Source organism: Netta rufina (genome assembly GCF_964035555.1).
Source record: "Netta rufina genome assembly, chromosome: 1".
NCBI lineage: Eukaryota > Metazoa > Chordata > Aves > Anseriformes > Anatidae > Netta > Netta rufina.
This window is the reverse complement of record NC_140123.1, coordinates 64,358,103-64,430,191: the sequence shown is the minus strand read 5'-3', so window position 1 is coordinate 64,430,191 and position 72,089 is coordinate 64,358,103. Positions and strand designations below refer to the sequence as shown.

The window sequence follows — 72,089 nt, the reverse complement described above, 5'->3', positions numbered from 1 at the left end:
CACTGAGAGCATCATCCCATTCATACAGCCACCCAGTGTTTGGCAATATGTTAATAACTTCAACCCACATTTAGTCTGAATTGTGAATTGGAAGCAAAACAGTTTTCCTCAATTATCTCTTGCTCTGGCTTATTTTGTTGTAAATAGTTGTTTTCTGTCATTAGGCTTGGAGGCAGAGGACAATGTAAATAATGTTATTCTGTCCTTTTTGCATTTCCATTTGTGGATATGAAATATATTTGGTGAGATGCAAAATTATTATTAATGGAAATAGTGAAAGGCTGGGCTAACAACAAGTAAAGCTAGAGATTTCACTTGAGGCACTTGTGCACAGCAAACAAAACATCTGGGCACTGTTGTAACAACCATGGAAACATTATTAGGGAAGAAGCTTTCCCTGCCGAGTTCACACATACATGTATATTAATGATGTCACCATGAAAGATTTCAAAGAATCATAGACTAATGCAATGGTTGTGGCTGGAAGGGCCCTCTGGAGGCCATCTGGTCCAACACCCGCTCAAGAGGAACCACCCAGGGCAAGCTTCTCAGGACCACGTCCAAGCAACTTTTGAAGGTCTCCAAGAAGGAGACACCATAACTTCTCTGGGCAGCCTGTGCTCCAACAACCACACAGTATGGAAGTGCTGCCTGGTGTACTTTTCACCATTTATAAGAGCCTGGCTCCACCCTCTCTGCAGCCTCCCCTTGGGTATTTACAGACATTGATGAGATCCCTCTGAGCCTCCTCTTCCCCAGGCTGGGCAGTCCCAGCTCTCAGCCTCTCCTCACAGGAAAGGTGCTCCAGGCCCTCCATCATCTTGGTGGCCTCCCTTGGACTCTCTACAGTACGTCCAGGGTTCTCTTGTACTGGGGAGCCCACTACAGAAGAGATTTTGCTCAGTATGCTAGAAAGAAACTTCTTTGGACAAAGTGTTCATTCCTGGCACAGACAATATATCTTATGTCTGCTCCCAGAAGTGGAAGCCTAAGCATGTTCACACCCTTCAGGTGCTGAGACCAGTCTCAGTGACATACAGGGACAGCTGGGTGCAGCTCCAAAAGATGTCTTTTTTGCTGTGGGAAGTATATTTAGCTCAAAAAAGACTAATAAAGGAAATATACGTCAAGGGAGTTCGCAGCTTCCCTGGAGTGTAAACTTTCAGGTGTGGACGGTGACAGTCTTCTTGTCCTTTTACAATATTGCTGCTGTAGTAGCACTTGCCAATTGACTAATACAGAATAAATAAAATGTTTGTACTGATAACTTCATGGGGTATCCTGCCGAAGTCACAAGAGTGGTTATATCTTCTGTTATTTCTGTCCAGCCAAGTATACATTTCTAATACAGATTAATAAAAGGACACTTGTAATTAGGCGTAGAATAATTTCCCTTAACTAATTACATTGTGTGCACTAGCCATTAAGTTAATTATGTTCTCAGTTTCATAATATTTTCATAAAGCAACCAACAATTTGTTACGTACTTCCCATTTATAAGGACCAGGGTTTAAAGGGCAAAAAGAGCTGCCTATGAGAGAATCCCCACAATCTTGAGATATATCAGTATACCATCGTCTTGATTATCCCACAAGAAAGATATAATACAGCATGCCTGTATGATCTTGTTATCCCAGTACTAGATAGGATAAGGGGCTTAAAAATCAGGACAACAGGACTTATTTCTTATAGCACATCTTCTAAATAAAAGGCCTGAGGAGGGAGTGAAAACCTCCTCCCTCTGTTCTCCTTTGAATGAGCCAAGCAATAGAAGTCATGCCAAGCTATCTTGTGATCTCTGGCAAGAGAATTAAAGCATGAACTTCCCACCTGTGGCCCCTTACCCTCACTCAGGGGAAAGGAGCCCTGTTTCCACCAAATGCTGAGGAGATGAGTGCTTTGTCTCCACACAGGCTCTCCCGGAGGTGTGACACTGAGGGAGCAGCTCCCCTTCCCTGAGCTGTGGGTGCTGCTGGTGAGTAATTGCCTTAGCTAAGCCCAGGCTTTTCACACTCTGGCAGATATCACAAGTTCAGCTGTAATCTTTACTAGTCTCAAGTGTCTCTTCTCACACATAAGTTCTGGAGTCACAGTACCTTTCAAGTGCTGCTTTCTTTTTCTACTCCCGGAGATTGTGATGTGGCCAGATGCAGTGGTGTATTCCTTGGTAACAGACCTGCCTTGACCACAGGTCCAACACCATAAATGCATAGCTGACCTCTACAGACATCATCCTGCAACATTACTTCCCAGAAACATAGTGTACAAAACCCCAACTGGCCTGTTGTACTGACAGAAATCTTTGGAGTTCAGGATACAAGTCAGCAGCAGGGCAAAACAATCTGTGACAGCATTTCCAGTTGCATCTGCCTTATCTGCCAGGATTTGAAGCAATTCTGAAAGAATTATCTCAGAGATTTTACGGAAATATACTATTTCACAATCCACATATATAATTCACAGAGAGTATGCTTGAAACACACAAATGTTTTTAAAGACAGACAGACATAAAAGTAATCACTTCAGTACAATCCATTTATCCCTTCTTTGTTGCAATCAAATTTCAGTATCTCAGAGCTAACATCAAACGCTTCATATTACTCAGTACTTTTACTGCAGTAGATCAGCATTTCTAAAAACATCTAACACCCAGTGTCCTACCTTAACGACACTAAAACATCAGGATTCTTGGACCAAAATTGAGTTATCTATCATGAACATAAGACAAAATAGGCTGGATCTGTGTATTTGTTCATAATGCTACTTTTCTAGAAAACATCAAGAGAAACACTATGCAAGACTAGATGTTATTGACTGGACTTCAGTATTGGAGGGGAGGGCAGGGGAGGAAGGAAGGAAGGAAGGAAGGAAGGAAGGAAGGAAGGAAGGAAGGAAGGAAGGAAGGAAGGAAGGAAGGAAGGAAGGAAGGAAGGAAGGAAGGAAGGAAGGAAGGAAGGAAGGAAGGAAGGAAGGAAGGAAGGAGGGAAGGAAGGAGGGAAGGAAGGAGGGAAGGAAGGAGGGAAGGAAGGAGGGAAGGAAGGAAGGAAGGAAGGAAGGAAGGAAGGAAGGAAGGAAGGAAGGAAGGAAGGAAGGAAGGAAGGAAGGAAGGAAGGAAGGAAGGAAGGAAGGAAGGAAGGAAGGAAGGAAGGAAGGAAGGAAGATTCATGAACATCTTTGCTTTTCTATGCCAAACAAATGCTGAAAAAGTCACCACATAGCTACAAAAAAAAAATCAACTTCCAGAAAATTTGGAAATTTGAGGCAGCTGAATTATCCCAGTGGAGTTTGGAAGGCACCTACATTTACCCTGCTAGGAGCTAATCACACCTCTTTTAGCAGCTTCACACCTCTGTTAATATAAAGCCAATGTACAATCGGATCCAGTGTCAAATCCTATTCACCACCTCCAAGGTCTGCAGCTCTATTAGGAAATCATTTTATGATACCCAGGAACTAATTCACACCTATGTTGAGCATTACAGGTCTGTGAGAGGAAAGCAGTGATGATTTCAGGGGTGTTCCACTGATGAGATCACACCTATTAGCAGTCAGGCAGCTCTCTAATGTGGTGTCAGTAAATAAAGTACTCCACAGCCTTCTCAGGGAAGCAGAAGGTAGGAAAGGGATGGGGAGCACTTCTGCTTGAGGCAAAGGTGACTGAAGTGAAGCAAAGTCATCTCTGTTTGGAGATGTGGGAGCTGTGCTGAGGGATTCAGAGTTTAGGGCAGGGTGAGCAGGCCTGAATGGGGTAGGATGATAAAATAGTGAGTGTATGGCAGCAGGGGCACAGACAAGGAGTGACAGGCAGGCAGGGAAGCTGCTCTCCTACCACGCTCCTCCTGCAGCTGAACAGAGCTTTCCCAGACAATGCCTATTACCACCTGGTGATTTATAGTCCTCTCTCTCAGATGAACCAAAACACATGTCTCTGCTGATGGACTGCGTTCTGCAAAGCATGAGGTTTTGCAGTACAGATGCTCTGTGTTATCGCCTACAAAGCATATGTGGGAATATTTATTTGTTTTTTTATAATACAACAATATATTTTCCCAGATTCTCTTGACTGAACACATTGCTAACAGGAGTGTGTTCAGCTTTCCTGAACAAAATGCCTTTGGAAGAAAGAGAGAAAATATTAAAAAGCTGAAGACTCAAAGGTAATTTTTAAAAAGACAAACAAGCTTTCAACTTCATCTGTGATTCTTTGTTCTCACAACTGTTCTAAAATCTACATTACAATATTGCTCATTAGCTGCATCTTATTAAGCATGGCATTACCCAGAGGAGATTGGTCATATTAACTGGTCGGTTCATCACTGTAATAGAAAACAAACAATGTCATACCATGTGAGCAAGCATAGTGCATGCTAGTAGCTGAATGTAAGCCCTCTTTATGGGATAGAAGTTGAGTCAGATATTAAGCAGCTCTGAAGTTCTAACACTCAGGTGATTGATGGAAACTTTCCTGTATTTGTTTCAAAGTTTATAAGAGCATCTCCCTTAAACATTCATAAGGCCATTTCAATTTGTACAGCTTATTCATTGGTAAGTGTTAATAGATGCCAGGAAGTCAGACCATTTGTCGTAAAATGCATTTCCTTATAATGCTTCCTTAAATTGGAATTAAACAGATCACCACAATCAATTCTTGGATATATAACTTGATGTGTGTTTCTATTGATTTTCAATCCCACTGACATGAAGCAGGCATATTTCATTGTGAAGAACAAGATATCTCAAAGACTTTGAGAATCATCAAGTATACCTTAACCACTAGAGGAAACGCTTTTGTGAGAGTCTGTTTTAGAAATGGGCCTCTTTCACATTTCTATATGTTCAAACAATTATAACTTGTCAGGTTTTTTGTGATCCTTTGTCACTTGAGCCTTCCTGCCACAGTCACCAGGTCAGTTTGCTTAACTATTACTGATGCTCTCCTGTTGTCTCACAACTCCGCTGCTCTTGATCTCAGGCAACTAAGTCCAACTTTCATGATTTTTTTCTACTAAAATTAGGCTGTACCTACTTTGCTTCTTTTGACATCTGGTGGCTTTGAAAGTATATCTAGAAAAACTATATCTAGCTACTAAATAAATATGAGTAGATTTCTTTGAAATGTATGTATGTGCTACTAATAAACATAATTCTCAAACATTTAGTAGAAAGTGCAGCAAATACTTAATATACAATAGCAATACAATACAATGCAATAGCAAATATGTACAGTACTTTACAGCTACTAAGAAAAACAAATTAGAAAAGAGTTTAAATTTTATCATGTTTGAAGGTAATGTTCTTATCATCAACCTACTTTGAGCTATCTTGAACAATTCTAGGCTCTACTTAAAATTATAAATAAAACTTTTTTTTTTTTTTAAAAAAAAAAAAAAAGAAACAGAATTCATCACATTAAATATTTATTTTTAACATCTTTATCTGTTAAAAAAAATGTAAAAAGTAAGTAGAAAAATACAAAATAATTCAAATAACAAACCAACTGCAAGTCGTATAAGCACTTGATGCAGCTGCATACAAACAAGCACAGTTCTGGCAAATATGAAAACAAGATTACAACCTCTGACATGTTGAAACAATCCTCCTGACATACTCATCAGATAATAACCATACTGTAGTATGACACTTTGTTTTGGACACAAAATTTCGAGGAAGATATGAACCATCACAGAGAAAACGGTAGAGAATGACCAAAAGTCATATGATGTTACTTAAGAGGAAAACAAACATAAGTTAAAACAATCATAAAAGAATGAGGTGATCACCTTACAGTACATAAAAAGTTGTCTTTGGAAGGAAGAAGCTCCTCTTCTCTGGTAGGCAGTAATGAGTTTAAATATCAAAAACGTGGATATTTAGACATTAAAGAACAGATTGTTATAGTAAGACAAGCTCTTGAATAGATTGCATGGAGAGATTGTCAAATTATTCACAGATCTTTAAGAAAACATTGCCTAAATATTTTTTGAAGGAGATCTAGTAGAATTAACCCTATCTTGTAGTAGTGCATGGAATGGAAGGCCATAGTTTTTCCTATGATTCTATGTTCTTAATTTTAAGCATAATATTTACTAGATTCACTGGGTCTTTACTTTGCATTAAATGGTTTCCTGAGTTGAATCAAACCTTGAAAAAGTGAATGAATTTAGAAATCTATGGATGCCAAGCATTCAATATCAAGGGGCATTTTTGAAAATTTGCTTTAATCAGTACAGTTTCCAAGAACACTATATGAGATCAGCTGCTAACAACTTTGACCAGATGTGCTAGCACATCAAACAACCTTGGTAGATGCCATACCTCAGAAATAATTGAATTCCTTTGAACTTTTTTTGTTAACAGAAAATGCCTGCAAATTCAGAAGCCATGAACTGAACTAGAACAGAGAATAGACTAAAAGACTTCTAGGGGTGCCTTCTTGTAAAACCACTTCTACAAATAGGAATACACTATAATCTTGTTATGTTTACTTCTAAAACTGGCTGCTTCCTTTTGACATCTTCATATGATGCAGGAAATTTTGCATTTCTCAGGCTGTGTTCATATCTTGAAAAGAGATAGGACTTAATCTCCTATTTGATATCTTCACCATGACTAAAGAACCCAATCACATACAAAGAACCCAGACTTCAGGTAATATACATCAATAAAGTACCACAAATGCTGTGGAAACTCAGTAGTTAAGAACAGTAGAAGATCTAGCCTAAAACTGTAGTTGAATAGGGAAATGGGGCTCTGTTAAGATTTACAAATCTTACATAGAGGAATAGCATTCCTCTATGTGGTGTTTTGTTTGTTTAATATTTCAGTAGTTTGCAACTATAGAAATCCTAATATAAGCAAGCTTATGTGAGTAATTTTTTGATTAATGTCTCCCCACCAAATTTGTTTGCATCTTGGATTTTGAGAATGGTGTATGCATAATCATTTGTGTTACTACCACAGCCTCTGTTTGCTCAATTGATTGTTTTGTTATTGTCTTTATGTCTGCTCATTTATACAAGTGAAATTATCTTGCCTTTTTCTCTTCTCACTGTTTTCTCAGATCATTTAACGATGAGCTACATTTTCCACATAACCCTTTCAAATGAGATGAAAATGGAGAAGAGTATTGGGGAGGGACAGAAAACTGAAAAGTCAGTGTCAAATCCGTACTAAGTAATTTCCTTGCTGACAGTAATTTTTCTCTCTTTTTCCAAAAATCATTGTCTTCCTGGTTACATGCATTTCATTTTTCCTATAAGGTCATACTTCAGTGATTCATTCTTGCAATTTATTTTTATTTCAATCTGGAAATACTGAGATTGTATTTCTCTTTTGCAGGAAACAAAACAAAACAAAAATATATAATTTTGTAGTAACCATTAAAATGCACTGAAAATTACAAAAAACAAATAAGTCATTATATTCCCACTTCTTTGGCCTTTTTTTTTTTTTTTAATATTATTGACAATATTATTGCCACCTTATTCCTGAATAACCAACATTGTTTGCCATAGCCTGCAGTGAGGACCTTCTAGAACTGCTGGGTGTGTGCTAGATTGTAGCCCAGACCATTTGCCTGCTCAGGACACTCTCACAGTTTTGTATCACCTCCACATATCACAGGCTGGGGTGCCAGGGTAAGAAGTTATTGATCACCCCTTCTGTCCAGGAGGATAGGGAAGAAATTAGCACATACCTTGCACCAACTATCAGAGCATATTATTTCTCTTTTTTGTCTGGATGGTTAGCAAATATGAACTAAACCAGAGACAGACTGGAAGTGTGCCCATCTGAGGAGGGATTCCTTCCTTTCACCATGCCCCAGTGTGGCACCTATACATCTGCACTGACCTCAGTCAGCTTGCATACTCAAAGTCTAACAAGTGTGAAACAAAAGTGAGTTTCACAGGCTTAAATAAAAAGTATTCTGTTCCCTGAGTAGCAATATGTTAGTCCATATATTATGTAAGACATTAAATTGTAATTTATTTTGCTGTGGTTAATATTTAGGAAACCTGCAAATAAACAGCTGGCCTGTTTGTTTGTTTGTTTGTGTTTTGTTTTGTTGTTGTTTTTTGTTTGGTTTGTATATATCTGGCACCTACATAATGCAATATAAGAAAGTATAATAATATTTTACTTCATTAAATTAGCTCACATTGTTGTGGGCCTTGTCACATAAAATAAGAATGTTTCTGGGTTCTGCTAATCTGCTGAGTGAACTAGGAGAAAAAAGAGTGAAGAACAAGGTGGAAGGGGGAAAAGGCAGAAAATAGCCACTCAGCATAGGCTGTCAGTTAAGAGTAAGATGTTGTCTAGACATACAAAAGAGATTGTCACAATTTCCCCTGAAACAATGTAGAAGCAGAGAACCAAAATGTGGCTATTCAAGCCATTGTTTTTTCTTAATATCCTGTTATTATAGCACAGGTAGGCCCTATCCTGTAATAAGAGCAAATAATACTATTGAAAGGGAGAGGAGAGGAGAGGAGAGGAGAGGAGAGGAGAGGAGAGGAGAGGAGAGGAGAGGAGAGGAGAGGAGAGGAGAGGAGAGGAGAGGAGAGGAGAGGAGAGGAGAGGAGAGGAGAGGAGAGGAGAGGAGAGGAGAGGAGAGGAGAGGAGAGGAGAGGAGAGGAGAGGAGAGGAGAGGAGAGGGTTCTGCTCCATGACACCTGGTAATAGTATGTCGTCAAATGCATCTAAAATCTGTGACAAGTACTGTGGTTGTGCCCTGGGTAACAAAATGGAAATGCTACAGTAACTTTCTTTTTCAAACTTCTCCTGTATAAAATGTGAGATTTATTAATAGATCAACTGGAACAGTGGAATTTTCCTTTTACATTAAAAAAAATAGTTAAAATAAATCAGTGTTTCTTGCACTTTGGGTTGTCATCAGATTTTCAGGTTTCCCAGTTTTAATATACCACAGACAATACTAAAACATCAAGCACTATAAATGAGTGTTCCTGATGATAGCAACCATGGAAAAGCCTACACATGGCAATACAGGTTTCAGTCCTTCTGTAGTGGGTTTACGTGGCAAGGTTTTGGTAGCAGGGGGCCATAGGGGTGGTTTCTGTGAGAAGGATCTAGAAGCTGCCCCATGTTTTGTAAGGGCCCCACTGCTGACCAGAGCCGAGCCAATAAGCGATGTTGTTTTGCACCTCTGTGGGAGCATATTTAAGACAGGGAAAAAAACACTGCGCCACACAGCAGCTGGGAGAGTGAGAGGAGTGAGGAACAGCCTTGCAGGTGCCAAGGTCAGTGAAGAAAGAGGGGGAGACATGCTCCAGGCGCTGGAGCAGAAGTCCCCTGCAGCCTGTAGTGAGGACCATGGTGAAGCAGGATGTCCCCCTGCAGCCCATGGAGTACCACGGTGGAGCAGGGTTCCATGCTGCAGCCCGTGGAGGAGACTACGGTGGAGCAGGTGGCCCTGCACCGACAGAGGCTGCGGCCTGTGGAAGACCCCTGACAGAGTAGATTCCGGGCTGGACCTGCAGCCTGTGGAGAGGAGACCACACAGGAGCACACCAGCACAGGTGACCTGGCAGGAGCTGCTGCCCATGGGGGAGCCAGGTTGGAGCAGTTTCCTCCTGAGGGATGGACCCCATGGTACGGACCCATATCTGGAGCAGTTCTGAAAGAGCTGCTGCCTGTGGGAAGCCCACGCTGGATCAGTTCATCAAGGACTGCATCCCATGGGAGGGACCCCACAGCACAGGGGACGAGAGTGACCAAGAAGGAGCGGCAGAGAAGAAGTGCTGTAGACTGACCAGCACCGCTCGGGGGGAGGAGGTGGAAGAGGGTGGATGGGGGGGGGGGGGGGGGGGGGGAGGTGTTTTTGGTTTCTTTCCTTTGTTTCTCACTTCTCTAGCTTGTTAGTAATAAGCAATAAATCCTACTATCTCCCTAAGCCGAGTCTGTTTTGCCCATTACAATAATTACTGCATGATCTTCTTGTCCTTATCCCAACCTTTGAGCCCTTTTCATCGTATTTTCTCCCCATTCCTCTTTGAGAAGGAGGAGTGAGAGAGCAGCTGTGGTGGAGCTTGGCTGCCCACTCAAGCAGAACCACCACAGTCCTTTTATGGCGCCCAACGTGGGGCTCGAACCCACGACCCTGGGATTAAGAGTCCCATGCTCTACCAACTGAGCTAGCTGGGCCCATTGAGCTACAAACATCTCACCCTTATGTCCCCTGTCCAGGTCCACCTGAGCTACTTCAATTTTCAAAGCTTGATCTACTTCTTTGTTGTTCTGATGTTCTTCAGTGGCATGATTCTTAGGCATGTGGGCATCTACATGACGTACCTTTACAGCCAGGTTTTCTACCTGGGCAGCAATATCTTGCCGCAGGGTAGCAGCCCAGATAGGTTTACCTCTGTGCTGCCAGTTGTTCTGTTTCCATTGTCGCAGCCACCCCCACAGCGCATTTGCCACCATCCATGAGTCAGTGTAGAGATACAGTACCGGCCATTTTTCTCTTTCAGCTATTTCTTTTGGTTTTAAACAAAAACTGATGACATCAGAGACGCAGATGAGTGCATCAGGGAAATTGCTCTCTCACCAGAGGAAAAGCTGAGAAGCTTATAGCAGTTGTGTGGCATCCTTTCTGGTATATTAAAAGGTTAGTCAACAGGCTGGAACTGTGGGTTAAGCACCTCATCTTCATCTACTGAGATCATCTTTCATTAACTAATTTAGATGGAGGTGGGCATAGAGGTGGGTGGAAAGGAGTGTGTCCTATGTAACTTTTAGCAGTAAGTGCAGGTGCCTACATAAAGAGCTTAATCATATGAATTTTTCCCCATAGTCAACAGAATGAGGAAGACAGAGAGATCTCAGCAGATGTTTCAGTCCATCTCCAGAGGAAATCATCTATCTTACTTGGTCACATGCAAGCCTAGGAAAAAATAAATTTTTGGTTCAAGTAGCTCTATCAGATGCCTAAACTTGGGTAGCATTTTTTAGACCATTATCTCAAATTTTCATCAGTCACACTTTTAATCAGATGTGTTTAGATCATTCTTCCTATTTCCTGAAGCAGAACTATTTTTTCAGGCTACCTGGAGATTTGAGAGGACAACATTGCATTGTTGGGTGATTATTGTTTGTTTGTTTGTTTGCTAGCTTGTTTGTTTTTCTGCATTTGATTTTCATTGGACCATTGGAAAGAAGAGGTTTCATTCAAAGCAGACCCTGAATCCAAAGAAAGGGGTTCAAAATTACTTTCCTTTAATCATTTCTATACTATAACATAAATTTTACTTCTATCTGTTCACTGTTTTTCTGTGTCAGTAGTAGATATCTCAAAAATAGGGTATTGGAATTGAGACATATTTTTCAGCTTTTAGTGTCTCTTGAATCGTTTCACTTGTTTTGATTGAAATTTTGTGGTGGGAGGGATGTTGAAAAATCGAATGACTAGTGAAGTATAACCGGCATCCAAGATAGTGTGAAGAATGTGAGGCTAAATTACTTAGGGACTGATATATAATACTTTTTTCAGAGGCTTATACTTGTTGAGGTATAAATTGCATACAGAGGAATTTTAATGTGTGGCAGTTTGTGGAATTTTGCCATTAGGTTGCTTTTCAGTATGAGTGGAAGAATTTGAACAACTCAGATACTATCCATCATTTGATGGCACATCCTCTAAACAAGTGTAGGGCTGTGTGTGGCTTTCCAGCTGCCTTCTACCCATACATACTTAATCCTCCCCAAAACATTCACATTTCTGGATGCTCACCAAGTTACCTGTATACTGTTTAGTGTCAGCGTCCAAAGAGTCTATCTGGATAAAAACAGGCAGGTGGATGTGCCTACTTCTGAAGCTGTTATCCCAATGTCCCATTTAAACCACTGGAGAGAACCAAAGTTCTGTTCATCAGCTCCTTAGGAGATGTCTCCACATATTCTGCTGACCTAAACCTTTCTCTTCACTTGAACACGTTTCATTGACCATAAGCAAATCTGGGGTGACTAGGTTACAAGAAGATGTCTATGATGTTGGTGTCTGAAGTTAGGTGAGAAGACCTCTTTTTGTGGTTTAAATGGTCAAAAATGAACCACAGACACCGTCTACTGCCACTACAGTACCTGTTTTGACACAGGCTTTCAACACACCTAATGGAAAATATGACTATTTCTCAAGTCATTCTTGGATTTGTATAAAGTAGTGACATTAATATGAATTGTTTGTGTGGGATTTTTGTTTGGTTTTGTATTGGATTGGTTTGATTTGGTTTTAATAAATACAGTACCACATACGATGTATGCTTTGACATTTCTTTTTCCTGGAAATCTAGCTCACCTCTCTGTGAGACTCTCCACTGTTGTTCTTGTCCAAAAGAAGTTGTCAGCAGGATAAGAGAAGGAGGGAACAAAAAAGTCCATTAATTTGACTAACATGTCTGATGTTGCTCAGGAAACTTAGTGGTTCAGTGGCCTACTATCCATCTAGACCATGGTAATTTCATAGTTGCTACTTAACAAGTAGTGAGTCATGACTATTATTTGCTGTGAACATTATTTTCAAAGATTGATCCCTATCACGTTTCAAGAATGTAATACACCAGCCATTTCCCGAAAAACAAACAAACAAACAAACAAACAAAAAAAAAAAACAGTCCTTACTTCAAAGAGTTAGCAGTGTTAAAGTGGTTTACTTAGCTCGTAAAGCATGATTTACTTCATTTTTCACTGTTGTCTGAGGTCTTAGGACACAGGAGAAATTCATACACTGATGTCTTTCAATGCTTGCTCGCACCAGATGGGATAATCAGGAGACTGAAGCTGATATATGATGTCAGTGATAGGCTCTGCTGCAGGCTAGGATTTGTTTTGGCAATCAGTCTTTGGGGAGGTTTTCGGCATTTACACATTCAGATTTCTCGGGTGGCATTTGAGCATCAGGAGGCAGCTTAGTTTCTGTCCATGGTGCTGATCTCGTCAGAAGCCTTCCTGTTACTGCTTCTGTAAAAAGAACAGGGAGAAAAAAAGCAAAAATAATAGGTTTACTGGAAACTCAATGAAATTATGGGGAATTAAATGCATAAATTAAATTTTAAAACACTAATACTAATTATTGTATTATAAATACCATAATTAATAATTAATTTAATGCTTAATAATTCATATATTATAAATATTAACATATCCCTCCTGCCAATTTATATGTCTTGAAATTACAACCCAAAACCCTTCTACAAATTACAAAAAGAAGTTGATCAAGAAAAATCATAAATTAAGATAAATATGTGTCTTTCAGTTTTCTTTTACAGGCTACTTCTTATTACTTGTTGTCATTTAACCCACCAGGAAGCTAAGCACCACCACAGAGCTCTTTGTTCACCTTCACTTGGTGGAAGGAGAAAGGGAATCAGGTGGGTAAAAGTGAGAAAACTCATGGTTTGAGATAGAATAATTTAATAAGTAATGTAAAAGATGTGCACACAAGCAAAATACAGAATTCATTCACTACTTCCCATAGAAAGGCAGATGTTTAGCCATCTATAAAAGTAAAGCTTCATTAAACACAACAGTTACTTGGGAAGACAAACACCGTAACTCTGAATGTCCACCCATCCTCAGTTATTGTGATGTTCTCCCCCATTTCCACATCTTTCTTTCATGCAGCTTTAGTGCCAAGAATGACGTTATATGGTACAGAATATCTCTTTGATCAGCTTGAGTCAACTCAACTGTCTGCATTCACTACCAATTTCCTGTACACACACAGTTTATTTGGGGCTGGTCACTGTAAGAAACAGAAAAAAATCTTGCTGTGTAAGCACTGTTCAGCAATAACTAAAATGTTGGTGTACTATCAACACAATTTCATGCAAATCCAGAAGATATGAAGAGGCATAATAATTAACTGTATCCCATACCAAATCAGTACATTAGTCTAAGCAGAGAGGGTGAGATTGCATTTTGAATACTTACATGCAGATTGATTTAAAACAAGTATATATCCACAAAACATGTATAAAGAAGCATTAAGTCAGTAAGGAGGCAAGTGGGAAGGGCTACTGATTTTCAGAAGCACCTCTCATTTATTGAGATAAGTTTCATGAGTTTTATATGCAGAAATGTTGTTTTTATATTGCCAAAAAGTTGCTTCAGATCTGCTATCTTCTACTAAAGCACACAAGTTCTTTTTCTTGTTCTCATTACATCTAAGAGGTGCAGGATGGATAGCCTGTAAACCACAGAGCATGTAATAAATAATGAATTACTTTGAAACATTACTTTTATGAAAAGTCACATACAAATATGATGTTTACTTGTAATTTGTTTAAGTTATAAAAACACTAGCTGAGAGTGTGACTTCTCAATAAATCTGCTGATGTAAGGGGTAATGAAGCCTAGCTTCTTTTCTTTTCTCATTTTTTAATTTTTCACCTCTGTTAATTTATGAGCCCTTTCCAAAATTATGCTCCAAAGCACATTTTTTAGTAAATTCCCCAAGTCAAATGCATCTACAGAACTGTTACCAGGTTCACTTCAATTTCACATTTTCCCAGTTTCAAGTTCAAGGAACAACAAACAAATCATTGAAAAACACCAGATTTCATGCTATTGCATTTGCCTCCCAAATATGTCAAAACAATAATACCTTAAGGATTATTTCACAAATGTGAACTCATTTATTTATAGTTATTTTTTTCCATAAATAAATCAATAGAAGTAATTATTCTAATTAGAATATGAATTATTCAAAACTGTCAAAGAAAATTGTTCTGCTAGTGTCAGTTACATTTTTGCTTTAGTAAAAATTACGTATTCTAAATTGGAGACCTAAGCTTCTTACAGATTTATAAACATGTTTTAGCATGTCTATGCAAGTTTTCTACTTACTTGTGCTGCTGTGACTCAGGTTTGCAGGAACCATAGATTTTAAAAGTTCACCTGGTCTTTTCTTGAGTATACTAAGATGACAGCAATTATGACTATGAAGTGGGCTCTATTTTGACATGAAGGCACACAGAGACCCCAGAATGCCTTACAAACACAACCAAGGAGTAGCTCTAGGTATAAAGGGTTTTTTTGGCCAATATTTGATCTTATCTTATTAGCTTCAAAGGTACCTCAGAAGATTTGTATTAGACATTCTAATCACAGTCTTCTTTCAAAACCCTTCTTGCTGTGATCAGATGCAGTTTTATCAAGTATCTCACAATGTGGAATCATTTTTGCCGTTTACATTTTGCTCTGCAGACTAAGACTTCTGTAATAAATCTATAGCATTTGAGGACTCTTTTTTTTTTTCTTTAATTCACCCATTTTTTACATACTGATCCAAGTTTCACTGAAGTCAATGACAATAATTCTGCCAGGCACTGAAGCAGCCCCCTTGAATTGGGATTATGCACTTACTGATACATAGAAGCTACAAGAGACATTATTCAGAATTTTATCAATACAGATTTGGATGCCAAATATTTTCTGCCTGCATTTAAGGTACTAGCTTAGATCAGAGAAATAAAGGGGTGAAAAAAATCATTTATTTTTTTTTTATAAAAACATTCTCAAGATAAAGAGGACATTTTTGTCAACTGTTAAGAACATTCTACTGCAAGTATTAGTTAGCTTTGACTTATTGGTTTCAAATATCTGCAGTAGCTGAATTTCTCATTTAAAATTTGTAAACCCATTACTGGAACCACTGAAATCTACAGGATCAGCCTGATTAACAATTAGATATCCATAGGAAGATCTGAATAACTGATAGCAGAGCCTGGTTCATAAATAGCAGTAATGGACACCAAAACACAGAAATAATATTTAGTTTAAACAAAGATGTGGTAAGGAAGCAGTAAAGAGTTTTAAAAAATAACAAAGTGATTAATAAATAAATAATTATGCTCTGTGCCAAATTTATCTATGTACAGGGTCCTACAAAATGCCCAGCCCAGGTAGTATCTAAGGTTTACTGAAGCTCTTAAACTAAAATAAACATTTTTACTTTGTATATTAAAAATAAATAAATAAATAAAACATGGTAATCCAGTTGTCTCCCCATTCTGCTCCAAATCCTTTGAAATTACTCTATGAATTCAAAGGGAACACTTTTCTGCTCTTGAAATTTAAGGTGTGTTTTTGTTTGTTTTTATTACCTCATGAATTTCACCCAACACGTTCTAAAAGAAATGGATATTCTCCATTCAGCTTCAGCCCAGTGTTATGACAGTCTGATAGACAACATTTATGAATGTGCATTAGTAAAAGAAACAATACAAACCAATGTACTTCTCCTGCAAAATTTTAGATCATTCAGCAATCACAGAATAGTAACTTGTGGTCATAAAAGATTATCCTGTTGAAAATAGATAGCATTTTAGACTAGAAGTATTAGCTTTGTGAATTTTGTCATTAAATGTGCAAGTTTTCCAATTTTACAGTTTTACATAAATTTAAGGTATCTTTCATAACATCTAACTCTTGTAGAACTTATAGTTAAACAGTGCCTTTATAAATTCCTAAACACTCTAAATACCACATTTCCTTCACATTCCTCCAAGGATATATCTACCATGATATTCTTTTCCCACACTAATTACAAACACTCTTTGCAAATTCCTGAGAGAAGTAGATGTCATTATAAAATCATATATCAGATGAATGTGATGAGAAGGATGACTTCAAGGAGGATAAAATCAGAATCATTTTACTTTTTGTTTTCATTTTAGCTGTAAATATTATTTCAAGTTCTCTGGCTTAACAATAATGAAATGAGATATTTTCCATTTTTATGTAGCCAGATGATTTAATTTGAAAAGACTAAATTATATTTCTCATAGATCATTTAGAAATTAGATCACAGAATTCTGAAAATGACTGAATTGTGTCCTGATGGCTGTATGCATCTGGTTGGCCACTGAGAAGATGACACTTTTTTTTTTTTTTTGTAATATGAGTGGCTTCTACAATAAGGATTACCATTCTGATTCTCCTCTGTTTGCCCATACATTATGTCTTGTGTGTGCTTTTTAAGATACTGATAAGAAAATACAATAATTTTCCTAAAGGAAAGGAACAGGGAGCAAATGAACTAATACTCTAATACTGTTTAAAGAGATACTGGATAACTTTCAAGACAGAATAAATTTTAAAACTCTGCAGAAGACAGGTCTCATTTATTCTGAAAGCTTTAGAAGTATGAACAAGCACTGAGATACCATGCCTAATGAGTTAAAAAAAAAAAAAAAAAAAAGATAAAAAAAAAAAAGAAAAAAGAAAAGTTTGATTTACCTTATCCTAAAATCCTTATAGAGTCAAGTCAATATTTTCAGTTTTTCCCATCAAGAAATCATTGATTCTTTAGCTGAAATGTATGGGCATGAGTGTAAAGAAGTTGAAACCAAACAGCACCAGCTTTTGATGTATCAGTCTACCCACTGCCATAGATAAAATAATTTATATTGTTTAGTTTCACTTACTGGTAATGAGTCACATTGCCTTCATTAGATGTTTTCAAGGAAATTCCCATTAATAAAACTCAAGGGGATTTTCTTCTTTTTTTTTTTTTTTTTTCCATGTTCTTTGTCTGTTCCTACTTGGTCAAAATTATGCAATAAAAAAAAAAAAAAAACGTTCCTTAAAAGTGTCTTTTGTAAGATATCAAGCACCACACCCATTAATAATGGTATCATTGAAAGTAAAACTTAAAATATATCTTCAGTTCATGGTTAACAAAATGCAATTTATGTGTGGTTTCATTTAGTGCTCATCAACTTTACTATATTTTTTGCATTGAATTCAGTTGGCTTTCTGATTTCTTATTAGAAGGTGGCAGATCTATGAAAGGAATCAGAATTACAAAACATTTTCACAGATTCCCTCTAAATATTGAAGCTCTACTAGAATAAATATTGAGAAGTATAAAGATGGGTTGTTGTTTTATTTCAGTGATGGTACAGAAAAATCTTACCTGTAAATTTTTCTGAAACTGCCTTTGTAAGACCATCTCCATGCTATCACACACACACACACACACACACACACACACAGAGAAATCCTTTCTAAAATGAAATTTGTAAACTGGATGCTTTTGAAAACCTTTCTCAGTTCCTGTGTTTTTTTACCAGGACAGCAACAGGAAATTGTCTGGTAAATAATGAACGATTTGAATTCAGACAAGTTAATACAAATCCTTCATGACTGGCACTGGGACAACATAGCAGATTTGAAACCACAGCTGAAGGTGGTTGAAACTCACCTGCTAATCTTTTCATTAAAAAAAAATATTTTTTTTCTTGTGTGCTAAACTTAGGACTACAGACCATCTTCTGCACATGTTAAGAATATTTGTATAGTCAGTAATAACATCAAATGTGTTTCTGAAGCTGCTCACCCTCCTTTGATGGCTTTATCTTTGGTGTAATAAGGCAGTTGAGTGTCTCCAAACAGACGTGTGGCCCATTTCTGCATCAGTTCACACATGAATTGGTGACCTTATTAACTGGGGTAGAGCTCTGACATTCTCCATTTCACAGAATCACAGAATATCTAGGTTGGAAGAGACCTCAAGATCATCGAGTCCAACCTCTGACCTAACGCTAACAGTCCCCACTAAACCATTTCCCTAAGCTCTACATCTAAACGTCTTTTGAAGACTTCCAGGGATGGTGACTCCACCACTTCCCTGGGCAGCCTGTTCCAATGCCTAACAACCCTTTCAGTGAAGAAGTTCTTCCTAACATCTAACCTAAAACTCCCCTGGCTCAACTTAAGCCCATTCCCCCTCGTCCTGTCACCAGGCACGTGGGAGAACAGGCCAACCCCCACCTCGCTACAGCCTCCCTTGAGGTACCTATAAAGAGCGATAAGGTCGCCCCTGAGCCTCCTCTTCTCCAGGCTGAACAAGCCCAGCTCCCTCAGCTGCTCCTCGTAGGACTTGTTCTCCAGGCCCCTCACCAGCTTTGTCAACCTTCTCTGCACCCGCTCAAGCACCTCCATGTCCTTCTTGTAGCGAGGGGCCCAAAACTGAACACAGTACTCGAGGTGCGGCCTCACCAGAGCTGAGTACAGGGGGACGATCACCTCCCTAGCCCTGCTGGTCACACTGTTTCTGATACAAGCCAGGATGCCGTTGGCCTTCTTGGCCACCTGAGCACACTGCTGGCTCATATTCAGCCGACTATCCACCATCACTCCCAGGTCCTTCTCTGCCTGGCAGCTCTCCAACCACTCATCTCCCAGCCTGTAGCTCTGCTTGGGGTTATTGCGCCCCAGGTGCAGGACCAGGCATTGGCCTTGTTGAACTTCATGCAGTTGACCTCAGCCCATCGGTGCAGCCTATCCAGATCCTCCTGCAGAGCTTTCCTACCCTCGAGCAGATCGACACACGCACCTAACTTGGTGTCATCTGCGAACTTACTGAGGGTGCACTCGATGCCCTCGTCCAGATCATCGATGAAGATATTAAAGAGGACCGGCCCCAGCACCGAGCCCTGGGGGACGCCACTAGTGACTGGCCTCCAACTGGACTTGACTCCATTCACCACGACTCTTTGGGCCCGGCTATCCAGCCAGTTTTTAAACCAACGAAGCATTCACCAGTCCAAGCCAAGAGCAGCCAGTTTCTTGAGGAGAATGCTGTGGGAGATGGTGTCAAAAGCCTTGCTGAAGTCAAGGTAGACCACATCCACAGCCTTTCCCTCGTCCACCCAGCGTGTCACTTTGTCATAGAAGGAGATCAGGTTTGTCAAGCAGGATCTGCCTTTCATAAAGCCATGCTGACTGGGCCTGATCGCCTGCTTGCCCTGCAAGTGCTGCGTGATGACTCTCAGGAGGATCTGCTCCATGAGCTTCCCTGGCACTGAGGTCAAACTGACAGGCCTGTAGTTTCCCAGGTCAGTCCTCCGGCCCTTCTTGTAGATGGGTGTCACATTTGCTAGCCGCCAGTCAACTGGGACCTCCCCCGATCGCCAGGACTGCTGATAAATGATGGACAGTGGCTTGGCCAGCTCCTCTGCCAGTTCTCTCAGTACCCATGGGTGGATCCCATCCAGCCCCATCGACTTGTGCATATCCAAGTGCCATAGCAGGTCACCAACCAGTTCTTCATGGACAGTGAGGGCCACATCCTGCTCCCCATCCCCTTCCACCAGCTCAGGGTACTGAGTATCCAGAGAACAACCAGTATTGCCGCTAAAGACTGAGGCAAAGAAGGCATTGAGCACCTCCGCCTTTTCCTCATCTCTTGTAACTAAGTTTCCCCCCACATCCAGTAAAGGATGGAGATTCTCCTTAGTCCTCCTTTTTGTGTTGATGTATTTATAGAAATGTTTTTTGTTATCTTTAACGGCAGTAGCCAGATTGAGCTCCACATGAGCTTTGGCCTTCCTAATTTTGTCCCTGCACAGCCTCGCTACATCCTTGAAGTCCTCCCTAATGGCCTGCCCACTTTTCCAAAGATTATAAACAATCTTTTTTTTCCTAAGATCAAGCCACAATTCTCTGTTGAGCCAGGCTGGTCTTCTTCCCCGCCAGCTCGTCTTTGGGCGCGTGGGGACAGACCGTTCCTGCGCCATTAAGATTTCCCTCTTGAAGAGCACCCAGCCTTCCTGGACCCCTCTGCCCTTCAGAACCGCCTCCCAAGGGACTCCACCAACTAGTGTCCTGAGCAGCTCAAAGTCAGCCCTCCGAAAGTCCAATATAGCGGTTTTACTGGTCCCCTTCCTGGCCTCGCCAAGAATAGTGAACTCCACCATTTCATGGTCACTCTGCCCAAGACAGCTCCCAACAATCACATCCTCCACCAGCCAATCTCTGTTTGTGAAGAGAAGGTCTAGCAGGGCACCACCCCTGGTAGGTTCACTAACCAGCTGCGTCAGGAAGCTATCTTCCACGCTCTCCAGAAACCTCCTAGACTGCTTTCTCAGGGCTGTGTTGTGCTTCCAGGATATTTACCAAGCACTTTTTTCAGCTTTTGTTTTATATCTGGATTTCTGTTTTCTAAGTGGATATGAGGCTCTAATGTCGTCTAAAGATCATAATATACAGGCAGGCATACCTCTTGCCTTCTCAGGTATGTGGCCACTGACACACTATAAGTCATCATACAACTCAAATTATAAACAGCACAAGTGCTAGCCCAGCTGAGTGTGTTCCTATGCAACTGTCCACAACTTCAAAGGCCTTTTACTGTAAGCTTAACAAAAGGTAGGTCTCCTTTCAGACAGATTTATTGCTCAGGAATATGTTTCCCAGAAATCCAATAAGGATTTCAATCATCTTGGTCTTACCTAGTTCAAGACACCCCCAAAAAGGTGGATCCTTGGTATATCTGTTCCCTTTTCCTGGTCCCAGCTCAGCATCTTTTCCAAAAATCAAAAGGAGAATGACAAGCATTGCATCCAAATAGCTTTCCAAATACCTATTTTGTACTATGTCCTATGTTAAAAATCACTAATTTGTATTATAGTTTTATTTCATTACAGTTATTTTATTTTTCTTACTCTTCATGTGGTTCACTGGTGCTGATGTACAATGCAGAAAGGTCTACAGGATGTAGTTCCTCTGTCAGGCTCTTCCCTTCACCATATGTTTACATAGTACTTATCACAATGGAGCTTTGATGTGACTGGTTTCTGGGAACTGCTGGCAATATCAACATTAAATAACGATAACAATATACAGCTTCCTCCCTTGCTTCTCTTTAATCATATACTCTGCACAGTTCAAATATAACGGTTTACCATAAGGCACTGTATATCTCAGATCTGATGATCTGATTCACTCTTATTTACTCTAAGGTAAATAAAAATAAAAATAAAAATAAAAATAAAAATAAAAATTAAAAAAATAAAATAAAAATAAAAATAAAAATAAATGCAGTACAGCTGGTGTAAGACAATGAAACAAAAAAATGAACACATTCTGCTTTCTCTTTTGATCCCTTAATTTCTTCATTTCTAATTTTTATGATAGCTTTCTTACAACAGGTGTTGAAAAGCTAGTTTACTTCAGGTTGCCTGAAATTTCTCACAATTAAAGCCTTACTTTTAACTGCATACAACTTTGCCAGGGATCAGGTTACCACCTGAAATTTTTCATGCCAGATGTCTGACTTAGATTGAATATTGATTTTCTTTTCTTCAGCATTTCAGGAAAAACAATTTTAGTTACTTCTGAGATTGGTGTAAACATGGAGTAAAGAAGTAACAGAAATTGACTGGAACCAAATTTAAAATATATAACACTATAAAAATGCCACCCATTCCCTTATCATACTATGTAAATAAAATTATCAGAATCTGTGAAGCACTAATACCATGCACTGAAGAAACACCTGGAGGAAATCACCAATTTTGTTTTCGTTATAAAGTCTGAATGAAGTGCAATATGTAAGGCCACATGATTAAAGAAGAAGATAAATTAAAATTGTGAAGATTTATTCTCATTGAAAGAGACAGTCATCTCAGGGAAAAAGTAGTATATTCTTGTGAAGTTAAAGACTATCATTAAGACAAGAGAACTGTATTAATATTTCACACATTATCTTAACTCTACTTTTCTAGTGTTTGTAAGTACTTAACTTTGCAGTCTGGTCACTCTTCACTGTTTTGTTTTGTGTGTGTGTGGTTTCTTTTTTTTAAAACACTATAGATTAACAGAAACTAAGCCACACTATTAAATAGTATGTCACCACAGAAGGAAAAAGAGTTTTTTCTTTGACATTTTATCCAGTTCACAATCAAAATTGTCATAGCAGTGAGCTGCACTGTCTGGAATCCTGAAATCTCAAAACTGCAGCTGTATCTGTGTCTTCCCTCAGGGTAACAAGAGACTGTTAATATCTTCAAAATATATCTTCCAAAAGAGTTCTCATCCAGGTGGTTTTTCTGAGCTGTTGAGCAAATAGATGGATAATTTCTTTGGGGACTCCATGGTTAATAAAGAAGCTGCACAGGGGAATCTAAGATGGATGCTATCCCTCAAACCACAAACTCATTGTGAGGCCTGTTTTTAAAATAAATTTACCATAAACCTTTCTGTAGTGTCTGTCTCAGAAAAGCTTTTATTACGGGGTTTACACCAAGCTGTAGCAAAAGATTTCTTACTAAGGAAACTCTTATCAAAACCTTGTGCTTTTTTGTTGTTGTTATTGTTGCTTTGTTGTTTTTTGTTGTTGTTGTTGTTTTTTAAGAAAGATAGTGTGTTTTTTTAAGTAACTTTGTAGTCTGATTTTATAAACGACATCATTACACTACGCAACAGTTAAACATAGAAATCTGCCAGAAAATATAATTTTACCTCAAAAGTCTGCTTAGACAAGCAGATATTTATTTCTTAGAGGTTTTATATCATGACTTAAACATGCATCAGATCAAATACTATTAATTATCTTCCTTATCATAAATGTTCACTCTGGTTAGACTTCAGGTTCTGTCCCTCACATTTCCCAGTGTTCAGACTTCTCCCAAAGACCAACTAGCAAGAAGCATTAAGACAAATAAACTAGGTGGCGATTAGCCTCCCTGGCCATAACCAGATGGTTTTTAATAGGACCAACTTCATCTTTTTCTAAGCAAAGTCTCAGTAATGGAATCTTTGCTGATACCAAGAGTTCAAATAACTATATGTAGGCTGAGGAAATCTTTGGAAATATTGTAACATGCTTGCTTAAAAAATGACAGTGTACATGAAAACTAACTTCCATCATTTTCTGTGTAAAGAAATGAAGGAGGAAAGAGCATGACACACAGATGGGTAACAAGGATTGACTTAAAAACTGAAAACTCAAGCCATCTAATTTGCGATGAAAAAGAGTTCTGAAACAATCTTAGTAGGGCCCTATACCTTTAGTCTTCTGCTCCTTTATAGCTATTCTGCCCCTGTACATGCTCCCCAGAAAAATATCCAAAGGATTTGACTGTCACTGAAGTAAATATCCATTTCCATATCCATATCCATAGAAAATTGCCACCAAAAAAAATAAATAAATAATAATAATAATTGGTTAATCTCAAGTGCATTCAAGTAACTTAGTTTGCATTGCTCCAGGTTTGCACTGTGACTATTTAAAGTAAAATCTGGCCCTTTGCTGGTGTTTAAAAGAGTCTAGAAGGTAAAACTGATAGCCCAGCACAGAATGAGACTTTGGAAGTTTGCAGTAGACTGGAGCAATTTGAGAAAAAAAAAAAAAAAAAAAGTTTGCTGAGATAACCATATTCATCAGCATATTCTTCAGTGCTTCACATTGATTCAGCTAACTTAACCTGAAAGGAAAGAGCAGTAAGCAATCTGCCAACCCACCCCGTCTTCCAATTTTGGACTGCCCCATGCTGGAGTTCAGTGCTGTCACTGTTCAAAACAGGATTATTGCATTGGGTAGGGGCTTCCTATGGTGATGGGCAGCTACAAACCACCAACATGGATAGAAAGACTTGAATGTGATGTGAAATGAGTAAACATAGGCCAACTTTCTTAACTATGAAAACAAAGTTTTAAGATTTCTGTTTGAATAGTGTGTTTTGCAAGGTATATTAAAAAAAAAAAAATGTTCATGCAAGGAATTATTATTTTAAAAGCAACAAAGTGCCAATGGACTGCCTGATTCTCTTTCCTGGAAAATAGGATTTCAGATCTAAGTGTTTCTATACCAGAAGAAAATCTATGTGGAAATGTGGTCAGGTGTAGTATGGAAGTTAGTAAGTCTGGCACCTCAGTGCATCTTTTCCCAAAAGCCATAAAATTTGCTGGAACCCATTTGTGCATACCCTCAGATATGAGAAATGAACCTTGCGTATGGCTCTGTTTGATGGATGCTGGTGGAGTACAGCTTGCATAATGCAAACAGGGATCCAGTGTAACAGGGTCCTTCCCTAAGATAAGCACCTGGTACTAGTTGAAGAGCAAAGAAGGGGTACTCAAGTATTAAATCAATTCATGTTCACATCTCACCAAAAATGATTGTTTCAGCCTTTCCAAGCTAAATCCAGGCAACGGCAGCATAAAAACTCAAAGCCATATCAGCTTAAGGAAATTGTATTTTAAATGAATGTCTCATGAGAGAGAGAATGTATGATTTAGTTTATCTGTGGTTAAATCACTACAGGAATAGATACAGGTGTAAGGTAAAACTTGGCTACTGCAGTTGATTCATTGTTGGAAGGTTGTAAACCATTGCAAATTTAAAAAAAAATATAGTTTTTCAGGATTCATTTTAATGAATTTCATTGAAAGGTAATTAATTGAAATTATTTAATTTTTAGAAATGAATAAAAAATATTGTTTCATACTTCAGTCCCATAAATAGTGGTCAATTAAGCACAATAAGGACAACGGGTATTCTACCATACTCTTCAGTGAAGACTGAAGCTAGACTTCAATCTAAGAAATATTTATTTATGTATTTATCTATTTTGTCATCACATAGCATTTTTTGAATGTGCCTAAGAAAGACTTTTGGCTAACACATTTTCCTAGAATTTTCCATTCTTGTATTGTCATGTGTTTCTCTGTATTGAGATGCAGTAAAACAACATAAAAGGTAATTAATCCTTTCCATAAATCTAATTTAATCTAATAATAGCATTTTAGCATCCAACCATTTTCCATTTTTTACTTGCTGGAGTTCATGTATTTACTCGAATTACTTAAATTATCATTTATTATTCTAGTTGAGACACCCTTAGCATTTTTTCAATGTCTCTGACTTCTACTTATTATTGATGTTATGTTTGCCTACAATCTGTTGAGAAGGTGCCATGATGCTCCCCTGTGTCTAAAGTGCATCTCTGTTGCCTTTTGCAGGGAGGAGTTTTTACTGCAGTCTCCCAAAGCAAGCATTGCATCACTAGCGTCACTCAACAGTCCATGAGATGATTGGCTGACAAATATAGTAACTTTTATAGCATATGATTTGTTGGTCACCTTTATTTGGGCTTCTTCAACCAAGCCAAGAGATCCGAAAGCAGTATTACGTGCACACCTTACAAATATGCAATCTTAATTCTTTGCACAGAATGTACATAGTAAATGGCTGGGGCTAACATGCTCCTTGTCGTGATGGGCTCACCAGCCTGTGAGCGGGCAGCTGACTCTATGCTGGCCATACTGTTGGAAGAGAGCAGGAAGGAGCCAGCTCTCATGTCGTTCCTTGCCATGGGCTGAGCATTTCTGGTCTGCCACCTTCCTCTTGTTTTTGTATCTTCCCAGATCATGTTTTTCCTTCTTGAGTCTATGATGATTTTATACAGTCTGTTGATATTAGCTCTGACTTGAACCACTCTCAGCTCTTTATTCCTGTGGACATTTCATCTCTACTTTTTTATCCTGCCTGGGCCAACAAACCATGTTACCTGCCTCTCACAGGCTGATAGTGACTGGTGAAGTTCAACATGACCTTCCCTTGGTAAAAACTGGGGCAACAGCACATATAGGTCCTCTTTCCATGTGTACCCTCATTTTCAGCCCTTAGGAGCCCATTGATCTGACATCATTTGGAGACAGAGGCCAAGTGGTCTTTCACAGAATATCTGACATTACCATTGCTCTGCAGGTGGGCTTTAAAAAAGGCATGGAAAAATGGGAGACCCCCAAGTACCAGCAGTCCTGTTGGTGGGAAACATGGCTGCAAAACAGGTTTGGAAGGGAACTGTGGGGAAAAATGGTTGCAACCAGCCCCCTGTATTCTGCCCCATGCTGGGTCCAAGGGCAATGCAGGAAGGGTGCCAGGGAGGACATAGAGAGCACAGAGTGCTTCCTTCTCCCTACCTCTGCTTTCTCCCCTTTCTCCATCCCTCTTTTCAGCATGCCTCTATTGATCAGCTTTCTTTTCTTTCTCTTCCCCTTTGGTTCCACACGATCCTGTTACTTCCCATCTTCTCCTCATTCCCTTTTGTTTTCTCACCCCAGTTTTACTTCCTGACCCTGTTTCCCTGCCGTGGCACGACAATCACTCTCCCTTGAGTCATCCTTACTTACCCACAACGTCCCCTAGCACTCTGACGTCTTCCCCCCTTCCTCCCCCCAGCTCTGACGGACACGGTCCTCTCACCCCACTCAACCCTCCTCCTTTATAAAGACATTTTCCTCTTTTTAATCCACGAGCCCCCCGCCGCAGCCTCAGCTCTCGGTGCACCGCCGGCACCTCCGGGGGCGGGGTGGGGAGGGAAGGGAAGGAAAGAGACGCTCCCACCTTTACTCCTTCGCCCCCCCGCGGCAAAACCCGGGCCGGGGGCACAGCCACCCGAGCCTCACCCCCTCCGCCATCTCGCGGGGATGGGCGGCTGTGCCCGAGGGGCTGCGGGGCAGCGCGGAGCCAGAGCTCAGGTGGGGCGGGCGGCCGGGGGGCTCCGCTCCCCGACGGCGCGGTGGGAAGGGGCGGACGGGCGGGGGGTGCGCGGCCGAGCAGGGCGATGCGGAGCCCCGCGGAGCCCCGCGGAGCCCCCCGGCAGGTAGGGCTGGCTCCGCACGGAGCCGTCGGGGTGCGGGAGGGTCTCGGAGGCGCCGCGGGGTGGCAGCGGGAGAGGAGCGGAGAGGTGAAGGGGGCTCCGGTTTGAGGGCTCTCCGGGGAGAGGGGAGCCCCGGGGTTCGCCCCCGCCGCGGTTCGCCCTCCTCGCCTTTTTCTGCTGTTCGACAGCTTGCACGCTTTCCACTTGAAAGTGCGAGCGCGAATTGATTAATACTTTTTCCCCGCTGGAAAATCACCAAAGAGAAAGCGGAGATTTTTAAATGTGGGAGATGTCAGGAGGAGGAAAAGACTCGGCATCCCAACACATAGACTCCAAAGACGTCTTTTGCTGTTGTGTTTATTACTTCTCTACAGTTCTTATATCACTCGAAACAGCTCAGTGGCTTGTCTTCTAACTGGAGGCTTCTGTAACAGCCCTCATGGCCACGATCTTCTATCCTATTCCATGTACCATTTATTGACTGAAGAGTTCCCTGGCACTGGGAACTTGGTGACTAAAAGAATTCTGAGTTCTCTAACTGATTTCTAAGACCAGCATAGCTTTTAGCCACATCATTCATTTTCCATCGTAATCACTGGTTACAATTGTCGGTTGTTGCTCCACAGGCGTTTTAATTGGTACGTAAACTTAATTTCAATTACACCTGAAAGACTCATTTCATAAATTCACCAGAACAGTCTCTTTAATAACCAACTGAGTTTTCTTTGTGTATTGATTCTAAAAAGCATCTTAGCAGATCTGTTAAATGCAGATGTATTATTGCATTTTCTCCAGAGGTCTTAATGAAATAGCGATCAAGGAAACAGTCAGGACTTCAACATGCCTTTCCATGTGGAAGGGCTGGTGGCCATAGTTGTATTTTACCTGGCTATCCTGGCAGTTGGGATATGGGCTGCTTGGAAAACCAAGAACACCGGCAGCGAAGGAGATCGCAGCGAAGCTATTATAGTCGGTGGAAGAGATATTGGCTTGCTAGTTGGCGGATTTACAATGACTGGTATGTAAAAATTATTTTTCTCTTTTTTTTTTTTCCAACCAGTGTGTAGTTTGTCAGTTTTCCATCTGAATGAAAGAGAACTATAATTTGTATGTTAAATAATACAAAATGGAGAAAATATCTATACTTTCTTTTCCAATTGCTGCTGATATTGTTTAGTGAACAGCCAAGTAATATCTAGATAAAAACAACAAATTGTTTAAAATAGTACAGGAAGAACATGTTATATTTCATATTCATTGTTTTTATATTCATCTGTAGAACAGATATGTTTGTGACAGAAATATAGGAGTTCTATAGATTAATAAGAAATCCAGTTTTAAAATCATTGTTATTGTTGTTGAAGCCATCCAAATTCATGAGTTATTTTTGCTTAATCTGAGTAAGGCAAAGTTTATATGGAAAAAGGTTGGAGGGAGGGGGTGTCAGCATCAATTTAGAATAAGATTCTAAAAGGAAATTGGCATAAATCTAAATTCATATGTCCACTGACTTACAAGCAAACTTACTTTGTGGATTCTTTTGGATTTTCTTTTTTTTTAACAGTTTGACAAAATAAGACATTGCTGTGAATAGTAGTATCAGTAGGAAAAGCCTCGGTGAAGAATGAGTTCACTAATTTTGTAAGCAGTGCAGTCTGACTCCCAGAGCCAATTGAACCAGATAACGTATGTGGGTAAACAAGTGTTTCACAATGTGATCCAAAATCTCAAGTTTTGCAGCTAACAGGTGGTATCAGAACAAAACTACATTATAAGAAGAATGAATTTGCCCACCCTTTCTATTTAAGCAATTTAATTTTATTTAAGCTTGCTTCATTGTTTTGATATTCTAAATTCTATTCTGGCAAAGCCCTTTCAATCCTCAAATTTGATTTATTAGGTTATGGGAGTTTTCATTCTGCCCTGTAGTGGTTTCACATTTACTTAATAAGGAAGAGTTGCATAAAAACTTGAATCAAACTTCTGTGTTCTTTAATCGGGAGTAATCCCCATCTTCTCATAGAGTCATTTTCCTCATTGAAAGATTAAATATTTGGATAAAGAGTAAAGGATGTTTGTAAAAGTTGTTAATGTTTGAAGCCAGGCAGTTTTTCTACTGTTATCACTTCGTTATAATGCCCTGGAGTACATCTGATGCTTCAGTAGTCATATATCCATCAGCTACTGAGGCATTAGATATGACAAGGTTCTACTTACAGCAGAAACTGGTTTGACTGTTTTCTGCCACATTAAATGTTTTCAAGAGCACCAAAACCAGAATATTTTGTAGAGATATTGCTTGCCACAAAACCATAATCATTAAATTGGGGGAGTAGAGATGAAACAAGACATTCCCCACACAGGTGGCTGTAACTAAGAGCCTTGCCAGTGGAAGAAAACACAAATTCTGGTCTCCTTAATCCAACCTTACAGGAATAGTTTTAGTAACAGCTGAAGCAGAGATGAGACTTGATATTAGTCTTGCTGTATAAGAGGCAACTTTTATAACTACCGCAATTCACACACACACATGCTCATTCTATTTCATGCAACCTCCTGAAATTATGTAGTATATCATCTCTGCAGTAGAATATCAGAGTATCCTAAAGTCCTTGCTCAGGTAAAACACTCTGGTTTAAACATCAGGGTTTACACACTTTCTCACCCCCATCTTCCATAAATATGGCAATTAAAGCTTGAGATGCCAACTAAATTCCACTTTCACTTTTGGGGAACCACAACTTGCACGTAGAGCCAGGTGTGGACACAAGCCTATGGAATCAGAGGCTAGTTAAAGTTTTGTCTCAGTGAGAGTGATTGGGATATATAGTTTGTAAAGTTATAACAAAATCACTGTGATATTTTACAGCTTTAGTTGTCTAAGAATTAAAAAGCAATGCCTACCTATAAAAGAAAAACTAGATTTTTTTTTAAAGAGAAGAAGGATAGAAAGGATATTATTTATACATGTGTGAAACACTTCAGATTACGATTAATTCCGTCTTTCTTGCTTGAGACAAACTCTACCATGTTCTATACTTAGAAGGGAGGATGACAGGACTTAGTCTATACATTTAAAACATTCAGAGCATAAGGAACATGACTTCATAGGATGGACTAGAGACTCTTGAGTATTTAGTTCGTTTTCTAAATGGCATTTAAAAGCCTTAAAGCAAGTGTACTCCCTATGAATAATGGCTATGGACATACATGGATTCAGACTATGATCCTGAAGAAACAGCTATACCAGCTACCCACTAAGATGCTTAAACATGGAGGTTGCTTGGCACTCAACTGAACGTGGAGTGTATCTGCAGCTATCAAAACAGGAGGGAAAATCTTGAATTCTGGATGGATCACAACAGCTCATATTAAAATGATCTAACATAGTTTTGCAATAGGCATGATTTTAATTTGTGTATCATTTTTACATGAGGATAATTTTACATAAATATAATTAAAACGTTGGATTAAATATTAGCATTCTTTAATTTGTATGGATGAATTTCTTTAACGGTGCCTGTGACAAATCTGAGTCTATCCTGATTTTAGTGATTGAGATTAAACCCCAAAGGAAATATTTGAAATGACATAATTAAAATCCTTACAAGTGCCACTAAAAATGTCATAATCTATTAATGTAATTATCATTTTACTTGGATGGAGCTTTGTATTCTTCCACAAGAATAAAAGAAATAATATTAATATTACCAATATTTTGGGGCTTTTTAATCACTAGATCAGGAATTTCATCTTATAGAACTTGACAATTGATTCAATAATTTGAACGGTTAGACAAGCAATCATTTACAAAGAAGTACCAGAAAATCTGACCTGCTAATATATATCAATATATTTAAAGAACTCTGAGATTCTTTTCTTTGTTACCCAAATGAACTAAGTGCAGAATTACACTGCATATCCTTAGTATTTGCCTGATTGTTTTTGAGGGTGTTTATTTTAAATGGTATTTGCTGTGGTTTGGGGTCCTTCAGATGTCAGGCAGAGAGGATTAAAATGGATTACCACATGAGTGTTTCTATAGATTATTAAATTTTATATTCCTTTTGTCTGATTTAGAAAAATAAAAAATAAATGGAAAAAAAAAAAAAAAAAAAGAATTTCACCAAAATGTAGCTTAGCGAACTGAGGATCAGAACATTAATATCTTGGGATGAAATCCCCTCCTATCATATCCCATTATTTTCTTTCTAATATATTTACTGATAAAAGTATACCCTTTAACCCCCTGACAAAAAGCTGTGTAACACCTTTGTAAAGCTCTGGGGTCCTTGGCAAGTGTTCCAGAGGAGTAAAGTGCACACAAAAATTGATCAGCAGCTAATTTTTAAACTCCCAATCAATAAATGAAGTCAATCAATTAGAAAATGAGAGCTAAATCCTCCGTGCCAGCCTACCTGCCTACCCGTCCATAGGGTGGCATTCCTGTCCCCAGGCATGGAAGGGCAATGACCCCTGCAAAATCCTACAGAACTGAAGTGTCTTCGTCCCCTCCAGGCCAAAGCTAGGGAGCTGGGTACAGCATTCCAAGATCTCCTTGGAGAGCACACACCCTTTCAGTGGCAGCCCCAGGCAAATCAATGCTGGATGCTGAAGACTTCTTGCACCACAGCTGCAGATCTGCTAAACATTTTTCCTTGGCTATGGAATATCTTTTCCTATCTGGAAGTGGGTATCATTCATGCAGTATTCATGCTCATACTTTTTCCAGGGAGGGAGACAAATACAAATATTTTTCTAATTATTTATTCAGTAAGTTGCTACAGCGTGCAGGTGCTTAAAACATATTCTCAAAGTATATTCTGCTTGAGACTCAATAGGCAACACATCCCAGGTGTATATTGACTTCAGTAACCCATATTCCCACCTACTTCAGTAGATTCGCATTCTTAAGAGGCACAAAATCCCAAATGTCTCGTGATTTTCTATATAGATTCTGTACCCCTGTATCTTCCTGTCAAGGATCAGTGGTCACCCATCTTCTCCATGTGATTCCACATGGGCATCACTCACTTGTCTCTGTAATGTGCAACAGGTCTCAATACTGAAACATCTACCAATGCATGGGGTCACTCCTTTTGTTACAGATTTTCTCTGCATACACATTTTTTGTACAAGTCCATTACAGTATTTCCAACAACAGTTCTGCCTATTCCTGTTTCAAAATGCAGGAGGGGAGACAATTGCAATGCTGCAGCTTCCAGAGGTCTTTGATTCTAAAGCCATGGTGCAGTTTAGCATCAAGTAGTAATAGAGAGGTACAACAGTTAAGTGGAAAAGAATGGTCAGCTAGATTGCCATTAAAGCTCTTTAGAAATTCTAATTAATTTGTGTTCAACTCCATTTCTTTATCTGAGACACAGAATTCTGAAAATTACTTCACTACAGAATTAATTATGAATGATTTTTGCAAGTACAATCATGATAAATTTCTGTGTTTGAGAATTTCTTACAGACCAGAAATTCAGCCATAATTTTGTAGATCCAAAATTCTCAAATGTAGAAACTTGTCTTGAAGGCAGAGGATCAATTCATTAAGGGTCTGAGGTCAGTATTCTAAAATAATGTTGTTTCTTAGACAAATGTTCACAAATACTACAGATCGTACAATTCACTTCTGGAATATATCTTCAGGGAACACAAAAATAAATGAGAAAACTTTCAGAACTTAAATAGCAGTACAAAACCATCATAGCTCTATATAAGGATTTCTCTACTCAGGGAAATCAGAATTTAATAAATATGCTTTATGTAGCCACAACTTAAAATTTAGTAAGATTTTAAAGGCACTTTTTTCATAAAATCCCTATTAAAAGATGGATGAATTAAACTCTTGTCTAGTTTAAATGCTCTGAGTTTTCTCAGCTGGAATGACTTTGTCATTTTTTTGTTTATTGTTTTTCCTCTGCTCTCCCTCCTTCATTTGGACTAACACAAAGAAAATGGTAATGATTAGTGAGTTGATATGCTTCATTCATTGTAAAAAAAGTAGTGAGGGACTCGGGCCTCACATTTTCACTGACTGTGCAGAGTCCATCTGGTTTCTCTTTCATATGTTTTAAGTTATAAAATTTTGGATTAGGACTACATTCTATATAATGTTGTCGTGTCTGGGACTTGTACAGTACACACAATAAAAAATCGCAATATTATAAGTGATGATGATTTCATTCTACAACATGGGAGGTTTTCCTTCTTTGTGGGCATTAAATATTTTTTCTTCTTTTTCAGCCACATGGGTTGGAGGAGGTTACATCAACGGGACAGCAGAAGCTGTATATGTCCCAGGCTATGGTCTAGCTTGGGCTCAGGCACCTATTGGTTATTCCCTTAGTCTGGTTTTAGGTAAGCAAGCAACTGAAGCTAACAGCCTCTGATTTTAAACAGTTCTGATGACAAGACCATCATTTGAAATGACACAACTAGGGTCTGATATAAGGACACTGAGGTAAACTAGATCCCTTTTGCTGATAGGCTTAGGCTATTAAAAGGAAAAGTGGGAAATCACTTTGAGTAGTTCGATATCTCCAGTACCCTGAATGTCTCATCAAGACCTAGATGGTTATGACCACCATAGTGATCTATGGGGTTCAAAATAAGAAAGGGATTTTGTTTGTTTGTTTGTTTGTTTAGGCGTGTGCTAGTTATATGTGCTTGGTTTTATATATTCATGTTTTCTTTAAGAGCCTATATAATCTGGAAAATAATATCAGATTACTGATTTTCAGACTATCAGATAATATTGTAAATCTTGGACTTCAAGAGTGGCAAATATACTTGCATATTACAGAACTACTTACGTCTTTAAATCTTCAATGAGAGTATAAATAACTTACTTAATTTTAGGCAGGTAGCCTGGAGCACAACCAGCTTGTTGCATTAAAATTTGTTAAATGTCCTTTTAATTGTAGTAAAAAACTCCAAATCATGTGCCAAAATGTAAATACTGAATCCTGTTGTGTGTACGGTTGGTGTATAAGATACAGGCAACATTGTAATTTTAATGCTGTGTTCTGTAACTCCCCAAATTTAGTCTCAGACCTTCTTTACTTTTCTTAATATCAATAAAAAATCTCTAATCATGTCTCAACTGCATGGAGCAGCTCACAACAGAAATGTTGCCTTGTAAGCCATGATGAATGCTCCACAAAGCTGTCAAGTGTATCCTCTGTTTGTGAACAGATCATGTCCCTAAGGGAAGTGCTGGTGCAACTGCTTAGAAAGAATATGTTTGCCAAAATGATCCTTTGCTTTTCATCATATTAGACTTTTAACAATACTTAGCCTCTCAGTCTATTTCAAGCTTTTTCTCATGGTCCTCCCAGCTAGTCTGTCCCTATGTTCCTTTTAGTTGTTTTTCCAGCTCTTCTTGCCCCTATCATTTCTTCCTGTACAACTCATTTTCCCCTTGGAAGTGCTTTCCTATGGCCTGTCTTGGTTCTCCTCTCTTCCCAGGCAGAAACCTTCCACATGATGCATGTTCCTCCCTGGTGTATGCAGGCCAGCTCTAGTTCCAACAGTAGTTCCCATCCCTGGCAGCAGCGTTATTTCCTGTAAGGCAAACAGTAATGGTAGATGTCTGCTTGAAGATCAGTTGATGTCACTTTGAGGTCATGAGGGTCATGATCGGTCTGTGTCATTAAGTGATCATTAAGATCATAGCCGTGAGCATTTTCCAGGCTCATAACCTCTGTAGAATTGGCAAAATTAATAATAGAGGGTGAGTTAGACGCTCCCTTTTTGCATTTCCAGTATTTCCAGCTGTTTTTGTTGTTGTTTTTTTAATGAAATCCATATTTTTTTCCCTGAACTGATAAGTGTAGGCCACTGCAGAGAAAAAAAATAAATGTCTGCATCATGTGACCACACATCCCTTTGCAGAGCACAGCAAAGAAAGCATATCTGTAGGTATGATCTGTACGTGAAAATTTAGGGGCAGGAGGAAGAGTTGTTTACACTTTAAAAAATTATAAATACAAGAATAGAACCATAGAAGAAATATTATTGTTTCAGACTGAAGGATTTAAGATTAAATCAATCTTCCTGGTAATTCAATGCTCTGCTGTATACTTTTTTTTTCTAATTTTTCAACCAATTCAATTCTAAAGGTTAACATATCTCCTATTACCTTTGACAGATGTTTGAATGGCCTAATAGATTATATTACCAGTGATTTTTTTTCCTGTTTTAGCTGTATTTTGTAGTGATGGTATAACAAGTAGAATAGGAATGGGATTCATGAACAATGCAACAATAGTAGGAAAAAAAAAAAAAAAAAAACAACAACAACTGGAGGTTTTCTGCCTGCAAATTACCTGTCTAAAAAGAGTGTAACACAAGGGGTATAAATATATTGTGATTGGTAAGCAAGTACCTTCAGTTCAGGGAACTTAATGAAATGAAGAAATACCAATGGTATAAGGTATGACAGAGAAATTCAGAAAATCTTCTGGACAATACAATGGATAGATCACATATATTGTGATGAAGAACCTAACTAAAGGTCTCCAAATACTGGACAGTTGATCTTATTAGGATCTCCCTCATCTTATAGTTTTTTAAATGTAGTTTATATATTGTATTTCAGCAGTTTTACTGTGAGAGAAGTCTACTTAGCTGTAGACGTGCAAGTATTAGCAAGACAGATTAACGGCTGTTTCAGCTTTTCAGAGATGTATCCTTTTTTTTTTCTTTTTTTTTTTAACTCCCAACCAGAAGGAATTTGTAGATTGTATATTAGAAATGTGTTAGAAATATGCGGACTTTATACATTTATGTACATATACAGCGCATATGCAAGCCAGGCAGAGAAGAACTGTGATATATCAACATTTCTGAACATGCACAGAAATAAGTGAATGATGAATGTTCAGGGAGCCTGACACCTGCAGAGCCCAGAAGGCATTTGACCTACCCTCCAGGTGGAGTAGGGTTGATTTAAGCATACATTATAAATCTGAATTGTTCTGGAAGAATCATACTTGCTGTGTGCATACTATACCATGTGTGAACTCATATTTCTGATCCAGGAATCGCGGACAGTTTTATTTTTAGAGTAGCCTCATGTAAAGAAATCAGACCCATAGTCATGCTGGGTTCAGCTCTAAGTATGAACAGAATTAGGTAGAAAAAAACCATTTCCTTAGGCTGATACAAAATTACACAAAACCCTGACAGCATCCATAGTGGCAGATGGAGTAAACTGAACCAGGCAAATTAAAACACTAATTGTTCATTATCACACTATACACATGAATAGTGTGAGTTTGTTTATGTAACTCTGTAGATAGATGTAAAGTTAGAGTTCCCAGCAGATATTTTAATTGTACCTATTTCTTAAATACATATATGTGTATATATATATATTTGTACCTTTAATTCAAATTCTATGTTTTACCCTTTAATAGCAACACATTTCTTCACTGCAGCCTTCTGCTACTTTTCTTTGTAGGAGGTCTGTTTTTTGCAAAACCCATGCGATCCAAAGGCTATGTGACAATGCTAGACCCTTTTCAACAGATTTATGGAAAAAGGATGGGAGGTCTCCTGTTTATTCCAGCTTTAATGGGAGAAATGTTCTGGGCTGCTGCCATCTTCTCAGCCTTAGGTAAGGAATTAGCATTATAAAAAATAACTTGTAATGGTTGTAAATGATTAAGAAAATCAGAAATATATAAAAAGCCTGATTTCAAATGCTAACTATCCTAACTAAATGATGAAGAGTGTGGAAGTTGTCTTGGTCCTATGGTAACCAGTAGTCAAAACTAATAATGGCACTCCATTGATTGTTTTGGTAATGGAAAGACATGCAAGATATCTATTCATTTTCAGGTATCCTTAAGTGGTCCCTTCTCAAAGCAGCATGGAAAGATTTAGACACAAATTTCCCTTAACAGTGAAGGTGACATGAGTCATTGCAAGTATACCTTTTATGTCAAAGCTGATTGAGCTTCTCTTTTATACCATTGAGACCACAAGAGAAAGCTAAAATTTCCCTGAAAAATGTGGAACACCATTGACAATGCATCTAAACAAAATAATCTTTTACATTAAAAAAAAAAAAAAAAAAAAAAAGACAACTTTCCATAGCACAAATAATAGAAGTAAATCAAGATGCAGGTAAATAAATTTAAATATTATTCTATCTGCTGACATGGCTTTCTACTAGACAAAATGAAGAAAATATTTATGATTCAAGAAAGGATACAGAGAATTAGTGGAACTATGACTCAATAGAAAATCATGTAACTTCTCATCCAGTCCTGAAAAATAAATCAGTTTCCAGGGTTTTTAATTATATTTCAGGTTTGAATTTAGCAATCCCTTCAAGAAGTGAGAAAGCCCTTGAGCTGAAGCACCAGCAGTTGACTTTTACCAGCTAATCATACTCATAGTGCACATGCATGTGGCAATGCTTTCTAGCACAAGCTATTTTAAACAGAAAATAAAATTTGAAGGTACTCTCCAACTGTGCTCTGATGAACTGCAAAGCAATGGGGAGCTTGTTTACCACAATTTCATCACAAAACCCTTAAAGGACTAAGAACAAACTACATGCTGAGGTGATAGGAGTTGAATAGCTTGAAGAACTCTCTGAGTATTTGGAATATACTTTCTTTTTTGATTGAGGACAAGCTAATCTGTGATATTTCAAAGCAAGTGATGTGAATGCCTTTCTAGTTGCTTTATATTAACGGCTGACAGCTAAAGACTATCAGTGACAATAAAGGTCTTTGAAAATTTTAACTATCTGAATAGATGTATTTATATTATATCTCCTGATTTGCACATCTGTCCTCACTGATGAATGTTTAATCCCAGTACTCTTCACTTGTTGATTCTCATGATTCCTTGCTTGGCAGGGTTATAGAAGGGAAAGACAGGACTTTCAGTTTGTGAAAGAAGTTCAAGTCTGTAATTCTATGACACATGAATCTTGAAGACTCAATGTAGAACAAATAGCCTGTTGGCTCTCTGCAACTCTCATATACCATACATCATGCTGTGTTGTACTGCCAGAACTTTTCCACCTATGTGGTCAAGAATATTCACCTGCCGTATCTGCAAGAACTTAAAGTTATTGCTAAGCACTTAATATAAAGTACCCTAATTAGAAAGAGAGGGAATTTTAAACATAGTGTTGAAAGACTTCAATCACTTGAAATAGCTAATACATCTAAGGCAAGTGTATAAACACCTTGATAGCAGCTAGAAGGACACTGCTGGAGGACACAAAATATTCAGGAGATTTCTGGAATACACTGACAATTCCCTGGCAAAAATAACCAGGGAACCGATGAATGGCATTGCTCTGCTGAACCTGATATTTGCAAACAAGGAAGAAATAGTTAGGGATGTGAAGGCTGCAGGTAGCCTTACCTGCAGTATTCAGGAGATGGTGGAGTTCAGGGTCCTGAAAGGAAGGAACAAAGCAAAAAGCAGGATCACAGCAACAGATTTCAGGAAAGTAGATTTTGGTATCTTCAGGGTTCTTCTTGGAGAAATCCCATGGGAGATGACACCTGGGAGAACAGGGGTTCAGGAGAACCAGTTGATACTCATGGATCACCTCCTCCATGCACAGTCTACCCTGATGATCAGGAAAACACGCAAAGGTGTCAGGAGACCTGCATGGATGAAAAAGGAGCTTCTGGCTAGAATCAGACATAAAAAGGAAGTATTCAAACGCAGAAGCAAGGAGAGGTTACCTGGAAGGAATACTGAAATGTTACCTGAGCATGTTGGGTTTAGAAACACCAAAGTCCATACACATTTGAATCTGACAATAGAGGGCAATAAGAATGGTTCCTAAATGTACATAAACTACGTAACATGTAGGCCTGCTGTTGAATGGGACAGGAGACCTGAGGTCAAAGGATATGGGAAGGCTGAGGTACTTAGTGCCTCTTGCCTCGTTCTTTGCTGTTCAGACCAACCTTCAGGAATATCCAGACCCTGAAAACCCTAGGAAAGTTCAGGGATAGGAAGACTTGCTGGAAAAGGATCAGGTTAGGAAACATTTAAATAGACTGAACAGACACAAGTTTGTGGGACTTCACAAGATGCATTGCTGAGTGAGCTGGTTGATGGCATTGCCAGGACACAATCAGTAATATTCTAAAGATTGTGGTGATCAGGAATGTTCTTGAAGACTGGAAGAAACACAAATAAAAAATGCCACTCCCACCGCCAAGAAGGTCAAGATGGAGGGCACAGAGAACCAAAGGCTGGTCAGCCTCATCTTGATCCCTGAGAAGGTGATGAAGCAAACAAACTTGGAAAATGCTTCCAAACAAATGAGGGGTAACAGGAGGATTGGGAGGAGTCAGCATGGATTTATGAAGGGGAAAAATGCCTAACTTGATTCCTTCCATGATGAGCTGACTGGCCTGATCCAAAAAGGGAGAGCAGTGCATCTTGAAGATTCCAGCAAGACCTTTTGACACTGTCTCCCATAATATAGATAAACTGATGAAGTACATAGTAAGGAAGTGGACAGTGAGGAGGACTGGAAAGTAGCTGAGCTGCCAGTCTCAGAGGTCTGTGACTTCTGAGAATCCAGCTGAGATGGCCACTCACCCAGTGGAGTTCCTCAAGTCTTAATACTGAGTCCTGTGCTCTGTCATAATTGCATTAATGATCTGGATGATTGGCCCTAGTGCATCCTCAGTTAGTTTGAAGAAAATAAAACTCTGAGGAGTTGCTGACAGATCAGAGGGTCATACTGCCATGTAGAGGGACCTCAACAGACTGCAGAAATGGCCAAGAAGCTCATGAAGGTTAGCAAAGGGAAACGCCAAGTCTTGGAGAAGAACAACCTGATGCCCCAGTACAGGCTGGGCACTGACCAGCTGGAAAGCAACTTTTAAGAGAAGGACCAGAAAGTCCTAGAGGGCAATGAAGTTGATTCTACAAGCTGTTTTGTGGAGACTGACTGGCAAGCTCAACATTGTGGTCTGTTTTCTACAACTGAAATCTTATTTGATGGTGCTTGCAGAAAAGCTTGTTTTCTAGGTCAACAATGGTTGTTGTATTCTCCAGTTTGCAAAGAAACCCAACTTTCTCCCATGTAAATAGTTCAAAGACACTTTAGAAAAGTCAATGAATGATTCTTCCCTGGTCAAAAGGGGACAGCTCAGAGCACAAGTGAGATACAAAACAGTATCTTTACTGCATTTATACACTTGTTCCTATGCAACTGTAACTCATCCAGGGAGGCTTCCAGTGTCTATATGTGGTTTTTCCACATGCAGAAGATTGTAGTCTTTGCAGAGCTTGAGCAGTTCTGTAAGGAAAAGCTGTTGGGATCCTTCTCCATTTGGTAAGAACCTGCAAAGTGATAGATCTTAAATTTAGACCAACAGCAGTCTTCCTTTTCTCAATCCTATCAAAGGTGCAGAGGGATGTTCAGAAGATAGAGGGGGTTATGTCTTCATGCTTTTGCAGTGTCAGAATGGATAGCAGACCAGTACCTGTATACACAACCTGACAGAGGTGAACCTTCTCATCATTCTGTGACATACACTAACACAGTGTTTTGTTGTTTTTTTTTTTTTTCCCCACAGGTGCCACCATAAGTGTGATCATTGACATTAATATCAATATATCAGTCATTGTTTCTGCCCTGATTGCAACTATGTACACTCTTGTGGGTGGGCTTTATTCTGTGGCCTACACCGATGTTGTTCAGCTATTCTGCATCTTCCTGGGGCTGGTAAGTTTGGCTTTTTTTCCCCTTTGTTGAAGATTTTTCCTTGAGAATTATGACAAATACTGAGACCTGTTGCCCAGCAGAGATTTTGGAACTGTGTCTTCACTGACAGTGCAGAGAAAAAATATCTCCACTCACAGAGCAATGACTTTTGAAACTGTATTTACACCAAAGTACAGCCCATACTCTGACAATACTGCTGGCAAGAGGTAATTTTCCTGCTGAGCATCTAACTCAGAGTAGTAATGGTTCTGATTCCTTCCCTATCTGCCTATAAGACCATATCACAGGCACTGGAAGGAGACATCAGATGCAGAGAACAGTCAGTAAAACAGTCCAGAAACACTGGAATTGGACCCGTGCAGCTGATACTCTCCTACTTCTCTTTCCTGTTGCTGTCACCTACTCACACAACTTAGTTAATCTCCAGTTTTAAATCATCTACTGGGTTTTTCTCTCATTTCTCTCCACTGACCTTGGAGACCACGGTCTGGGGAGTCTCACCAGAGGACCTTGCTGTTCAAATATGATGGTATGATTTGTCCATCAGTTATCAATGATAAGTTTGTGGGCAGCCTTTTCCTGTTTTACTACTGTTCTTTGACTCTACTCTGAAAAATAGCAATGCAACCAGGGGTCAGATCATAAGGCTGCAATCAAAGAAGCTGCTGTCTTTGCTTGCCAGTGCCAGTAATAGATTGTCACAGTTGTGCAGAGAACTGTGACAGGCTGAAATAAAAGGGTGGCTCAAGGTGAATTTTGCCTTGGGGAACCCAGGGTTGTTTCTCTGCTTTCACTGGAGTTCCTGGGCAGCCCTAGGGAAATTGCTTCAGCCACTACTTGCACAGGTGGCCACTAGCCAACCCTGTGTGAGTCCTCACTCTGTGGTGTCTTATCATGAGGCCTGTGGCCTTATTTGCAGAAGTGCTAAGCACTCCCAGTTGTAACTGATTGCATGGGAATGGTGCTAAATACTCTGAAAAAACAAATCCAAGTTCCAGCTGGCCACCTCTGATGAGAAGTTATTCCAGAGCTTCTTCTCTCACACTTCTTTTCTTCACCTGTACAGTGGGGAGAATACTGACTCCTTCCCTAACGTGCATGTTAATATCTGCAAACCATTTAGGTTCCACAGATGGTGTACATTACATAAATTCCCAAACTAAAGTAAATCACTCATGCACTACTAAAGACCCTCATCCTGTGGGAATAACATGAGATCCTGTAATTAAAGGCAGCATGAACCTTACAGGGAAGGGAAGACAAACAAAGGCTGTGTGGCAGTCTTCTATATGGTTGGTTCTGTAGCTTTAATAGTGCTCTTTTAATCCAGGTTGGGCACTATATGTAATTTCCCGTTTAAAATATGAAATAATAACGTCATGTAGAAGAAATCACATGCATTACCGTAGGAGTCGTGAGAAGCTGGAAGCTTCAGATAGCACCTAAATGGTCATGCTTTTGGTTTTATAATGGTTTTATATGAGATGGGACACTTTCACAGCAAGTGTCACAGTAGATGTTACAGGCTCAATGTCCCAGGTTCCCCTACAGACTCTGGAGCAGTTTGTATTCCCACTGGCATAGAGCTTTACTGCTTATTCCTCTACTGTCTGTTCCTTAACAGAGAGGCGATGCTTGTTATTAATCACTTCTGTTAGCTACGCTGTCTCCTCATTTCAGGCACAGCCTCTTCCTTATGCCGCTGTAAACACCGGCCCATCCCAGGCACCCCATGTACTTCCCTGCTTTTCTCCATACAACCCCATGTAGTTTCTCTCCTTCCCTTCTCACTCTCCTGTACCCACAACTGCAATTCTCTGCTCCAGTCTGTGTCTTTACCTTGTCTAGTCAGTCATTCCCTGATTCTGTGCTGTACCCACATTATTTACTGCCTCTTCATCTCACCTATATTATTAATTCTCCATTCTAAACTCCTAGCTGTCATGTAGAAGTCCATTTTTTTCTGTGTTTTCAGTCCCACAAGTTCCAAGTCCTTAGCTACCTTTTACTTCTACCCCTGAGCTCCTAGTCACAACATAAAGTCCCAATTTCTACTTCACTTCCACAAGCTGTTGTTTTATTTCTGCTCAAAATCACAAAAAAGTGATTTTCCTACTCTCATTAGAAAGAGCTCAAAGAATAAATTGGGCAAGAGAAGAAAATTTATGATTATGTCTGTGTTAGCAAGCTAAAGAGTGCCTAGGTAAAAATACAAGATCATCTATTTAATTGTTGACAGTTCTGGTACTGTTTTGACCCATGCCAACTAGTGCTTTCCCAGGCAATTCCCAGGAGCAGTTCAGGGCTGTCTTTTTCAGCAGGGAAAGGAAACCTGGATGTACAGATGTGAGCTGTGACATGACAGTGAACTGCAGGGCCAGATAAAGTGTCTTGACTTGTTATATATTCTAATATAGAAGTAGTCCTTGAGATCACCAAGAACTATGTTGCTGTCAGGATCCAGAATGGATTACAAAAGCTCATAATGTGTTTGCAATACAGTCCCTATTAAATCCTGGGCTGTGACATGGAGGCTGCATATGGACCTTCAGAAATTTACCTCATGAAAATCTCATCTGAGTATGAGTAAACTACTGAGAAGATCATCACTTTGACATGTATGAGACTTAAGATTCAAAAAGAACAATAAATCCATTTGACATCCTTGTTTGCTGTAAATTTCTCAAAAAAAAAAAAAAAAAAAAAGCATCCTTTCATCATTTTGGCAATATATTTATTTTTTCCTCCAAATGTCTTGGTTGAAACATTTTGGTGATATTTCCCAGAAAAGCCTAAGCAGACATTGAGAAAGGATGGATTTTGGATTTTCCGTCCAAGTGCTTTAACTGGCAAAGTTTAAATGTAACTGAGAAACTGTACTTGATAAACATCCCAATTAATAGGCAGAGCTGCAAAACATAGCAATAATTCATGCCTTCATCACAAGTGGTTGCAATTAGTGAGCAACAAAGAAGAGGAGGATGTTTGATTTCCCATCTCCTTGCACCTCCATACACTTAAATCTAATCATTAGGACTGTGGTAATCTGCTTGTATTTGGATATCTTTGAAGGCTTAAGGATGCTGTGCTTGCAATGGTCTGTTCCAGAGAGCATAAAGACTGGTTTTCATTTCAGTTAAGAACTACCATGTTCTTAACATAAGTTACTGAGATACCACTGAAAAATGAGTTGGAAAAGGTTGAGTTGCACAAAAAGTCTGTTGGTGAAGGAAACCCATCTTCTGGCAGAAACTGTTTCCGGGAAGAGTTTCACAACTGATTTTTTAGCCCAGATCAAAAACAGAGAAACTGAAAATAGTGAATAGCCCAGACTGAAATTGTTCTTGAGGTACAAAAGTGCTGTAACGCATCTTGTACTGAGTATTATATGTTATATGTGTATGTGTGTGTGTTTTATATGTGTGTGTGTGTATTTATACCAACTGATATCATCTACCTGGACTTCTGTAAGGATTTTGATACAGTCTCATATGACATCCCAATCGTCAAACTTGATTTGAAGGGTGGATAAGGAATTGGCTTGAAGGCCACACCCAGAGAGTGGTAGTGAATGGTTCTATGTACAAGTGGAGGCCAGTGATAAGTGGTGTCCCTCAGGGATCTGTCTTGAGACCCTTGCTGTTTAATATCTTTATCAATGACATAGACAATGAGATCAAGTGCACCCTCAGCAAGTTTGCAGATGACACCAAGCTGAGAGGTACAGTTATACCAAAGAAGGAAGAGATGTTATCCAAAGGGACCTGGACAAGCTATAAAAATGGGGTCCATGTGAACTTAATGAGGTTCAACAAGTCCAAGTGGAAGGTACTGCACCTGGGTCAGAGCAATCCTGGACATGAGTACAGACAGAGAGAAGAACTCATTATGACCAGCTCTGCAGAGAAGCACTTGGGAGTTCTGATGGACAAAAAGCTCGACACACAGTGCAAGCTTGCAACCCAGAATGTCAACTGCATCAACAGAAGAGTGGCCAGCATGTCAAGGGAGGTCATTGTCCCCCTCCACTCTGCCACTTGGAGTGTTATATCCAGGTCTGGGGCTCCCAGCATAAAAAGGATGTTGATCTATTAGAGAGGGTCCAGAGGAGGACCATGAAGATGATCAGAAGGCTGGAGGATCTCTCTTATGAAGAAAGGCTGGGAGAGCTGGGGATATTCAGCCTGAAGAAGAGAAGGCTTTGAAGAGACCTCATTGCAGCTTTTCAGTACTTAATGGGGGCTTGTAAAAAAGATAGAGAGAAACTTTTTGCTCAGGCAGATAATGACAAGATGAGGGAGAATGGTTTTAAACTTAAAGAGGAAAGATTTAGATTAGGTGTTAGGAGGAAATTCTTCACTCAGTGGGTGGTGAGGCACTGGAACAGGCTGCCCAGAGAAGTTGTGGATGCCCCATTCCTGAAGGAAATCCTGATGCTTTTGCATGCTTTTATATGTAGATATTGCTCTATAGTGTGGTCCAGGAAAGGGTGTGAAGACTATATGCGGAATTTAGGGAAAATGTAATGAAAATATATAAATGTGTCTTTCCTGCTGGTGGTATGATTTACACTGATTAATCCTCTACTTACACTCATACTGTTCAGGACAGAGGTAAGCCATCTCTTACCAAACTCTCCAGATTTTGGAGATTTTCCTCTGGAACATAGTCTGACTGTTCTGCAAGTCAACTTGTAATTTGATTAGCAGCATGCAAGAAGAAGAGAAACAAACCAAATTTAATATAATTTCATGGGTTTATCATGCCTACATTACAATTGAACAAAGTGTTTCTCTTTGATTACAGTGGATCAGTGTACCCTTTGCGATGTCCCATCCTGCAGTAACAGACATTGGGTTCACAGCTGTGCACCAGGTGCACCAAGCACCTTGGCTCGGATCTATCAACTCACTTGACATTTACACATGGCTGGACAATTTTCTTTTACTGGTAAGTGATGGCTTGTGTGAAGGAATGAACCATCTAAGTGCTCACACTGTGTTACTGTTACAGCTGAAAAAAAAAAAAAAAAAAAAGTTTATCTGTGTTTCCAGAAACCTGAAAACTCTTAACCTCTTGACTCCTGCTAAATATTTCTGCACATTTGAATGAGTTCAGTGAAATATCAGTACAATATTGTAGCATGGCTGTCAAAGTCAGCAGTGCCAGGAATGCAATTTAAATATCATCAGGCTGCAAGACTTGATTTATACTAAAATTAATTAAAAGTGTGTGGCTAATACTTAACTGATGTCATTCTTGGCAAAAGAATTTATACATTGCAGAAGGCAATAAATACATTACACAAATGATTAAATATTCCTTAAGGTGTAGGCAATGTAGAAGAAGGTTTGCAGAGATGGATGGATGAATTCATACACACACATGCCAGAATGAACTGAGGGTTTTCATTATTTAACACCCATATATTACACATGGGATTGGTGGTTATTAAGTGCTTTCCATTAGAAAACATTTTCCATTCTCAGTGTCCCTGAGCAACTCCACAGCACGTTATCATACTCTAGTTTGCAATTTCTTTGTTTGTGTTTTTTTAATCAATCTCAGCCAAAAATCTTCAGCGTTTTCTAACAATAGAGTTAGTAAAATGCATCGTTTTATTCAGTTTAGGTTTTTTTAAACATTCTCAGAGAGCAGGTGTATGACATTAGCACAAGTAGCTGATGTTAGAATTTGTTAGCACAAATTCTGTGTTGAAAGTTTGAAGGTTTCATCTCTGCTGATGAACAAAGGAAAGCTCTGATGTTGCAAAATTGTGACACATTTCCTTTTCATCTTGTTTGTTTTATTAGAGCTCAGGAAATTTACACATACTTTGAAAGCTTTGTTAGGGGAATGTTATTAATACCACAAAGGAAAGCACTCAAAAATAGTATGTCAAAATCTGAGTTGCCTGTGAGACATTCATTTGATCGCTGTGTGTGCATGAAGCATATATGAAACACCTGGATACACACTATTAGATCCAAATGCCTCCTGCCTCATTCAGTGTTTAGAACTGGACTGTTCATGTTTAGTGAGCAATTTGCTTTATTTTCTTTCCATACTGTTTAGTCATAGGCACTTATTTACTTATAATAATAATAATTATTATTTACTTATAATAATAAGTGTCCACTTATTTAGTGGACACTATTCAAATGTTGTTCTGAAGACAGAATTTTAGCACTCGCTTTTCAGCCTTTGATAAGACTCCTTTATATCATATTTTGCAGGCATAACTTTTCCTTTATATCATATTTTGTAGGTATAACTTTAAGTCTAAATAGGATCTTCATTTATATATACCCAAAACAAGAGAAGAGTTACCACCATAAAATAAGATATTCTTTTACTGCTTTGCCCATAATTTATAGTGGTATCATATTTGATCAAGACAGTGGAAAAATTATTTTCAGATTCTCAGGCTGAATGTACACATATCTTGTTGCCTTGTTTAGATGGTCACGTATTCATAGTGGAAGATAAAATTTTGCTTTCAAATCCTATCAGCAACTAATCTAATTTTGAGGAGAGAAGGGTGCTGGAAGCCAAGTTCTCCAAATATGAGATATACCAATACTATTTTATAATTTTTCGTAAGGCTTCATCAAATATTTATGCAGCTCACAGTACCTTGAAATTGCAGAACTACACAAATGTGAAGTCTTGTTGCTAATTGTACAAAGGAAAACTTGCCTAAAAGAGTGGGATTTTAGTAGTCTTACAAAGGTTTAACATTACTTGCAAGAATGCAAGTTACAGCTATTACTAACTGACATGTATTCAATAAATAAATGAAAGAGCAGCATCACAGCTTTCAGTATTCAAGAGATGTTTTGCTTTGCTCTCTATGTGATGATAGCAAAGAAATCCAGTGTCAGCCCTCAATAACAGGATGTTGTTCATTGTTTTTGCAGACATTAGGAGGAATCCCATGGCAAGCATATTTCCAGCGGGTTCTTTCTTCATCATCTGCCACATATGCTCAAGTTTTGTCATTTCTGGCTGCTTTTGGCTGTCTTGTGATGGCTCTTCCTGCAGTACTCATTGGTGCAATCGGAGCATCCACAGGTAAAGAATTAAAAATGTGTAGTATAATAAATGTGTGAAAACCCCATTACATTTTTAAGTTTTTCCCATTAAGGAAAAAAAATTTCATGGTTGGAGATAAGGACAGGGAGGTCACTCAACAGTTACCATCATGGGCAGAACAGACTCAGGACAGGGAGTTTAATATAATTTGTTGCCCATCACTAGCAGACTAGCAGTGAGAAACTAAAAGCAAACTAAAAATACCTTCCCCCCATCCATCCTCATCCATCCTCTTCTACATCTTCCCCCAAGAAGTGCTACAGTAGGGGCTCTCCATGGGCTGCAGTCTCCTCCTGGCCACATCCGCCTGCTCCACCAGGAGCTCCTCCATGGGCTGCAGCGTGGAGATCTGCTCCATGTGGGACCCATGGGCTGCAGGGGGACAGCCTGCTCCACCAGGGGCCTCTCCACAGGCTGCAGGGGAACTGCTGCTGCCTGCCTGGAGCACCTCCAGCCCTCCTGCTGCACTGACCTTGGGATCTGCAGGGCTGCTTCTCTCACATTTTCTTGAGATTCTAGTATTTTTATTTCATCATAACAGTAATAAGTGTAAAGTGACTGTGGTTTTATTCTAGTTGTTTTAGGGAAGTCGTTTATCAGGAATTTATTGTCTTGATCAAAACACCCTTGTCACTTTTGTTGACTTAGTGAGAGTTGTCCCTATTGCAGTGACCATGTAGCTCAGCTGTTAGAAATGCTCTATTAAAATGTTTAATACCAGGCTTTGAGCTTTGAGCCAGTAATAATTCAAGAGAGTAGTTAAACACATCACAAATGAACTTGGATCTCAGGTTGGTTTTACTGAGGAAAATGGTGTTTATGAGTCATGTAGATTTAATATTACACATTCTAGAGCATTACCACAGGATGTGGTCAAACTTAGCTTAGCGGTAAGGAAAAATGCTGAGCAGAAGAATTAAATCTGTCTAACAGAAATCAGTGAGACTGTGCCTCTCTCAAATGCTTAGGTCCAGCCCTAGCAAATTCAGTCACTGAATACGAATGAAAATGTGGCAGTATGAATATTTTACTGTATATGAAGTCGAGCTGTACTGTAGCTGGTGACTACTAGCATTTCTCACAACACACTGTTCTCCATGTTGCAGCCTGGAATCAGACTGAGTATGGTGTCCCTGACCCCATGACTAAAAAAGAAGCGGATATGATTTTACCTATTGTGCTCCAGTACCTTTGTCCAGTCTATATCTCATTCTTTGGCCTTGGTGCGGTATCTGCTGCTGTCATGTCATCAGCTGACTCTTCAATATTATCAGCAAGTTCTATGTTTGCTCGGAACATTTACCAGCTCTCATTTCGGCAAAACGTGAGATTACATTTCCATTTTTTAATTTTAGGGAAAAATTTGGGTGAGACCTTTACTAGGTGAAGCACAGGGTGTCATTTCTTAATGAAACACCTCCTCCACATTCCTGCCTATGACTAGAAAAAGTATAACATTTTTTTCCTAACAGTATATTGAGTGCACTGAAAGTCACGAAATATTTATGGTTGTAACTGATGACACAGTTGAAAAAGATCAGGGTAGGCAGCTTTCAAGTGTTTTCATGGCATTGGAGTTTATTCTAAACAGCTCTTAATTAGTGTTGTAACCATAAGTTTTACCTTACTTAATGAAATGAATCTTTCTGAATTACTGATTTCTTAGGAAATCCTTTGACACAGAGGAAAGGCACAAAATGGGCTAGAGAGTCAGAGGTTTTCTTAGGAAATGGAGAAGAATATATTCTTACATGGAGTTGTTTGTTTTTTTGGTTTGTTTGTTGTTTTTTTTTCTTGTTGATCCATATTGTGGTTATTTTTAAAAGTTATTCTACAGCTCACTTGTTAATTTTTCTTTGACACAATATCAAATTTGCCAAATTTTTCCAAACACACAAGGATTAATAACTTGACGACCACACCCCCTTTTTTTGTTGTTGTTGTTGTTGTTTTTTTCTGTGCTTAAGACATAGAGAGAGAAATGGAAATAAATGAAAGCATATGTATATTACCATAAAAAAAAAAAAAAAAAAAAAAAAAAAAACACCTAACACTGCAATTTCTTTCCAGGCCTCAGACAGGGAAATCGTGTGGGTCATGAGAATCACTGTTTTTCTGTTTGGAGCATCAGCAACAGCGATGGCACTGCTGGCTTCATCTGTTTACGGCCTGTGGTACCTCAGCTCTGACCTTGTTTATATCATCATATTCCCTCAGCTCCTCTGTGTGCTATTTATTAAAGGAACCAACACCTACGGTGCCATTGCAGGATATTTATTTGGCCTTGTTCTCAGAATAACTGGAGGAGAACCGTACCTTTACCTTCAGCCCTTGATCTACTATCCTGGCTGCTATCCAGATGAAAACAATATCTATATCCAGCGATTCCCATTTAAAACACTTGCAATGCTTACCTCCTTCTTTACCAACATTATAGTCTCCTACATAGCCAAATACTTATTTGAGAGTGGGACTTTACCACCAAAGCTGGACTTCCTTGATGCTGTGGTTGCGAGGTACAGCAGAGAACACATGGACAAAGCAACTCTTGTAAAAAGTGACAATATTGTATTAAACGAACTTGCACCTGTAAATCCACGACACAGTCTGACTTTGACTTCAACATTCACAAACAAGGAAGCCTTTAATTATGTTGATTCAAGTCCAGAGCTGTCCAACACTGAAGATAATTAAAAAGTCCTATACCCACAGACAAAGCAATGCAAAGCAAGGTATTCTACAAAGAATAGTCAGAGGCATTTTATCAGAAGAAAAACAAAACTTTAGAATAAAATACCACTGCACAATTCTTTAAGTTGGTTCTATGAGCCATGGGAGGAACTCTTATCTGGTGTTATATGACATGTTGGATAAGATCATAGCCTGTTTACTGAAAGATACACTCAGATCCCTTTGTTTCCACACAGAACTATACACTATGTAATTAAAAAAAATATATTTACAATTGAAAATATAAGTAGCAGAAAAGTGCAACAGTTATTTAGCTAAGACATCATATGAAGAAATTATAATACAGTCACTTTGAAATACTATCAGTCAACATTTTATTGGAATTGTATGAAAAGATATTGTCACAGCTATAAGTGATTTATTACTAAAGAGCTAGTTGCCTGAGTAGACAGATAAATAAATTCCCTGGGTTTTTGGTTTGGTATTCTTTTCCTCATAAAATGTTTCAAAGAATACAAATATAATATTTTATTATTTGTATAAGACAGCAAAATGTGCAAATATTAATAAATTCCTTATGGGAGTGCTAAACATTATATATTCATTAAAAAAAAAAAAAATCAAATTAAATCACAAGTTTAAAGTGATGTTATACCTAATGCAAGATGACCTTAATCAAAGTACGTAATTATAGGTGTTCTTTTTCCTGTGTTTAGTGGCTGTCACCAATGGAGGATAACAACCATTTTAAAGCAATAATTGGAGTTGAAACTCAACTTGTGAAAAATGGCAGAATTTTTATAAACTGAATAGAACTTTGCAATGTTGTAGAAAGAAGCCTTATCTTGATTTATCATCAAAATGAACACTAAGAAAATCAGTCTGACACCGAGCAACCACAACAATGGAGCAAATATTGAAAAGTAAAGAGAATAAGGAAGTTGCTTGAAAAAAAAAAAAAAGATTAAAGGGCTTTCCATGGGGAAAATGCCCATTCTTCACTTACTAAAAAAGAAAATATATAGATATATATATATTCTCAAATACAACAAAAAGTGTTTTGGGTTTGACTTGCTGGGATTACTCTGAAAAGAGGAAATTTTCCATGGAAAATCACCTTTTCTCCAAAAAAAATGATTTCCTATGGGAAAAGAAGCTTGGTGGAGAGCTTTCCATATCTATAAGTGTCCACCTCTAGAAGCAGCAGCAGCTTGGAGGTGATCTGAAAGGAAAGCTGAACCCACAAGCACAGCAAAACACACAGCATTGTCTTTATAGACTGGACTTCTTTATAACAGCTATCCTCCTGGGCCAGCTTGGTGCCTCCGTGGAGCACCAGCAGTGGTCAGGCACAGGTGAGACTTCGCTCATAAATTGTAAAGCTGGCTAGGAACATCAAAGTAGGGAGATTAAGCCTCTTCTGACTTTGGTCTGGCCAGCAGGGAACGTGCAATTTTGTTTCCGTTTGCCCACAGCTGAGATGATTGTGTCTGTCCTCATTGGTACCGTGCCTTTCACAATGGGAGATCTCATAGCTAGTACAATTAAGAGTTATGTTCCAGTAATTCTTCTTAATATCTACGCATGATACTAAACATTCAAGTGAAATCCAGATATCCTCCTCTTGCTAGACACTGGTGAAAATTTCTTAACATCTACAGCAGGAGGAAATATGCTGGAGGATAGAAAGTGTAAGAATAGGTTTTGCTGCTAAAGGAAGAAGCCATCAACTTGTATATTCAGTGTTGACATAAACTTTCTCAAGGTCGAATCCTTAGATATGTTTTTGCTCCTTTTGTGGAGTTTTAATGGCATATATATATTTTATATGTAGATAAAATTAATTTTAGAGATATTATTTTTTCCTGCACACACTGCATTAGGAATAATACTACATTTGAGTTCTGGGTATGCATTTTGAACGTCAGTATTACTGTGTTAACAAGTTTAGGGTGTGCTCTGGGTGGAGGAAAACAAAATCAAGATCTAAACGAAACCCTAGAAGAGTCAAAATAGCAAAGAAAAGATGAGTTCCTGTGGGGTGAGTGAACAAGATACTGATGAACTTCAGGGTGCTGCAGATCTCACAAACCAGACACGAGCCCAGACTGTTCATTGCTTATTGAACAATGGAAAAGAGAAACAGAAAGGAATCTAATGGAAGAATGGGAGGGAAGAACAGAGCCACTGCTGAATTATTATCCATTTCTGTCCCAAATCCACTAGCCTGAATCCCTTTTTAGGAGGAAATATCAAGTGAGTTTTACCTGTTTCCATAGCTAATGCTTTACGTTTAGGTTTCAAATTAAGTTAGGGGATCCTGATTTACAGATACCTATAAATTTTCCTGAATTTTTTATCTTACTTTTCTTTTGTCTAGGAATTGGTAAAATTTCACTATGAGAAGCTGCATGTTGGTCAGCAGCATTTCTGTATTATGTATTTCAAAATTCTCAAGAGTGGGAGGAGAGGGAAATGGGCAAGGGGATTCAGCTGGACTCTTTTAAGGTATTTTAATTCTCTTGTATTCCCTCATAGCTATAAAAACATAAAGGCTTTTGAAATATTTACTATGAAATGTCAAATGAAAAATTAAAATGTGTTGGTCCAAAAATTTCAACCCAGATGCTTTCAACATAATCAGAATAATTTATGCTGCTTATCCTATTGAATATTCTTGTGAGATCACTGTGATTTTGCAAAGATTTCCTGTTTAGATGGAACTACACTTTCTGGGAGAAAATGGTTCTGACAAGGTTTTCCAGTCCTCTCTAAGGAAACTGAAAGGTTATTGCACTGTTACAAGCCATGGAAGATTTATCATGCAAAAGGTAGAAGCAACACAGAAGTCTATTCATAGTTTGACCTCAGCTCTACTTTCTACATGGCAAGTCTCCGTGGGTGTCTTTGCATGAGTCCAACAATGGCTGCAGTGGCTGCACTGGTGGGCTGCACTGTGGACTGGATGATTTCACAATCCAAACTAAAACAACCCATGCAAAATCTGTTTACAAGTTTTCTTGCCTTAGTTCAGCTATCCTACTATTAGATTTATACAAAGCTGATCATATAACCAAAGGCCATATCTATGACAGCTGCAGGAAAAAAAAAAAAAAAAAGGAAAAAAAAAAAAAGAGAGAGAGAGAGAAAGAGAACAGAATACAACCAAGTTGTTTCTACAAGCAAAATGCCAATAGAATGTGATTCTTCAAGTAGACTTTATTTTGATGTGAATCATCATATGTTCCTTCTCCACTTTTGCTATTTGTAGACAGTAGTAGTGTGTGCAGTAAATTGGATCTACTTAGTGAAGTAAACAGCTTGTTTTCAGACACAGAGGTTATTGTTTCTGAGCCTAAGATTTCTAGATAAAATACTCATATCAAGATCATACATTTCACTTTGGGATTCTTAACATCTGTGAATAACAATTATTTGACAGTTTTTTTTACCTCTTTTGCATGAAATGTGTTCATAAAATCAAAGTTAATATGTAGCTGAGATGTCAAAAAGAAGTTATAATTTCATCTATATTTGTCCATATGGGATAGTATATGTGTTATAAATAAAACATGCTTTTGTGAACCTGAACTGAATGTAAACATTAAGTGATCAAATAAAGTAAAAGTCAGACTTAGTCTTTTATTTTCTTATAGTGCAATAATTTAGGATTTCAAATATGTCTCGTAGGAAAAAAAAATGTTACTAATTTTTCCTTCTGCCCTTCAAGCATATTTGATCAAGTACCATGTGCAGTTAAACAGTGAGTTATTGTAAGTCTGCTATTAATCAGGGCAGTATTTGTGGCTGTTGTTAAAAATAAAAAAGTATATTTTTGTCTGTGTCAGAGACATTATATAAAGACTATAACTAACAAAACAGATAAGAAGCATAATATAGATATATATGTTTTAACATCATTTGTATTGTATTCAATAGTGCCCATGAAATTCAGGAAAATAATGTCTAGTTTGGGGTCTGTTTTGTCCATCTATTAAAAATAAAGGCATTTATTTTATTATCACTCAGCGTCACCAGAGGTTTTATGTCATGGGTGCAGCCCAGTAGAAGTGAGATGAACTTGGCCAAGAGGAATCTGGCCCTGGCCTGGGGGTTCAGTGGGGCTGCAGTTGAGCCTCCCTACAGCCCTGCTCATCTCCTCCTCACTGTCACAACCATGAAGAGCAGAGACCCCTGAGCCCCATGAAATACTGAAATGGGGCTGAAGCCCAACAGGACTCCCTCCCACAGTGTGTACTGGGAGGGATCTTTCTCTTGGAAGTGTTGTACTAGACTACATGAGGATTGACAGGATTGACAGGGTTGACAAGGAGCACAAATGTGCTATGGGAGCAGGAATGCGCATACCTAGAAGTTGCAGGTTTAGTTCCACCTTTCATGAGAGTGGACTGGAGAAAGGGTTTGACAATTCTTCACATAGAGGAAGAGCCCTTTGTAGAGGGGCATAAAGTCATCATAGGCATTGAATGTGTTATGAATGCAATTATGTAGAAATCAAAATTTTAGCTGACTAAAAATGAAAGCTCTGCTTTTATCCTCCTACTAAAATCTTGATTTAATGTCCAAAGACACAAATATCTACTGTACACAAAGACACAATAGCTATTGTAATGTTACTTTAATGATATGCCAAATATATGGTGTATTTTATCTCCCAGCTGCTTTACAAAAATATGTGGGCAATACCATCCACCCATGGATGGAAGAAATAAGGAGCACTGGCATGCTTTCAAGGGCAGAGGCACCCACTCATGGAGCAAAGCAGAGCCTATAAATTTCAAACAGTATAGCACAGCTCAGACATTTCTTTGATGCTGCAGGGCTCTGGTCTCCCTCGCAGTTCTGGACCTGAATTCCCACTGGTACCTTTGAAAAAATAAAGGACATGTTAAGGCAAAAGCCCTGATATCTTGTAACTTACATCTCAGAATGAAAGCAATTCCATAATTCTGCTGGGTCAAAAACACAAGAAAAAAAAAATAAGATGTAGTGATGATTGCTTTGGAAGCATTAATGAACTGCTTAGGCACATCACATTGTAGGTAAAATGTCATATGCAGACCAGCTGTGGCCAGAACCACAGCAAAAATTATTAATTATTACATATTTTCCTATAAAATTCACAAAAGGGAGAGTGGGCATAAAAACAAAGAGTGGAGGAGTAAATGGGTAGAAAAAGAAATTAAGCTCTTTAATATAAGCATTTTTATCAAAGAATATTGAACCATTCACTTTCCACCACAGCCACGCAACGACTGATGACAATTGAATATCGAGCAATTATATGAAATGTACCCTCTCTTTGGAGTATATTTAGTTACCAAGCAGTTTAATATCCACAAAAGGAACTGAAAAGACCACAAGTACTGAGTAGTTTTCCACTTGAAAAGAGTGAATCTGGGTACATCAAAAAACTATTAATTCTTCCTGGCTGGGAAAGTACTTCCCACTGGAAAGGTTGAAGAAGAATTACACCAGACGTGGGACAGAGTTATAAGAGGTTGAAAGAAGACATTGTTACAATGTGAAATGATATCCAGAATTGTTGCCAGGCCATTAACGTTGTCTCCAGACTCAAGTCAAAATGTCTCAAGTCAAACATCTCTCTCCCATACAGTCCCCAGGCATGACTAAGGGACTAAACTGCTCCAACGGCTCAAAAGAGCCTTTCCCAATGGACTCTTCACAAGCAGTCATACTTCGGCAAGAGGTTGTTGGCATAGCCTCAAGCCAGATGTGTTCAGTGTCCAGGAACATGTCTGAACACCTTCAGTTTTATGGTGTGGATACGCCTCAGGGAGAAACAACTCAATTCTCCTATCCTGATATGGGCCTCCTTTGGGGTCAAAGGAGAGAAGCTGACACATAAAACATGATTAATCTCACCTAAATACACACATTGCCATGAAACAGATTACAACCTAGAAATACCCATACAGATGTCTAAACATTGGTGATGTGGCCCACTCCTTGTTCCTTGAGGAAGAGGTTGAAGCCATGAATATGATCACACCAAACAGATGTCTCAGGAATTGGTGTGAGGGAGAGGACTTTGAGATGTTTAGTCTTTAGGAACCACTCACAGAAAGAGCATAGGTGTCAGGGCAGTTTACACTTGACTGCCTGGAGCACTGGCTTTCTGCAACAAAGACTACAAAAACAGATGAAGGAAAACATTCATCTAGGAGGCAAGAGTTTTGTTATGGCTGGGAGAGATTTATGCTGTCTCCACTGTCGGTGTTAAAAAATAACAGGTGAAAAACAATGTAAACAACAAGGCCATGGTCTGGAATAAGGCTATACAAAAGAATAAGATAAAGGACAGCAGGGAAGAACAAAAGAATGAAAGAATGAATGAAAGAAGGAACAAAAGAAGGAATGAAAGAACAAACAAAAGAAATTGAAAGAACAAACTTCTGTGGGTGAGAGAATTGATCAGGTCGACTATTGAACTGAAAGATGAAATAGATTAAATTATCTTTATATACAAAGAGCAATGAAAGAAGATATTTAAGCTGAAAAAATTATGCATTAATTCTAATACAAATGAATATACAGTAGTAAAGAATAAATCTGGAATGGGAATTAGGAACAAGTTCCTCAACAAATGATTGAACTTCTGAAATAGTCTTCTAGTTGGAATATTGTAGATAAAAAACTGAAGTAGTGCCATTGGTAGCCATCCTTCATACCTTCATCCTACATACCTTCATCCTACGTAGCCATGTAAAATGTCAGAAGTCAATCAATTCTTAGCCACTTGTTAGTTCTTTCAAGTATGAGCTTTCTGTGGTTATGACTTGAAACACTAAAATTCGCTTACTTATTTGGAAATGGATGAGGCATATTTTGCCAAAATAACAATAAATTTTACTGCAAGCAAAAGAATCAAATATATCCTGCCAATTTACTAATGGAAGGTAATTATTATCTGCACATTAATAACTGAGATTAGAGTGCTGCACTGCACTTTGTATTACTCTATTACTCAGCAGTTCACATCCATCAAAATGTTGGACACAATTTTCAGGAGGACTTAAAGGAAAAGATGCCCTCAAAAATGTTAAGGCTTCTTTTTTCTTTTTTTTTTCTTTTTTTTTTTTTTCCCTCCTATATACTAGCACTTTTGAAAGTTACCAGAGTGTCTTAATTTGCCTTCTTTCACAATAAAGTTATCACTCCAGTACTGATCAACCACTACTGTTTTCATCCCATGAAGGGCAAGCCTAGTTGCTCAGCATATGAGATGAATGCAAGTATAAGCAATGAGAAAGATTTCTAGACTACAGTTTACATTCTTACACACAAAGCTAATGTGACAGAAATATGACAGATATGTAAACTGATTACCAGCAGTAATATAATTGGCCTGTGCTGGTATACCAGACAGCTATGTAAAATTTAGTATTCTGTGTGACTGTAAAAAAATGTTACAGCAAATAAAGAAACTAATAAGTTCTTCTGCTTTATTCCTGTATCCTGTCCATGAGGAAACCAATATTTGAAGAGATGATGTCCTTTTATACCTGTTGTCTGTTGTGCAGGATATTGGTTAATGTAAAATTATACTTTCAAAACAAAATAGTAACTGCAGATCATTGATAAACTTCAGTAACTAGATGCAAGACACAACCTCAACAGGACAACTGCCATTTCATAAGTTTTAAGTAGGTTATTAAAATGAATTATTCAGTATGTATCATAGAATCATTACGGTTGGAAAAGACCTCCAAGATCATCTGGTCCAGCTATCCCCCTACCACCAATATCACCCACTAAACCATGTCTCTAAGCACAATGCATAAAGCTGCAAAGAGCAGTAGGTTCTGGCTTATTACTCCATGATAAAAGGAAAAATATATATATATATATGAATCCTAGTCTAATGGGAAATTATTTTACTCCAAACTTTGTCAAGACAACTGCCAATAAAAGTGTAAATGTCTGGAAAGTCATCTCAAGGTGCCTCCAGATTGTAGGCACAAGATCAGGAATTCTTTCTAGCATCACACAGACATGAAACATGCTGTCCAGCAAGATCAGCTGCACATGTGGAGGCAGAATTTTTAGAAACACTTACTGTGGGAGAAAATGAAAGTAAGATTCAGACCCAAAAATTAAAACTCTAGTCATCCAGTGATCCAGACATCCAGTCATGTTTACTGCCAAGGGTTGATTGGTATTCCTCTACTGCATAAATTAGTATGATATTTGCACACTGCCTGACATTTGTTCTATAGCAGCTATCCATGTAATGACTCCATGTTGAAGGGAAAACAGTCATCCAATTTCAGATTTGAAAAACAACTTTATATTTTCCATCAGCCTAATTTCTGTTTTTCTACTTCTAGTGAAGTATCCTCAAGGATTTCACTTATCAAAATTGCTTATAACATCATGGAAACTTAGCAGAATAACATAACATTTGAATAAGAAAATAAACAAGATAGATTTTCATAAGAAGCTTATTTTGATGCTAAAAGGGAAAGATGGAAACTTCATTCCTGAGCAGGACCTCTGACAGGATTTCAGTGCTGATATTTTAAGGGTTCATTTTCAGAAAGCTCATTTTACAGAAAGTTTTGAACGTTAGCTCCTGGAGTATTAAATCTGTTTATGCTACTTCAAAGCAGATATACAAACTTAAATCTGGAGCTTTTCAAACAGTTCAGTCTTATGCCCAGTGAACTGAGTACAATGTATGCTTAACTCATCTTGCATGAATGCTTGCATTAAAACTTGGGATACTTGGCAATGCCTTTTTAAAACTAATTTTCATTCATAAGAAGTTTCTATTCAGATACACTATGAGGAAAGTATATGCACCATTGGCAAGGCACAAACAAAAATGAGATAAGTCTTGTAGCCTATATGTTCGAAAAGAAAGGCTTTGTTTGAGGGATTGCCCATGTCATTCACTTTCACCTAATCTAGTAAAGCATTTCAAGTTGCACCCCTCACCCATTTTCCTCTCAACGTTAACTTATGTAGATTTATGTTGCACTACAACAACCTAAGGAATACTGAAAAGGTTTTCAATGGGAGTAGAGAAACTATCAGTAGACAGATATATTTCACAATGTTGTCATTGAAAAATGAACACACCAAAAAATGCGGAAGTCTCATAGCAATTACAATATCCACAGTTGTGAGCAGAAATGTCAGGGAAAATAGGCATTTGGCAGTATGACACTGAATGGCATTATCAGGATAATGAGTGTTTCCATTATTCAGTTTTGTAATGAAAGCTAATGGTCCTGCCTCTGCTGTCACTGTATGCCAGAGTAGTCTTAAAAACAAATAGTGGGTATTCAATTAAAGGGGTACAAACTACAATTGAATATTCAAAAATAAAAGTCACATTAGTGAGATTCTTCTTAATCACACAATGATCCATTGTGAGAAATGTTAACAGTGTAGAGCATCTGATTTTCCACCCCATTTGAAATGCATAGGTTGGAATTGTTCTTAATCATGCAGAACACTGAGGGTAATAATTTGCTGTACCAAGACCGCTATTAAAAAAAAAATAATAAAAAAAAAACGTTGTGCCTTACTTGCAGTATATGTCTGCAGACCTTAAGCAAAGTGGGAATAATAAGTGGGAATAATGATAGGCACTACCAGTGAATAACCTTGATTCCTAAATCACGGCATTTCCAAAAACAGAAGTTTTTGTTTTTAATGTATCCAAAAACTGGATACATTAGATGTGTTTTTCCTGCACCCCTCTATGGCATGGCTATGTCATAGCCAGTAGTTACCTGGATATAAATATTTTGTATGAATAGCTCAACTTCTGGAGAGGTAATAGAGTCTTGCAACAGTCATTAAGACATCAAGTGCACTAAGGACAGAAGATAATGGAAAGGTCAGATCACATATTTATTTGTTCTAACAAATATGTGAATAATGAATAATTTATGAAAATAATGAATATTTGTATCAAACTATTGTACTAGTGTCTTTGTCTAATTTCTAAAGCTTATACAATTTCTTCCTCTTGACTTTTACAATTATTGTAAACATCAAATATCTGCTGCTTCACTGTTCTGAAGAACAATATGAAAATGTAGGGAAAATTCTTCACATACACCTAAGGAAAAATATATATGTAAAAATATGAAGGATAACATGACAGGACAAGGGCAAGCTAGCTAAGCACACAACTTCTGAGCTTCAGCTTATATTTTTGCTTATAAAAATAAAATAATAATAAAGTCCAGTTTAGGCTATGTGCTTCTCAAGCATCCTGTCTTATATACCTAACAGAAGCCTTGGAACCAGAATGGTAATGGCATTGTCTGCAGTACAAGGGACTGATGGATAGCAGATCCATCCAGAACTGTCTTCCTGGGTATCTTGGTCATTGGCACTTCTGCAAAGCAGGTCTTTGATGCCACTGTTCTAGATCAGGCTGGCTGGGCAGCTAGAATGCCTGGCCTAAACTGTTCTTGGGGAAGGGCAAGAGGAATGGACCCAACCCATCTACCTGTCACTCACTTGTTGCCTGGCCAGAAGGAAGTCTGTACACATCTTCTTTTTTTCTTCTGCTTTTCCTTGTCTCACCTATCTTGTTTTGATTTAAGCTCTCAAAGGCAACATCCCTATCTGTCTGCAGTGTGCCTAAGGAGGCCTAAATTTGTCTGGAATACCTGCATACTCTTGTAATATAAATAATAATGGGAGCAATACATACATCCCTAGACCTCTGCTTTGACAGACATTTCCCCTGTACAATATTATTAGCAATACCAACTCAAAAGCTGGGTGTTCTTTGGCTCTCATTTGTTCCGAGTAATGTCTGGCAGCTTTTATATAACCTTGTGAATGCAACGTAGTGTTAACAATTAGACATGCAGAAGAATTTCCTGTAGTAGAGATTTTATAAAGCTGTCACGTTGTCATACAAAGATACCTCCTTCCAGTCAAATACTATATCTGGCACTCAATTAGCAATTGCTAATTTGGTATGAAAATGTTTTTGTTCAAAGAAGCATTTCATTTCACATAAACTGCATATCCTTTTTCAAAATTCATGTATTTGATAGGGAAATTAGAAACATCTTAGAGGCTTATAAACTCAGTGTTCTGCGTCTATGCCTGAAATGATCCTCCCTCAAAAGAAATGTGAATCCTGTAGGATTACAGGTAATAAACTTTGTAGTTGTTCATTTCTCCAACCTGTTTTTAAGGTCTGGGTTATTGCTTTTATAATTTATCTGTGCTTTCATTATCTACAACTCAAGGTTTTACTGTCTCATAGATATTTGAGTTCCATTGCTGGCTCTTTCAGAACTGTTCTTTTTTTCAAATAATAAAATGTATTACAAAGCCAATTACTAAAGAAACCCTGAAGTAACAACATGTCTTTGACAGCCTGTCAAACATATGCTGCCAATATCATACATTAATACTAATCCTGTGTTAGAAAACAACCATTCTCTGTATTTGACAGTGCATAACTTTAATGTTAATTGGATTTTTCATATGCATGTAAGTAATTTTCTGAAGGGCTTTAAATTGTAAACTCTTTAAGCCAGGATTTATGTTTATACTTGTCTCCTGTTCTGGGCCAAGTATTATTACAAAAAAATAATTGAACACAATATCATTTTTCACATGGTTCCCAGATTAGTTACCCAATTGGTTAAAATTTAATGTTCTTGTAAACCTTTAGTTTTGTGCATAACTGACAATGTAATCTCAAGAATTTTAATAGTATTGCAAATAGAGCAGTAAATTAATTGTATGCATACATATAACCTTGTAAGCACATAAGCTGAGAGAACTTTATTAGAACTCATACATTTTAGGTCATTTTAGGATGAGTTGAAATGTACAATCTTTGAAATATGTTGACTTATAATAAGAGAACAAAAATGTTTCATTCATAGCCTCAATCTATAGTTCAGTGTCTTCAGCTGGTAGATTTTTTCGTTTATCTAAACAACAATATGTATAAGTGAAAAGTCAAAGGCATTTTCAAAATAACTGTCAGGAATTCCACAGTAAATATACTGTGAGTAAAAATATACACAATTAAAACATATTATTTTATAGTTGCAGTATCCTATTCTTCCAAAACGATACACAGATATTCTTCTTGGAACAAAATCTCCGTGATTATTCATCTTCACTCTTCTAGACCCAACTGAAGAAGAACTACTTTGCAAGTCAGTCATTTTGAGTGGACATCAAAGTGAAATCAAGAGCGAGAGTGAAATATAAATCACCACCATCAATTCTGATCCTGTTGCAGTTAAAATCTCAAATGCAAGGTCAATGCAGGTGGAAATGAGAAGATTCAGATGCTGAAGGCCTTGCTTTCAATAAATAAAATTCTTGGATGCATATTGGTCTCTTCCCACTATACCTTGAACAGACTGGCATATTACACTGCTGCCATCAACAGTTCATGAAAGGTTTTGGGGATGGTTAGTTTAATTTTGAAAGTGATTTTTTCAGACCTACTAACATTAACGAGCTCTGCCAAACCCTAACATCTCAGGCAGGCCTAAGATAAGCTTCTTTCTACAAAACAATTAAAAAATAATCCTAAGCAAATCAATGTCGCTTGAAATAGACCAGAATGAAATTAAAACACTTCAGCAATCTTATGTTTAATGAAGATATGAATGTCTACTTGATTAAAGCACTGAATAAAAGTAAACCTATGCTACTGCTCTGTAGCTGCCCTGCAGTGAACAAAGAGGCTTGAAAGCTTTTAGCAGCACTAACCTATTCCCTTACAGGTCTGTATGCTAAAGACTACTCTACTGTCAGTATTTATATAGGACAGCAAGACATATAAGTGCATATCACGTTCAAATAACAAAGTAGAGAAATGAGGGAAAGTGGAGTCATGAGGGAAAAAAAAAAAAAAAAAAGAAAGAAAACAGCTGCCACAGCCACTTGAGCTCTTCCCAGCCTAAATCTTCAAATTCTTTGCATTAGATCATGAGAAAAATCATTCAGTAGTGCTGTGGGCTTGTTTGCTTGCTTGTTTGCTTTTTTTGTTGTGTTTTTTTTTTTTTTTTTCTTTCCAATTTCCAGGCTGGTTAATCCAAGATAGTCTAAACTATGAGAACTTCTCAGCAGACACCAGAAATTGATTGTTAGCTGAAATTGGAATGATATTTAACATTTGATTTCTTTAAGGGACCAAGAAGACCCTCAGAGTTGCTTAGACAATGCCCAGATACCAGTATATGCCACTTAGCTCACACTGAGATACATCACTGATCCAAAAAAAAACAAACAAACAAAAAAACTTCAGAAAGAGTCACTAAAATTAGAGAGCAATATGAGAAAGCCCTGTTTCAAAAGACTTACTAGTTAAGCAAAATAAGAAGGACTGAATCCATCAGCTCACCATAGACAGAGAGGCAAAAGCAAGGTGTTACAATTCAAAGAGATGTTTGGATGCACATCTGAAAAACTACAAAACACAGTATTCAGAATGCTTGGTGTTGGGCACTCATTTCTAAGAAGTGTGTTACATCTTAGTAAGTTACATGTTAGTAAGTGTTAAAGGACACTTACTAGTGTCCAGTGTTTGCCTGTTTCAGTTCACTGAGACAGTCTCAGAAATTTGGAAGTACTTATAGTTCAACCTTTGCCTGTTTAAGAGCCCTGCCAAGGACTTATACTATCGTGAGTATTCTTCACCAAAGGGTGAAGACAGTGCTTACCAGGAAGGCATCCTTGTCTTGGTGGAGGAGAAGAGGACACAGGCTCTCCTTAGTTTCCAATTTCTTCTTTCCCCACCAAGCTCTTCATTTTCTCTCCCTCTAACTTCATCTTCTTCTCTTTTTTTCTCCTTCTCTTATCTATTTACACCAACTCCTAACACTCTTTTACATCCAAACCTTATCTATTCCCTCCCTGGGGTGATGTTTAGCATGATTTGGGTGAGGAGTTGAATACTATATACAAGTATGTAGTCAAATATGTTTAGTATGTACTTCTTTAAGCTCCTTATCATATTCAAGAGCTTGAACTTTAATATTCATTTTACACATAATGAAGAAAAAAGTTTCACTCAGGCACTGTGGTGCTCAAGATTCTCTTCTGCCATCAAAACAGGGCTGTTCCACCAACCTCAGCCTCCCTCCTTCAGCAACATCTCATACCAAGCTTGGAGACAATATTTGTATAAAAGATAAATGAGAACAAGCCATTCAATTTTCATTTCTTCTTTGCCCAAGGCTGGTGCTTATCAGAACAAGTCTGACTGTTCTCCACAGTTCCTTTGTTGGATTAAAATATATATATATATATATATATATATATATATATATATATATATATATATATTTGTGGTACATACATGAGGTCTTTGTTTTCTGCACTGACAACTCCTAGAGCTTACATTTCCTCATCAACGGATGTCATGAGAGTTACCTTCCTACAGGCCAGTCCTTTAAACACAGCACAGGCAAGCAGTCTAAAACTTTGAGACAGACATTTCAAAGCTAGCTAAAAGTTTCATTCACATCAAGGGAAAACTTGTATTCTCATAACCTTTTTTATTACAGGTCCTGTGTCTGCCTCTTCTGGCACTCTACAAGACTGTGTTTATTGTTCACTTTAAACAGTTGTCCTGTTCTAAGACTGCAGTGTGATGCTATATACAGTAGGGTTTAACAGTTTCTAAAGTGCTTTTGAATTCTTTAACATAAAAAGTCCTGGACACATACTATATTATTAATAATAGGAAGACAGAATGTTCCTTGCATAAACTGTTTTTGTTATCTTCTTCTTGTTGTTTTTAAATTAGCTTTCTGTTTATGTTTCTTAGGAAAATTAATATTCTTCAGCTGGATTATCATCTAGTATGGGAGACTGCACTAATGAGGCAGTTTAAATATCAAAATGTAATATGGCGAGACAGATACAATAGACGTTTGTACATCTTGTGCACTAGTTTAAACTGATTGCAGAATTATGTCCAGAATTCCTATTGTAGCCAAAAGCAATTTGGTTTTCTCCTAAAAATAGATTCTTGCTGAAGACTTGTGTTGCAAATATTTTCCAACATGGTTTCTGCTTTCAGTTATTGTATTCTTGGGGTTGGAACTAGATGACCTTCAAGGTCCCTTCCAACCCAAGCCAGTCTATGATTCTCATGGGCTCATTTTTCTAAGCCTCTCCCCACCACTCATTACACCTGCAATTGGTGGGAGATCCACTGTTTCAAACAGTGGACTCAGCACACCCTTAGTTTGCAAGAAAACTTCCCAAACACACAATTAAAAGAGTAATTTTGTTAAAGTAGAAAGTGTTTATGTGTCATGAGGAAAAGATTCCTCATGATTATTTCTGTTTGATTTCCAAAGCTGATTCATTAACCATCCATAGGAAGATATGTGTGTTTGGAGTCTAAGCTACTGATTCTACACTGATAGCTGAATGGAGACGTTACAACAATTTCTGGAGTAGAAGACTTTAAATACAGAATGGCAAACAGACAAATGTCTCCCTGAGGTGCTTTTAAGAAGCAGAAATCTCAATGAGCTCATCACTTATAAAACATGAATACCTGCCTCGGGACAAACAATGTGAATGGTAGAGGAGTCACATGGTTATGTATCTCTTTAGGCTTAACATCCAGCAAAGCTTATCTGGTGATTGCTGCTACACAGCACATCACACACCAAAGCAAGACTAGGCAAGACAAAGGTTACATTAACTCAGAGTGACATTTTCTTTCCTAGTCATTCCTGTAAAGGATGAGAATGCAAACTCTTCAAAGAAAGTAGGTTTTACAGATTATTATTCTGTTCAGTCTTTAAACACAAACGTGGCTTTCAGAAACCTTCAATGTTTCTGCAGGACCTAAGGAAGTGCACAGTGTTTTATCTGTAAAATGTAATCATTCCCGGACAGAAATACAACCACTAAACCACTGACTTCTATCAGCTCTCAAACCTTGTAAATGCATTATATTACCATTCTGGAGTTTGTGTCTGACATGACTTCTCCTGTAGGAAGAACCAGATGTTTTTTTCTTATTGTTTTCTAGCAAGTATTTATAAACCCTTAAACAAACAAAGCTAAAAATATGCACGTGAGTCTCTTTTAAACAACTCACCAACAAGCTGTGACAATGACTGTTTTAGGAGCTGCACTCAATGACAGAAGTTGGACTCAATGATCTTTGCAGGTCCCTTCTGACTCAGGATAGCCTATCATTCTGTGATTCTTTGCTTTAATCTGGAACATTCCAAGTGTCCTCAAGTTTTCCTTGCAAATTGGGTTATCTTCTCAAATGGGCTGTATTTTAAAGGCTTGTTTTGTAAGCATCCTTCTGAACATCTTTCAAAGACCTGGAGAGAGCTTCCTCCAAGGGCCAGTTTAGCCTCAATGACGTAAATTGGTTTTGTTTTGTTTTCTTTTTAATTTCTGCTCAGCAGCACAGGGATTCTGTGAGTCACTTACTCCATGAGATGTGCAGGATAGTGCAGGAAGCCTCAGTAATTGTTAAATTGAGATGTGGAGGAAGGAATCTTTTTTCTTAATAACTGGACTTTAGGAAGAGAAGACTGTTTTCTACAGAAAGCAGGCAATGGTCTTCGGCCTTCAACACATAGCCCCAGTTGCACATAGCCTGTAGACAAGAGTAAAGAAGGAGGTTTGCGCTTGCCCAACCTGCTATGCATTAAGGAAATAAATGTGATTGCGCAGAACGTATCCTTGACAACTCCTTTTCCGGTGATTGGCATGGTAAAATTTCAGCCTAACTGTACAACTGCCTTTTTGCCCTCTGCAACATCACTTATCTGTGGATAACATAGCAAAGCTCAGGATTCAGTGATCAGAAACCTTTCTCCCTCATTTTTGTGTCTATAAGTGTGCTATACATTCTTCAGAAACCTACTAGCCTCCTATGACAGTAAAGGTCCAGTTAGTCATCTTTCTGCTGCTCAGCCTCACTGTGTGATACCTACCTTCCTTGGGGCTGACATCAGCCAAAAAAAGGATTCTTATTACCTTGATAAATTACCATACAGGCAGCATCCCTTATGCACTGTAGGTTCCTACAAGCAAGCAGCCGGTCATCAGCTCCCCAGTGATCAGATCAGCCTGCATTCATGCTAGGTAATACAGGAGCTCTGTATAGATACATACACGTATAGGCTATAGGCTGTAGTTCTGATTAAGAGCCTTGAAAAGAGCTAAAACATACTGTGCTTTTCACAATATTGTTGTATCTTGCATGGTATTATTTCAAACTAGGCTCTGTCTACAAAGAGAATCGAGTCAGATTATTAAAAAAAAAAAAAAAGGAAAGGGAACAATCTACATCAATTTGGCACATGAATACAATTGCATATACATGGATTTCAGGGAAAAAAAAAAAAAAAGAACATATTTACATTTTTTATCATAGTGTTTTTGTCTTTATTCCACAAGCTGATTTCTTTGTAACTGCTTGGATTTCCAGCAAGGTTGCATGTAGATGCATATATTTTTTTAAAACCCATCTTTACTACTCTCTTATTTTCCCAACATTTCAACTATATACTCCAGCTGGAGGCCTGAGCTATCAATACCTAACAACTGCAGGAGCTGATTTTACATAAACTAGGCAAAAGTCCAGCAAGCAACTCAGAAACAGTTGTCTGGCCAGATTTCACGATCTGGAGGAGCTCACTGTGGCTCTGCTACTTGTATCTCTAGCTCTTGCAGGGCTGAAGGCTGGACTGTAGTACAGGACAGATCAGCTGTGGCTTGTCTCCCTTCATCCTACTTACAGCTAAATGGAATAAACCAGCACAGCAGGAGTAAATGAGCCATAGCAAAATTGATCTTAACCTCCACCCCCCTAATCAGGCAGCCAGGCACTAGGGCAGGAGACAAGATAATTCCCATCAGCTTCAGTGGGTTTTGTAATGCAATTTGACAAATCAAATAGATAGCTCTTATTAACATAACTAAATGAATTATTGCAAATGGGAGAGGTGGACATCGATCTGTCTTCATGTATGTGTTCTTTGGAGGAGGGGAGACTGACTTTAAATTCAAGCTACTGCTGCCTGAGGTAGGAAATCACTGTAATGAATCAGTTCCATAGTTCTGATACCCCCAAACCGCCCATTTAACACCAATATCAATAAAGATAAAAGAGAAATACGGAAGAGCACTATGGATACAGAGCTACCAATATTCATACCTGGACATTCAAGCAACTGTTCAGGGCCAGATTTTCATAAATATGAATGCCTGTTTTGTTTTTTACTGGTGATGGAATGGGACTTACAAAAACACATACATGTCATTTATTTTGTTGAATACTATTAAAAGACAAGAATACCCTGACAACATTCATCAGGAATAGCACTTCCTATGTAAACTGCTTAAATAATTCTTCATAGTATATATGGTGCAAATAAGTAGATAGCTTCAACAATGAAAGCTTGTAAGTCCAGCTATCTAAAAACAGGTATATAAATTCAGAGCCAAAAGATATATGAGTATTTATATCATGCTATTACAGCTGTGACACTAGAACATCCAGGTGTCAAACTTAAATACGTGGTTTGAAAACATATTTTCTTATGTCTTCATATTCTCACTAGTTAAGTCTGAGAAAGCCAAAGGGTAAATTCTGTTCTCCATCTCATTATTTGTCTGTATTCAAAGATAAAAGTTCTCACTGTGCAGATGCCAAGCATACCTATGTTGGCTGAAACATAACACAGAAGACACTCCAATAATGGAAATATTAAACAAAATAGTATAAGCAAAATAAAGACTGATTTAGCATGCTGTAAAATAAAAAAAAATAAAAATAAAATAAAAAAAAAAAAGCCTTCTTGGAACCTTGTAAAGTGGGGGACTTCTGGGAAAAGAGATTTAACAACTCTTGGATTCATATACCTATCCCTTGCAAGATAAGACTAACATATCTTGCCAAGTCATTATGCTGAACACCTGAGATTCTCTCTCAAGTGGTTCAGCTAGAATGGCTCAGCTTTATTCATTCTGCAAATTGATTACCTATTGTCTTCTGTCTCCACCCAATAAAATATTTTCCCTGTTCAACTGTGCAAAAAGGTTTATATTTTTTATTGTTATTCTTGCCAGAACAGAGAGATTTAGTTTTGCATTTGTAAGTGTTTCTTTTGATTTGGTTAATTTGGTACCTGGGTGCTTCTGGCAATATTTATAGAATTTATTCAGGATTTTTAAATTATAGTTCTAACATCACAGTGGAATAGTGTTGGTACAGACTTAAAGTATGCAGTGTACAAATGAAATACTAACCTCATAACTATTAGGGAAAAAGTATTTCTGGGAACACAGCATTAGCTTAGATTTCTTCTACTAAAAGTATTTGACTTGTACATCTCATGCATCAATTCTCCATTGTAAGGAAGGCTGTCTCTCCACTAGAACAGAAACCCATGTTCTCATCAGTTTTGAAAATTCTCAACAATTGGAGTGCAACTGAAGATATTCCCCAGCTTTTTACCAAAGTACCCCCTTAAAGGCAGAAGTACCAGCTGCAGGGACAGGGCACATTACAGCTGTCATGAAAGCATGGCCTCTCTGTGCAAAGAGCCCTCCATTGCTTCTGGCAGACTCCATCAGCCTGCAGTTTCAGGTAGTTTCAGTAGAAAGTTGTGTGAAGCACAAGCATCAAATAACTCTGAGAAGAAAACATTTCCTTCTCTCTTCTTGTGCCTTTCTGTATAAGGATATTAGTGACTATTAAATAAAAAAACATTGCATCACAATAGTGGGAAAGAAATCCCGGCTTCTCAAAAGTGGGTCCATGAAATGACCTTTAGGTCTGTCCTAATTCCTTCTTATTTTGCATTTCTGTTACAGGAGTAACAGTTTTGTTAACTAGAGAAAGGTATACAGGTATACAACCTTCTCTCTTTCTCTTTTTTTTTTTTTTTTAACAGAAAAATGTGACAGTTACTTTTGAAACCCCAGCCATCATTTCCAGAATGAGTGATTGATATCTGTTTGTTGATCCAATATATCATGTTATAATGCACTGGGGACTTGAGATTAGTTCTGATTTCATCCCTGCTTTATGTTCTATAAAAATGCTCATTCCCTCAACAACTAGTATTAACAGACCTTCCTAAAATATTGCTGGACAAATTACATGGCCTCCTGAATTTAATTAACTGTTCAAGTCAACATGTCTAAAATTAGTTTCTAAAATGGACTTGGGGCAAATACTGAAGCAGATGAATGACAGTTTTTTTAATGTTCTAAGTTATTGGTGTGCATAGCTAAAATAATCCTTGCTCAGGCTGATGCTTAGGTAGAAGTTCACTAATCCCAGAAGGTAATGGAGGGAAAATAGGGAAACAAAAGAAGCCTGAATGTAGCCTCTGTTTCAGAAAGCATACATAGGCAACATCAGGAGAAGGCTCAATACGCAACACCTATTCTGTCTCAATATGGATCATAGTCTGCTGCTCAACACTGTCAGAAACAGATCTGCCTTTTAAGTGCTCTGCATGTGTGTCTGCATGTCTATGCATGTACGTATATGTATTGGTATGTATTTTAGTCTGGAAGAAAAGAGCTTAGTGGGTCATGTTCAGGTGAAGAAATACTGTTGATAGAACAAATCTATAATGCAAGGAGCCACAGGGAGCTTTGAATGAGACCTGAAGACAAAATTCTCCTTCTTCTTAGGGAGATCAAACAAATTGGTAGAGCAGTCCTCACACTGGCACTGGAGGAGGTTAAAATAACAATGATTCTCTCTTCTCATAAAGTAAATCCCAATATACCAGATAGGCTCAAGTCTCTTGATCCACATAGTTTCCTTGTGTGTTCTTCCTGTCCTCGGGCTACAGGTAAAGTTAGCTTTTCCAAGCATTCCATCTTTCAGATTTAATTAAATAGAAATATATATTTCCTACCTTTTTCTCAACTTCTTGTAATCCCACAATTTCATATCACCTGGGAGACTGAGATCCTGTCATGATAGCTGTAAAACAGTAAGAAGACAGACACATAGAAGCCCTTCTCTTTCTGCCCATTGGTTTCTGTTCCTCCCTGAGCAATATGTTATGGTGTAGAAGTCACACACAGTAGACTTCCACTTCAGGCAAGATTAGACAACAACACATAGTGCCCCTGCCTTCTTGGCAGCATCT

General features: G+C 38.3%; 1 protein-coding gene across 1 annotated transcript; it reads left to right on the top strand.

Moving 5' to 3' along the window:
* Positions 1–28,250: 28,250 nt before the first annotated feature.
* SLC5A7 (solute carrier family 5 member 7) lies at positions 28,251–50,934 on the top strand (the record flags this gene model as incomplete). The annotated part of the gene is made up of 8 exons (XM_084286191.1): positions 28,251–28,428; positions 33,663–33,776; positions 36,883–37,038; positions 40,997–41,145; positions 45,952–46,095; positions 48,066–48,219; positions 49,347–49,564; positions 50,311–50,934. The coding sequence occupies 8 exons, from the start codon at positions 28,251–28,253 to the stop codon at positions 50,932–50,934; spliced, it is 1,737 nt and encodes a 578-aa protein (XP_084142317.1).
* Between the last annotated feature and the right edge of the window lie 21,155 nt (positions 50,935–72,089).